Raw genomic sequence first — 70,753 nt, forward strand, 5'->3', positions numbered from 1 at the left:
TAAGGACTGCTGCTGGCCTCTGAGGAGTTCATTGAGGCTGTACTCATTTCTGTGGGTGCTGCAGGATTGTGTTCTGCACAGCATTGCAGGCTGGTGCTTTGGGACACTGCTGACTAAGGGCTTATGGAGCAGTGGGGACAAGGGAAAAATATCTCAAACTCAATAGATTCAGTAGAAAAAAAAATACCTTTCTGCATACAGGGTGGAATATGACCATGCTGGTCACACTCAAACCCAAGAGCAGCTACAGGTTACAGTGGCTTTCCAATACCTGCCGTAATTTCTTTCTTGTTTCACAACTTAGTTTCTGTGGGAAGAGGGAATTTGCCCCAGAAGGAGGGAACCAGGACATTCTCTCTGTTTCTATTTCATTTCCCTTGGTGATTGTTTATTCTTGGGGAGCATCACTACCCATCCAGTCGTCAAAGCATCAGGTTGTCATAGTCAACGTCTTGGCCTTGGACCGTAATCGCAAGAAATGGAGGAGTTCAACTTTGCTGTGGACCTTCTGGGTGTTGGCAATATTTGGAGATACAGTCCCATACTGGTGGTGCCTGTGTGGTCTAATTACCCTTTATTGCTACTCTCGCCTGCCCGCTTACTTCCGTGTTAATTTATGTGTCCCAAGATGCGTCTGTGCATCTGTTCCTTATTTCCTGGGTATGCATTTATTTTCTTGCTGAGTACTGAAAGGGAAGGAGATGAAATGCATTGAAGATCTTGATTTACAGCTTCAGCATTTCCCTAAATCTGTTAAGAACTGTGTTCTCATCTCCCCATCCTCTCTACCCTCTATGATAGCAGGGAAACATCCAGCATGGCAAGCTGGAACGCCAAAGCAGAGACGGATCTCTGCCACTTCACTGACCACAGCCGATAATGGGCACTATCTGCCCTGCACCCAGTCCTGAGTGTACTTTTGGTGATATCTTGACCCTCTAGTGCAGCATTGTACGCTCACCATTTGGTTCTTCAACAACTCTTCTGTGTTATTTTGAAGTTGATGACGTGACTGGTGGTGGTGATACACAGGGGCTAGTCCGGGATGCGGCTTGTCTAAGGCAAGGAGGAAAAGATGGGAGCAGGCCAGAGCAACTTCAGCTCAAACAGCCACTGCCCTGCCTGACCCCACGGCTGCCCAGCTGCCTCTTCCTTGTGGTGCTTTGCTACAAGGAAGAAACTTCTGTCAGTGGAACAGACCTAACCTGACTCCACAATGAATTTCATCACATTTCTTCTCCTTCACTTGCCGTGCTTTTACCAGCGATGCCTCATGTGTGCAAGCCTGTGCTGCCAGAAGAGAGGGGATGACTCACAGGCAAAGCTCAGGAGAGGATGATTCCCTGAACTGAGTGACACCCAGACTGCTCTGGGATGTCATAGCCCGGACTGGACTGTCCTATCCACTAAGCCTTTGTGTTTGGTTTTCCCTACCCAGTCAGTATCACAGGAGAAGCAGCTGCTGGTTGATCCAGAAGGTTGATGTCAGTGGTTGATTAGGAAAACTCTGTCAGCATGCAAGTGCCTCTCAATCCCTTGAAAAGGGACTTCTTTTGGTAGTGGGTCCTTTCTGGCTCCCCAACAGCACATACTTGCCAATCCGTGCTGCTGTGATGAGAGGGGCTTGAGTCAGCTGGGAAAGCGCATCCAAGAAAGGTCACTGAGATAGGTCATCCCTTCCTGCTGCTTCTGAGGTCCTGTATGATGAGTAGCAAGCTTTCCCAAGCAGGGATTATGCCACTCTGGAGTTTACTGAACCATTTCTCCTGCGCTTCCCCAGGCCTTTCCTCTCAATTACATTAAAAGTCATGGGAAGAACATTTCTCAGCTTCTGGAAAAGTCTTTATTTAGGTTTATGGAGCAGCTTGCTTGAAAAGGTTGTGTCCAATCACTCTCCTCACTTCACCCTTGCCTGGGCATGGATGAGGAAAGGAAAAACAGAGACCATCTTGTGCCCTTGGTTGTTTTGGGGAATCCTGCCACTGCATGGGTCAAACCTGTATGGTTGGATCTTTGGGGACCAGTAGAGGTAGGAGAGGTCTGGAGGTCCTCTGGAAGGCTGCTGGAGGAGGCAGCAGGACTTGCACTCCTGACAAGGATAATTCCTGTTGGGGGACTGAAGAGCAAACATCCATTAGCTTTAATTTTGCTGGCAAAGGAAGGTGACAGGAACCTGGGAGAAGCTTCTTCCTCACCTGTGGCACATGGAAATTCCCTACCAGGCTGGCAGCCACACTTGGGTTGGAGGAGGGACCCCATGCATCCCTGGTGTCCCTCCTGGCAAAGCTGGCATAAGCCATTCATGGTGGTACACGAGCTGACGACTCCTGCAAGGCAGCCCAGTGTCATCCCCCTGCTGTGCCTGGCCTGAGGAGGCTGTGCCAGTTGAACCCAGCCTGCTGCTTGGAAAACCCCTGGCTGTGCCACGGGACTAAGTGAAATATCGTTTCCCAGCCTAATGGACAGATTGTTAAGTATATAATGATTTACCAGCTCTTTCACTGCAATAACTGTTCACACATTGTCTCTTTGCCTCTTTCACTGTTTTTATGATTCATGCTATTTAGTTGCCCAATTGACATTTCCAAAATGAGGTTTCTAAGCCCCAGACTTTCCTTCCTCCTCTCTCCCCTTTTCCTTTTGACAGTTTATAGGCCTGAGAGCAGTTTTTCCAATCATGATAATATCTTCATGTTTTGTTGACAAAAGGTCAACCTAGGAATAAGCCAAACTGGTTTTAGGAAAAATATTTGCTTATTTAGTAAGGGGATGTGTGTAGGAGATCAAATTTATGAGGGTGAAATTGAATCTGGTTATTTGAAGGATTCTGAAATAAAAGCCTCCCACACACTCAAAAGGGGAAGAACCAGACTTATAAATTGCTTTAGGCTGAAGCAGAATGTGGAAATAAACTACGTTTCTGTGCAAAAGGTAATAGATCCAAAGAAAGAACTAAAACCAGAGCTTAAGAGACAGCAGCCCATTCACTCCCTCATGCACAGTGCTCATTTCACACTATCATTCCTTACAGAAGAAAGGTCATCATTTTCCGCAGTATCTGACCTTCCAGTTCCTCAGCATCCACCCTTATCCATTGGTTGAACACTTGCTCAGACTCAAAAAGGAAAGATCCAGTAGCTTAACTGATCATGTAGCCAGGTAATCTCTTCTGTAGGATGATTTCTCTGGTTTGACTTTAGATTATAGTTCTAAAACAGGTCTTGTACCCCTTCTCACGAGAATGGCCCAGGCCAGGAACCCTACTCAGTTCAGGAGTAATTTGCATGAACAGCATTGCTGAACATGTGTTTGGAGGGTCCTGTCCCAAAGATCTTCTCTCTTTTCCCTAAAAGGACTAGCTAACAGTGCAACAGGTTAAGTTACAGTTTTCCATGCAGAATATGAAGAAGGAATGTGCCACATACATGCATATATATGTATCTTCATATATTTTAAAAGTCTATGTGTGAATGTGCATACACATATGTATATACATATGTATGAATTAGAATCATTCAGGCTGGAAAACCCCTCTGGAGGTGATCATATTTAATCCCTGGAAAGACAGCCTAACCTGGTTGTTCAGGCCCTTGTCCAGTTAAGTGCTGAGCCCTTCCAGATGTGAAGAAATTTTCCTGATTGGAATTTTCTTTCCTGCACCTTGTGACTGCTGCCTCTGTCCTACCACTGTGCACCTCTGAGGACAGTCTGACATACACACGTATGAATACATCTGCAGACCCACACGTGTACACATATAAACACACACACAAAGTTTCTTTTGTCCTTCCTCTGTGCATCCAAGGGATAACAAGCAAGTGGAGTCTTGCTCTGGCCCAGTGCAGCTATTCCTGTTTCTAGTAAACTCTGAGTGACTGTGGGGAGGATCTGGCATTTTCTTCCTTCTCCTGCTGTTGCACAGCTCCAGTTCCTTTGTATTATTTAGACACATGCCCCCCTCATGGCTTAGGACATGACATTTCTTTCCTCTTTAAGCATGATTATTACAAAACACAAATTGGAGCAAGAACTACAGTTAAATAAAACCTTCTTTAATGAAGTCCCATTGACACTGGATGCTTGTTAAAAAGCACAACAGAACATTAAGCAAGTCTTTGCAGCTATTAGAAAGGAAGACAAGCCATTAGTAAAGGAGTTCGACTGGTTTGGGTTAACGCTACTGTCATGCATGACACATTTTGACAATTTCTAGATAAAGAGGCAGGATACAACAATGAAATCCAATTTGCTGGAGATTTTATATTATTTTAAGACAAGATAACAATATTGTTTTTAGATACTCAGTATTGTTTGTAGATATTCTGCCTCTCTTTCTGTATGTAGCCACCACAGATCAGCACTATAGGACTGGAGATAAGCTATCATCAAATCCTGCTGGACAAAGGACTTGCTTGGGCATAGCTGCATATGTCTTGGGCTTAGAGCCATTAAGAAGAATGAGGCCAAACTCTCTCCCAGCACAGAGGCAAAAATGATGAAGCTGCTTGATTGTGAAATAATCTTCTTGCTGGGAAAGCTGCTTGGGATTTCATAGTTGTTCTGTCCCCAAACACACCACAGCTGGTGTGACCTAGCCTGTGAAAGGATGATTAGAGAGAAATATATGACTAGTGTTCACAGGCATGGAATCTATTTCTGATAGAGGTAAATGGAGATTAATCTATCTGTACCTGTGGAGCTCCCAGCCAATTTTCTTCCTAATTGATGTTAGAGGTTTTTTTATTCATGCTGTTCTCATTTTATAACATGAAGCAATCATACAGTCAGAGCTGTAACCTCTCACCATTATGCTTTACCCTAAGAAGACCACATCACATTTGTCTTTGGAGAACAACCAGGGCTTATTCCAAGAGGATTTTAGTTACCCCAGTGCCACAACAGCTAACTAGCGTAATTTTTTGGGCATAATAAAATTGTATCTCCTGCCCATTTGCTTTCAGGGGCCTATCTAAGTATATAGACAGCTTTTGTGTAGTAATTTGACGCATAGCTTAAATTCTGCCATTTTCTACACAAGAGAGATCCGGTCATCCTCCCCTCTCTCCCTCCCACTCCAAACACCAACCCCATCTCCAGGGGGAGGAGACATTTGGTTGCACCAGGCTAACAAAGGTCTTCACAAAGGCCCTAAATGTACTATCAGTGTCTTTCAGAGAGATCAGGGTTTTACTCACCGAGTACAGCTGCATTTCTGTGAAACTGGACACATTTTACTGCTGGATGTGTCGGGCAGGAAGAGGTAAATGCCATAGGGAAGTCAGAGATTGGGAGTGGGTCAGGGTGCAATCGTAGTAGCTGATTCTGCTTGGGCCAGAGCCTAAAATGTTTAATACTTGTCTGTGTGTTTTGAGCAGTTGAGGAGAATGTGCAGTGCATCAGTGCTTCACAACATGTCTCCTTGTCTGACTGCTTTGCAAGAGCAGATGACAGTTCTCAGGCAAATCTGCTAATTTGGAGGGAGAAAACAGTTTCATCTGTCTTGCAGCAAGACACCTGAGAAGCCAAGGGAGCTGTTTCAGGAGAAAGCACAGAGAAGGTCTGTGTACTTACAGCTGTGCTTTCAACACTGGAAAATAAATCATCTTTCCACCACAGACCCCATTATAGTTACCCTCACATGTAAGAGCAATTAGAATGTTACTGCCTTGCTGTCATGGAGCAGCCTGAATTGCTGTTTGAAGAGGTGTAATGGGAGTGGGGTGATTATTTGTGGTTGGGGAATAAGGGTATGAATGAGTGAGTTATGAGATTTCAGATAAATAATCCTCTGGCTTTTTGCAAAGAAGTGTCGTCCCACCCCATCACAAGCTGACAGCTCTGCCATTTCCTGCCTGAAGAAATTCATAAGAGCAAATCTCAACTCTTCCCTGACTCCTCTCTGATGAGGGACAAGAAGAAGGGAGAAATTTGGCGGCAGCTGTTTAGTGTTGTGCCACTTCATACTGCTGGCTCAGACCCCAGCAGCCTGCTCAGTTCTGCCCGAATGGCAAACACAGCTCCTGCCCAGGACAGCTGCCACAGTGGGAGCCAGCCCTTCCTGGCAGAGGTAAGGGCACAAGATGGAGCTAAACCCGATTTAGCCACAGATACTGTCCACTTTGTTCTGTGCTAGAAGGACCCCCCAGAAAGAAAGATGTGACAGATTCCAAAGAAAAGGAGCAGCTAGGAGACAACTGTGTGTGTCCCCCTGCCCCACTCTACTTTCCCAAAAGAAAACAAACCCAAAAAATTGTTTCAGGTTCCACTGGGATTGGAGGCTCCTCTCAAAACTTTGAAATACAAATTCAGATTCAGTTTCTGCTTGATGGATGGAAAAAAATAATGGTTCAGGCTGGTTTCTGGTTAAGTTCAACTCCCAGCAGAACCACCTGTGCAACTCAAGAGCAGGACAAAAGTATGAAGGGGGTGTTTTGCCATATGGATAAGTAGAGTTGGGCTTGAGAATGAAGAGGAGTAAAGAAAGAGGCTCAGCACAACGATGTCCTGTCCCATGGGAAACAATTAAGCTTGAACTGAATTCAATATACAGGAAAAGCAACAGCGGAACAGAGAAGCAGCAGTAGCAGCAAACAGTCTGGTGTGAGAAAGATACAAGATCAAGTTAAATCAGGAAGGCTATTGTGAAGGGATGGCTTCAAGAGGTATCTGCTAGTCCCTGGCTTCTGCATGAAAAGAAAATGATCAGAAGAAACTCTAAGAAGTCACTGGATAAATCTTTCCCTTTAGGAACTGCCCTTTTGGAGCAAACTCTGTTCTGCTTGTATTACACATGCCAGCTCTTAAAACCTTCCATGTGTATGAAGAGTTTTGATTCACATGAACATCGATTTTTGTCATTGCATTTAAGCCAAAGTACTGCACACACTGCCTATCAGCCATAGGTCAAGGCTTCAGCCTTGTATATCATTGTATGCAGGGGTATAAACATGATCCATACAACAAGAGAACCTCTTTGCCTTGGGTCTTGGGGTGCTGGTGAGCCTTCTAATGAGCACCCTCATCATCATCCAAGCACCCTCATCACTTGGGCCAGCACAGGTGAGTTTTGATCTGCTGTTCCATGAGCCTAATCTCCATTAGATTTCCCTTGAGCAGTCACCTGCAGGTGGATTCATATCATATGCCATGCTTAGCCTACATATCTCATTTCTGGGTGTTACAAGAAACTGGATTAGAAACAGGTACTCAGCATAAACAGGTGAGCTGCTCAAAATGCCCTAAGACTGCAGTTTCAGCAGACTGCATCCAGCAAAAGAATAAACTTGAGTTTCAAGTGGTTTAACAGGTCAAAGCAGAGGAACAAAGTAATATATTCATGGTTGAAAGTATGCATACACCTGCATATACATCCACACAGCTGCACAATCAACAAAACACTTCCACAATTTAAAAGCATAATTAAGCAAATCAGGCTGATATATAGGTATTTTCTTTGACTTAAAGAACATTTTTAGCATCTTACCTCACATTCACTTCACTGAAAATGAAACTGAGAACTCTTAAGACAGCGTTTCATTTTCAGAATGTAAAAAAATAAACCTAAAAATGTCCCCCCATATCAAGTCTACAGCTATGCTGTGTATTCTGTACCTCAGAACAGCAGAATGTGATGCTACACAGGTATCAAAAATATATACTCTTTATGCATAGAACCGCAGCCAGCTGCCCAAACATTAGGTGCTCAAGGGCCTTAGGGCATTGATGCCTCATAAATTTGAGAGTATTTATTAGGTGAATACAGAACTGGAAGTTTTGTAGCAGTGGAAAGTAAGTATGATAATGAGGTAAACACATGTTCCAAAGAAAATACGAGCTAATCGTGCTCTTTGTGCAGGAGACAGCAGCTTTAAACAATCACTTTGGGAATGGTGGAGCAAGGCCTGCGAGCTGCTACAGGATGGGCAGCTCGTTAATGACATCTCTCTGTGTCCTGGAGATTTTTAGTGCTGTAAACCCAGTTTGACTGGGTTAACCAAATAGGCGTTCTGCGTCTTTGAATGCTTGGAGAATCTTATGAATACTCCTTTCTGTTCTGAAAAGTGGAGTGTTACATGTAGCTTCAGTTTTCCTTAGATAAGTAAGAGGAAGCATCCTTCAAGCACCATAGCCACAGGTACCCGGGTACAGCCGGGATTCCTCCTTGGGTCGGAGGACACATCAGGTGGGGTGAGGTCTGTGCATCGTGAGCTCCATCTGGAGGTTGTTTGCTGTAATCTGTGCTTTCGGAAGAAATGGAGAGAAAATGCAGCAGTGCTGGGCCAAAGTCACCAAGTCATCTAGAAAAAAACGACCTTGAAAACCAGCAGGAAACCGCACATTTTTGCCGTGGAGTTAGTGCCAGATGCCCCATGGGATGAAGGAGTCCAAAGGAAAATTGAAGGTGAATGAGAGCTTAAGGAGACACGTGGACTTTAGTCAGCTGCTTAATGACACAAGTTTCAGGGCTGCGCTTCTCTAAGGCCAGAGGCTATAATGGCTGCTCCGCTGTCAGCCAGCTTCTGAAAGAAAAAACACGTCTGCAATTAATTACCCAGGGTGTTAAACTGATGTGCAAGCAGAATTTTCATTTTCATAGACTCTTTACATTTTTTAGTCATGAAACTAAGCAGTCTTCCCTAAGTTGTGGGTGTCAAGGGCTACAAAAGTTATTTCCTCCATTTTTTCAGCACTGTTTAAAATCAGAGTCACATAGGCCCTCTTCCACAAGGGGATTATTAGAGGGTGCACAGTGTGGTGCCTAAGGAAAAAAAAGCAATTCTTGACATGCACACAGACCATCAGGAGATCTTTGACTTGCAGGAAGAGCTGAGCTACTATTGCCAGCAAGATGTAAAAATTTGGAGGGAGGCCTGCAGATCATACAGAGAGATGATTATGGTGATGGCCTGTCACACAGTGGATGAGAAAGAAAGTGATGAAAAGGTGAAGCTTTATTGCTTTGTAGATCCCTTTCTGTGTAATATGGTGACCTCTACTCCCATGTCCATGTACTGGTTTATAGCTCTTATTGGAGGAAAAAGGTATTTGACAAATGACATACGTACCTGGCCCAAAAGGAGAATATTCAAACCTGTCATGCATTGCACAGCTGTTGGGTATCAAGTGAGAAACTGCTTCTGGGGTGGCAAAGTGATCAGCAATGGGAGGACAACAACTTTCAAATATAATGGGTGCTTTTTCCATGGTTTTATTGAATGCCACCATGAAAATGACTGGAACCATCCAGTGGGGACAACCTTTGGGTGTTCATGTTACACAATCAAATGAAAGATGGACGGCCTAATGAAAGCAGGGTTTACCATCAGATCCAGATGGGAGCACAAGTGAGCTGCTATGAAAAGAAACAGATGGGGAGCTCATGGTCTTAGCCAGGACCAAACTGTCCAGGCCCTTATCCCCAGAGATGTGTTTTCTGGCAGCAGGTCAATGCCATTTGTCTGTACTACAAAGCAGCCCCTGATGAAAAGATACACTGACCACCTACTTTAGACTGGTAAAAATAAAGGTGTACTTACATGGGCTCTTTTCCCTAGTGCTTCTCATGAGCATAAATGGAAAATTATTATTTTCCCTGTCTGAAACCTGGCAGGCCTGCTGCTGCTGAATAGAAGTCCCTTGCAGTTGCCTGGTATACCCTGGAACCGAACAAGGTTCTGGGGAAGGGCTACAGCTGTGAAACCCATGAGGTCTGGCATTTTGAATAGAGAGGCAACAGCCTTTCCTTGCATTACATAAAGATATGCCTCTGCCAGAAGCAGGAAGCTTTAGGCTGCCCAGCCTGGTGTGCACATGCAGACAAAACCCTGCTACATATGCTGAGGATTACAGGCAGAAAGATGCTGTTTTGTAGCTTGAGCTTGTTAAGTAAGGAGTTGTATGGTTATCCCTTCACCCCAGCTTCTAACGTGCCCTCCTGTGATTTGTCCATGAGGATGCAGCCACTGGCTGGTGGAAGCACACCAAAGGATGTGTGTCCTTGATTTGCAAGACTGCAATTTCTACAGTTTTCCTTGCCCCTGTATGGTTGTGCCTACAGCCATTTAAAACCTCAGACATCCTGCATGACCATGCCTTTACCACAGCACAGGCTCTGGGACAATCCTGAGTCACCCAGGGGATTCTCCCAGACAAAGATTATTTATTTAGGTGAGCTGATGAGTGATGGCCGTGTTACTGAGCTGGAGGCTACAGGTCCCAAGTGCTGCTTAGAAATTCAAAGCTGGACTTGAACTGCAACAAACAGAAGAGATTCATTTTTCTGTCCGAGCCCAGAGGGGCTGGGCAAGGACAGGAAGGTCGGGCAGTGCTCCCAGGGTCCTGGCAGTCCCTTGCTGGCCTCCTTGCAGGACTCCATAGCCCTGGGGCACACTCCAGCTTACTCACACTCCCTTGGTCTCTTCAACTCCCCCCCACCCCAAAGAGGACTTGATGTGCAGGCTCAGAAGGTTGGGGAACATGGACTTGCCCTTTGCTTGTTTGATTACTTCCATTCACACTGCCATGAGGAGGTTGCCCTTGCTGGGGGGGGGGAACTGCCTGCACCAATGGACCCTGGGGTACAGGGAAAACACTAGGAGCTTCTAAGAAGCTTCCACTTGTCACCTCTCTATAAAGATGCCTGTTTGCTCTTTGAACCTAACTTCATTTGTGTCTCGAACAATTTTTGATGGCAAAGAATTTCATAGCCTAATCACACAGACATTCAAAACGATATTAGTGATAAGCCAAGAGCAAGCATGCCTTGAACTGCACCAAGATGGCACTTTGCTCATGTTGCGACACGAGAAGAACACACTTCATTACAGGCTTTCCCAGGATATCCTTCCATCTGTTTCTTCTGTTACTCCCTGACTCAAGATAAGCAGTGCCAGCCTCTTCAGTTCTTTGACATTGCTGGACCTTTATAACATTGTACACTCACCATTTCCTGTCCATACCAGGTATTCCAACAGCTGCACGAGGAAGAAATGAAAACAATTTCCTTTGCAAAACAGAAATTTTTCTTTTTTCCATAGGAAAGGAAAAAAAAGTACCCTCAAGTTTTAAGTGGTGTTTACCATGACAGTATTTTCAAACAGCAGCCACAGAAACAAACCGTAGTGTTTCTTATTTTAATTGCATAAACCCAACATGAATAAATTTTATCAAGCCTGTAAGTATACAGATGTGTATTCTTTTAACATTTTGGTCTACTTTTATTTACAAAAGGAAAAATGAACCTACAGTTTCAAGCCAAACAAAAAAAAAACAACAAACAAGGCTAAAAGTGAAAGAAGAGGCAGAAGAATGTGTGGGCTTTTACTTTAAAAAAGTATCTGGAAGACAAACAGAGGACACACATGGAGAGCTAAGAGCCAGAGCAGCTGCTGATGCCCTTGAATTTGAAACAGCATTTGAAAACCCAAGTCTCTTATCCCTCACTTCACGTGTAGTTAAAGAGACCAAAGCAGAGAGTGTTCCTTCAAGCCTCAGATGTACTCTGGGGCACTGGACGCTTAATAGCCATATTTTTCATTGAGATGAGTCTTGCCATCACCACTTTGACCTAATGGACAAAGAGGAAGAGTTGCATTATTCCTTTATCCCCTCATCTAAGAGAAACGTGTATCCCTGTATGAAATAGTCTCTAGATAGCACCAGGCATACAAGCACAGAGGATAAAAAGGCTGCATATTGCAATGTGTCTTTTGATTTACACTTACAGTTCATTTCAATTTTACTAAGTGTCAAGATTACATCAGGTACTCCTGGTTTTGTGGTTGTTTTGTTTGGGTTTTTTTTCTGGAGTCCTCATAACGACAGCTTAGAAGGAACATTTTACTATTTATTAGCAGGCAGAGATAGAAAACAGAGCTCCCTCTTATGGACACAGATTGCTTAACTATCCCAGATCAGACCTGAATCCAGTATTCTGTTCCTGTGGATTCATATGCCAGAGATGTGCAGTCTTTTCATTGAAGCATGATTCACTAAATTACAGTTTTCTTCAGTGAAATTTATTCTTATTTCTATAACCTTACAACAGCCTTACAAAAATTATAGTAATGAATTTATGAAGTGAAGACTAAGCTTTGAACTTACTCTGAAAACCTCAATGCATGAAAATGAGTTTTCTATTTTAGAGGAACTGAACATTCATTACCCTGTTTAAGAGTAACTTCACCTAGCTAAAAACACCCTGGAACTAAAAAAAAAAAAAATTATTCAAGTTTAACATATGTTGGATGAGTGTATCAATTATTCAGTGCCTTCACCAAAGCATTATCAAGACTTTTCGCCAAAACAAATGTGTTTGTATTCCAATGTTTTTGCAAAAAACCTGCAAAGAAGCATTTTTGGATTTCACAGACTTCAGTGAAAACTGAGAATACTAAAATTGCTGGAGCATTTATCCCTAGGGAAGGTTTGAGCTTGTCTTTCAACTAGATCATCATACCACCATGTGTGAATGCAGTTAGCTCTCTGAGGTGTTACAAAACTGAAAAACAAACTTCAGGTGTATCTCTCCATTGCCATGAAGCTACTACAGATATGGTCTGTATTTCACTGCAGGACTTGCATGACCATACAACAAACATGGGGCATAATATGCCACAAAACGTCAGGTTCTGGGTGAAGTATTCCTGAATTAGCTTTTTCTCAAGGGTTTACAAGGACATCCTGACAACTTATTAGGAAGATTCCTGAGTTATGAGACTAAGACCAGTAAGGAAATGGTTGATACCTGCAGGAGGAATCCATATGCAGTAGTCTGGGTCATCATCTGGGTACTGTGAGGAAAAAAAAGGTTGTTGGACCTGCGAAGAGAGTGAAGATTTTTTAAGGTGCTGCACTCCTCCACCAATGTGTCACAGCCACTAAACCTCTCATTAATTCAGAGACAAATACTGAGAGGGTTATTTCTACAAGAGTCAGGGATGAAAACAGTAATACAAAAGAAACATCAAACCCTCAAACAGACCCAGTTCATTTCTATTAGTCACAGACTAGCAGAAATGCTGGTTAGCAGGGACCTCTGGAGGTCATCCAGCCCAATTTCCCCCTCAAAACAGAACCTGTTCACTTCAGGACAGTATAAACCTAATGTTTGGTGGTATCATTTGACATAGGATTTCTTTATGCAGGGGAAGGCTTTAGAGTAGGATTTTCAGTAAGTGCTTTACTGATTTCAATGCACAATGCCACTGAAAACTTAGGGTTTAAGGTGACTTTCAAACTGGAATTTATAAAAGTTCAGCTGTTATATAAGGACAGCTTTGTTTTCAAAAAGAAAAGAATTTTTTCAGGTCTCACTGGCATCTTGAAATGTTAAAGCAAACCAAAACAGGTCACTTGCAATGCAGTTGTTGACATAGCAGTATCTGTTTGTCCCTAGATTTTTAAGTTTTGCCACATCAGCATCATTTTCTCAACAACTTCTGTTTTCAACAACTACAGGTAAAAAAATCATACAACTGTAGAGTGCAAGACTTAAAAGCTCAGAATAACGCCAAGTTACTCAGCACTGATTTGCATTACTCTGTAGTATCATTACACAATCTCAAGTTATGCAGTTGAAGCAAATTTTCATTCCCTCAAAAACTTTTCTTCCCCAAATTAACATCTAAAACAGCTTTTTTAGAAGACTAATGTTTTCCAAAACATGAGACTGCAGAGTTGCACAGCTTTTAAATCTGGCTTGTGAACAATCACTTGAAAATTGTTTTTCCAGTTTTACATGATTCAAAGTTATTGAAATATTACAAAAAAAAGAAAAAGCTGACTTCTGGTTGATACTTTCCATGCAAGATCTGAGCCCAAAGGCAGAGACAGCATGTGGAAAAAGTGATTTGTGATGGGAGAAGGAATACATCTAATACATCTGGCATTTGGAGAATGCTCAGTGTTAGAGCAAACTCTCTGCTGATGAGAGGTGCTGACTTGACTGCCTCAGCATGAAAAACTGCCTTGTCCTCCCATATTCATAAAAGTGGTAAAAATTGAGCTTTACCACTATAAATATACTCTTGATTTCTCTAGCATCTTTAGCAAGGCCAGCAACAAAAGACAGTTCTGAGGACTGTGCCTACCCAATCCCTGGGTCCTCTGCCAGGACTAACAAGGCAGCAGTCAGCACACACAGGATGCAGGGAACTGAGGTTCAGTAAGTGCTGCAGGGCTAAAATTAGATGGTCCCTACAAAGAAACTGCCCCAGTGGTCAGAACTCATGGTCCACCAAGTAGAGTCATCTCCTCTGATTGCAGTCAGCAGAAGGGTGGGATGCCCTCTAAAGAGAAGAGCCTCACAATAATCATTAGGCTGTCAGAGAAGATCCTTCCCAGCTCCAGGAAGGAGACAATTGACTGAGTCCCAAAATGTGCAAAGCTCATATACTTTACATTTTAATACAAATCTTATGCACAGGAGAAACATTACCTGGTACATCCACTCAAATTCAGTGACAACTTGGTTGCAAAAGACATTAATCTCTTAGACTCATCTCTTTTCCCATCTTACAGAGAAGGATGAGGTTTGATACAGACTAACTGCAGCTTTAGTACAGAGTGTTCTGTGTAAGCCAATATCTATTTCCCAGGCTACTCTCCAAGGAAAACTTTGCATTGACATTTCAAAGCCTGGAGAGAACCTATGTGCTGTAACACTTGTGATACCGGAGAAGCAGCAATTAGCAAGTGCCAAGTGAAAAGGTGAAAAAAATAACTTTTGTGATTGAACAGAGAACCTCTAGCATGTCTGAAATGCTGTGCTTTGCCTTTTCAAAGACTCCACAATCTGTGTTCAATAGCAGAATATAGTTCTACATTTGGGTCTTAGTCAAGCAGAGAAGCACTATTATCACCAAGTTAGAGTCCATCAAATTGTTACTATTTCACTAAAAAAAAAAGCCTAGAAATTATTTTCTCTCAAGCTGCAGGAGTCATAGTGTCATAACTGACCTTGCTTGAGCTATGGACTTTCTTAACTTTCTCAGATGTCTCTTCAGGTTCCTTATTTACTACCTTGGATGCTGGAAAGAAAGCAGATTTGTTTTATGACACAGCACAAATGACCAATTCTACAGAAATGAACTTACAGGAAGTTCACATAAAAATTAATACATCCATAAGGAAATCCAAGATATCTCACTGCACCACAATTCATACTTAACAAAAATATTGCTGCACATCTTATTGTTTTTCCTAGATTTAACTTATGTTAAATACACTGTCAGTCATGTAACTGAATGCAGTTTAGTAAGATCCTCTACTAGTGATTCTGTAATGTTAACTTTAGTTAATGGCAGATGTTTATTTTCTAAAAGACACTATCTGTAATCCCTGCAGTGATTGATTTAGAAAGGAACGAGTAGGAAAAATGTGCAGGACTAATTTGCTTTAAAAACACCCCAACAAAACAAACACCAAACTTCAGAGTTGATGGGTGAGAAGAATTCTTTGGTTTTCTTCCACTTCGTCTCTGAAATATTGATACTCTCATGGCTTAAGTGTATGGGTGAGATGATGAGGATAGATTCTTAGGAGTCTGAGTTATGAAAAAATAGAAAGGTCTTAAAAATCTCCACCATGTACACCCAACATTCTTCATTTTGAAGCTCTGGTATTTGTGCATACATGCAGAGGCATCATCAAGGTCACTAGCAGACTATTACCTAATGTGTTATGTAGCATTTGTCACTTTATAAAAGGAAGTTCTGTCCTCCTGTAGTGTTAAGAGCTAGTGCAAAAGAATAAGGGAGTAAAAAGCATCATCATATTCTCCTAAATTAATTCTTGTTCTCACACTGTTTTTTTTAAAACAAAGGATCTCAAAGCAATTAATGACTATGAAAAGCAAGGAGAACTGTAGCGGAAGTGACTTGTCTTTACCATACACTTACCACTTCCCAAGCAAAACACAATCTTTCAGTTCAATTCTAGATTCTTTAGGCTCTAGATTAGGCTCAGTTTCCTTTGACCCACATTAGACAGTAAGCCCTTTAGTCAGTTTCTAAACCCACATGGTACTACAAAATGGTCTGTATTGTACTGTTCACCTTGGGATTTCTCTTGTGAGGGTCCTGTCTGAGATTCATTCCTCAGTACCTTTGGCTCAGGCAGAAAATCAACGCCTGTAACAGAAAAAAGAAAGAGCTCGGTGGGCACTGCAGTAACTTGAATGAGCAGATTGCATCCCTGAGACCAAGTGCAGAAGGGAACTCTTTGCTACATTTGTCTCAGGGAGAACTCTCAAAAGTCTTCCCAATTATTTCATCCACCAAGTCCATTGCAATACAATAAAGAAAATTCTGTGATCTGTTAGAACACTTTTCAGCAGCAACCTGTCCAGCATTAAGCCAAGAAGCTAGACCTAGCTTTCTGTTATCAAAAATATTGTTCAATGAGAAACATCATTACTCAGTTTTCAAATGCATCAGGCTGATACAGAAAAGGAGGGATTGGAGATACCTCAAAGATACCTTTCCATTACCACTTTTGAAATTGTTTTACCTCCTTACAAATGGATCTGAAGTTTTGCACAGACATTTGTTTTCTTATTATGTCACTTTTACTGCCAACAAAACATTGCAGTTGTTTTCATTTGGACAATCAATTTAATGGAAACAGGGCTTAACAAAATAGGACTTTCTTACATCCAGGAGATTTACTCTATTTTACCAAAAAGCATGAAACACTGACTGCCAAGCAGAGTTTCAGCTAGAACCATGTGATACTCAGCTGCTGCCACACAGACTCTGAACTCATGGCAAAAAAACTATGGAAAAGAAACAGGCTGGAGAACCTGTGACTCAAACATCTGATTCACATAGCTCTTAAAAAATCAGCAGTAACAGACTCATCTTCATTACTGAAAAAATCAGAAACAACAGTTTACCATCCTGAAGGGATTCTAGATTCTTGTTATTGCAAGGAGAGCCATCAGGAGCAAGACTTTCTTTTCCTGTTTCTTTCTCTGTTGTCATTTTAATTTCCAGGTTTGATACTCTGCTGTTTACCGCATCTGCTTCTTGCTGCTCTTCCATTTCTTCCTCTTCCTCCTCCTCCTCCTCCGGTCCATCATCTTTTGTTTTTAACAAGCTTTCAGGGATGTCTGGACGCTTAACAGGCAACTTCTGCAAGACAAAGACTTGTGCATCAGTGCCAAGAAAGAGGCAGCTGTCACAGATACTCATTACAGGAGAAAGCACACACACTACTGTCAGAGACAGCTGGTAAGGAAACACTCTCAGGATGACAAATAGTTAGGTTTTAAGGAAAAGTTATTCGTAGAGATGGAAGATGAAAAAATACATCCAGACCATAAACAAGAAGTACAGTCTTTTCATAAGAGGGACACTGGAAACTGAATCAATTGTGGATGTGATCCTGGTTATCAAGACAGAGAACAAGAAAAGGACCAGCTGTTGAAGTAGAGCACTGGTTCAACCTGATGCCCTCAGACTGTCTCTATTTGTCCACTGCCTTTTGACCACAGCTGTGCCCCAGGAAACTGGCTGTACAAGGACACAGAATGGCAACTGCTCCAACACCACTGCTCGTTGTCCATGCACCTCCCACTGCCACAGGCTGGATCTCCATGCTATTTCCATGTGTGTGAGAAGACACAGTTGCCACCTACAGCCTCCACAGCCTGAGAAGGTGTCCCACAAACAGCCACTGACTTGCAACACTTAAAGTCCAACTTACCCCTAGGCTTCCAGTTTTCAGTTTGAATTTGCTCCCCCCTTTCATTGCACCGAAGAGAGGCAGGTTCATCTTTTTAGGCTTGTTCTCTGCATTCAGACTGTAACTCCCACCCCTAATAAAAATTAGACACAAAGGAAAACAGTATACAAAGTATCAAACAAATCTTATGTAGACAAATGCAAAAAAAAAGTCTGCCTATGAGAAGTGGATATACAAAAAATCTTTTTATTTCTCTTCCACTTGCACCATCCAAGGAGGAAGCTGCAAGAGAGGACTCCTCCATCCTACATATATGTTGTAGGATCCAGATATGTGCCATAACAGGAAGCAAAAAATAAACAAGGAGAAAACCCTCTGTATCACACAGACTCCCTTAAATTCAACTGCATGCATACATACACACATATTTATATATAAAACCACACTTGGAGGCCAAACCTCAATTTAAACGAATTAAGTAATTAACCTCTAATCAAGCTGCCGTTAGCAAATAATGAACCCAGCACACACCCTCTCAAACTGCAGTGGTGCTGCTAGGCAGTAGTTGAACAGCCACTACATTTGACTTCCAAATACATTTCACAGAGTGAAAGTGGGTTTCATGTTGTATATAATACCTGTAAAATTCTTCAGTTTCTTTTGGATGCAGGTTGGGAAAAAAGTTAAAGAAGCTAATACTATGCTTCCAGTCCCTTACCCGTGTCATCCTGCCAGCTTGGGCTGGTCTTACTCCAGTGTTGTGCATTCCCCTCAGCCATGGATGCTGCAATAGCCCAGAGGCAGAGCAGTTCCTTAAAGAGATGAGCCAGGTAGTCTGGAAGGCTGTCCTGCTTTTGTGATTGGAAAGCTGTCTATTTACTGGGCTTGCACAGCTGCCCATGGATAACAATAAAGGGAAAAGGAATCGTTTTATGTTTTCACCAAGACTTACTGGGGCTTCAGCTCAGGCAGTTCTGCAGGCTTGACAAGCTTTATTAACCCTTTCAGTCTCTGCTGCTCTTTCTTCAGTTCAAACGACCGCAAGTGAAGCTTCTTTCGTGCCACGCTATCTAAGGTGCCTCCTGATTTTATTTCGGTCATGAATTCATCCAAGGAATCTTGAGCTGCTGGATGGGACTGGACTAGGCAAGATAAAGGGGAGAGACATAATGTTATGGTGGGGAGATAAGAACTGTAGCCATCAGGTCCTGCCTTTAGAGAATAAGGTACACAGGAACAACTATCCTCTCAGTGAGTTTCTGTTGAATAGTGAAATAACGGAGGTTGTTAGGCCTGGAAAGATGAAAGCATTTCTCCAACAAAAGCCTGAAAGGAAACTTTAATTCACTTACCTAACAAGGCCTCTTTTAAAACTGAATGTTTCTTTGTGAGCATTATTCCTGGTTGTACATCTCACTTCTAGATCTGCTCTCCCTGAAAAGGTGGCTTAGGGGTTTTTTTGTAGTCACAAAGTTAAATAATCTCAGTCACAAGAAAACCTACACTACTGCATAGGGAATCCGATTTTGACTTTCCTGGAATATTTATGTCATAACATTTGCAAAGTTCAAAATCAATCAACGCCACCTTCTACCCCGAAAAGGTGCATACAAAACCAATTTAACGCATTAGGCCAATCACGCAGAACTTACCTTTGTTGTGACTAGATTTTCTGCAAGAAAACTGCTTTGAACTTGAAAAAGAATAATGACAGTCTTCCTACTCCAATTAATTTCAAAATATTAATAATTTTTTGCGTATTTGACTAATTAAAATAAAACTCAGGAGGTAAAACTAAATCTCTAATGACTAAGAAAAATAAATACAGACTTCTAACACCTGGATTTAAAATAACCAAACAAAAAGATCCAGAAAAATGCCTTTCTTTGGCTTGAACAGTGCTTCAGAAGTTGTTATATGGTATTCAAAGATAACCTGGAGGCAAACAAAGAAGAATGTTCTTGCCAGAATTTTAACAAGTCTTTTGACAGATAGTTTTCTGCCTTTTAATATTAAATGAAAAGTGGCAAATCCAATATGAATTTTCTGCCTTATAAGTGTTTTTGTATAAATGCACAAGCGTAATTATTTGATCACTGAGTTATTTTCAGTTCAGCTTGAGTTAATTAAGTAGCACTTGAAATTTTAAATTCATAAAAATAAAACAGACTAAGTTATTCTAAAGAGTACATATTTGAGCACTTTTACAAGACTTAAATAATTAGAGGAAAGTCTAATAAGATTTATGCTCATAAATTGATTCAATTGAAAAGGATAGTTCTGGTGTAAAACAAAACAGAGTTTACCATTTGAAAAGACATGAAAGCCGTAACAGTAACTGTTCAAAGATATACAGAATTAATAGGCTTCAAAAGATAAGAAACAGTTGTAGTATCCACCTCCATGCAAGCATAAATGATGACAAAACATGTCATAAAAGAAATTCTGATAGAAATACTCTTGTTTTTCATAACAACTATTAATACGAACCAAGATAAAAACCAACAATGAAAAGGTATTGTTAACAATCAGTCTGAACCTCCTTGCAGGCAGGAGCGGAGCAGAATGATAATTTGATTTAAACATCAAATTACAAAGATGTGGTTTAGTGAGTAGTCATATTATTCAGAACAATTACAGCTCCACAATTCAATTCAGAGCTCACTGCTGTACGGCACAGCCGTGTAAGTGCTTCGGTCAGAGAGTGATGCTGAGGGAGTCAGATTGCCCCTTCTTGCAAATCGGATTCTCTGCTCGATTCCACCAACAGGGCCTAATACCAGCTAGTTCAGCTTGCAGAGTTAGTCAGCATTCCTGATCTGTTGCAGCAGTTTTCTACACTATTGAAGTAAAATCTGACATTAGTATGAGGTGAATCAATCATGTCTATTATACTTCATATCCCAGTGACAAAAAGCTTATTGGTATTTTTTCCTGAACAGGCAACCAAAGATGAGACTGAAGAGCTCCATATATTTGATCTGCATTCAGCAGCATCAGTGAATGAGAGATACCAAGTCAGTCTATCAGTAATTAGTTCTGAAGAACCCCAGGGAACAATTTGTGAATTTCGACTGAGATTTTTTTAGACAACTACTTAATTCCTCCAAGTGTTTGGTAAGAGGTGTAGCAATTTAGCCTGTCATTCACTCACTGGTGTCTCTACACTCTTGTCCTTAGGCTCCAAATAATCATTTAGAGCAAACAAAAGTGCATTAAGGTTTCAGAACTGTATGTAATGCAGCAGCTTTGCTGGATAGCTCATGACATTGGTAAGAATGTTCCATGGTCAATAACCCTGCTCCTGGCTTTCTCAACATCTGTGATTAACCTAAAGCATTCAACAAGAGAAAACCCAAGGATCTAGAAAACACCCAAACAAAGCAGATGATTGATGCAATATTTGCTATGTTTGTTTTATCCTGGTCTAGTTCTAGGGAATTCCCATCCAATACTGAATGATTCTGTACTTCAATAAGTGCCAAGAATGCACTTTATTTCAGAGCTCTGAACTAGTTGTGTAACCACCTGCAACTCACAAAAGTATGTGTATTGGGTTTGCATGGCCAGGTTTTGGTGAGGAGGGGGCCTGCAGCACTACATGGTATTAGCAGAAGTATAAAACTGGACTGACTCTCCCTTCACCCAGCCTCTACTACAATATAATTCAACAGTCTTGTTGAGAAACAGTATCAGTAGAAACAAAGGTATCAGAACATAGGAAAGCTTGGAATTACACCTCTCAGGCAGTCTAAGCATTAGCTTCTTTTGCTAGTCAATTGACAACTACTTATCAAAAGTATAAGGCTGAAAACAATTCCTTCAAACACACTGAACATCAGTTAGAATGCCTGGTGGAACGGTAGTGCTCTTTGAACAGGGATCTGGTATAATCAGTCACCAACAAAAGTGTTGATACAAATTAGTTTTGGTGTGGACCTGAATAACTAGAATGAAACACAACCATATAATGCACAGAAGATAGCCCAGCTGTCACATTGCTAGGCTTCTTGGACAGAAACTTCTGACAAACTAATGCTGCAACCTTTATTAATGCCAACTCTTTTAAAAAGGTTTTTCTGTGAAGACCCAGCCTAAACACATTTCCTTACTGCCTTCCTTTTACTCCACAAGACATCATCAGTAACAGAAAGCAAAATGCAGCTATTGGTACAGTTTGCTTTTAAACCTAACTCACCAACAGATACAATCACTGCTCTGGAAAGGCTCTGCCTTTAGAAACAAAGGCATAATCCTAGAACCTGAATGGCACCCACATGTACTGGCATGTACACTCAACATACGGGTTAAGTGTCAACTGCTTTGTCTCCACATTTCTCTCTTCCCGCTTTTCCATTTCACAGTGTGTTTACAATTAGAGAAGTGAAAGAAAATATATTACCTCTTCTGAAAGTTTTTTCCTCTTCCCTTATAAATGTTTTTTTAAGGAGCGGAAAAAACAGCATTCCTCAAACTGGGTCACTTTCAGCAATATGGGGAGATACACAGTAATAATACTCACCCTCTTAGAACTCCAGAAGCTTGTACACTTGCCACCTTACTTTAACTTAGATGTTGCTTGCTTTGGAAAAAGCTGCAGTCATTAGCAAGTGACTATAAACAGAGTACATAAACTATTGAATGAAGATTGTAAGAATTCTCTCGAGCTAACTCAGTGACCTGCAAACCTTCCTATCCCTTTGTGAAAAGTGGACACTGAAAAAAAAACCCAAATCACAAACCTTTGAAAAGAGAAATCCCTAAGATAACTTTAAGCTCTGTATTTTTCTTTATGGAAAGCACTATGATCAAATAAACTTCACACCTTACCTTTCCCTGAAACCTTCAGCTTCTCTGTTATCTCGGAAAGCTCATTTTCTGCTTCTTTTAGCTTTGTGACCTATGAGAGAACAACATGCTTGGAAGACTTTATCTTGTTAAAATCTCATTTTAACAGTTATTCAAATATCCCATCAAATTACTTCCACTTTTCTACTTCTAAGCTTTGACCAGGACTTTCTGGGCTGAAAAAAATTAGAAGTCTAGATTGTTCCTAAACAACTTATTCATTCCTTGACATAGAAAATTATTTAAACAGTTCCTGAAACGTGAAAGTATGCATAATTCTTCTGCAGCAGTGTTACACCACCACTGTACCCTCCAACCCCTCCTATCCCTCACACCCTATTGTCTTTGTAGGACTTAATAGTTGTCATATGCCTGTCAATCCAGGATTCTTATTCTTTGAAGCAGAATGAGATATTTCTTTGGGATGTGTCCTGTGGACTTAAAAGTTTGGAATTATTTTCCGATGATTTAAAACTAAGTTAAAAGTATCCTGTTCTGGCATTTCATTCACCCACTGCCATGATCCACTACAATTTCTTCTTATTCATAATATAATACAGGCATGAGAGAGTAACCCCAACATGTCATCATAATTATTCTTACCAGGGAGTCATAAGTCTCTGGTTTTTCTTCTATTTTACCAGCTTTCTTCATTCTGTTCAGTCGTTTCTTTTCCACAGCACCAGTTCGATCGAGGAAGGTGTCATCATCACTGTCGTAAAAATCCTCATCTTCCCAGTTCTTTGATTTCCTTTTTCGGGATACTGAGAAAGGCATGGGAGAAGGCAAGAAACAAAATGATTTGCATACCACTCAGTAATAAAGCAAATTCAAGATAGCAATCTCAAATCCCTAATTTAGGGCATTTAGAAGGATCACAGTTATTCACCTGCTTCTTGCCTCAGTACTCCTCGAGCATCGAGCAGCCTGCAAGCTTCCAGTGCACACTGTATCATTGCTTCCTTCTTTTTTCCTGAATGGAGAACCTCTGCCACCAGCTGCTTCCCTGATGCATCATCCACAGGCAACCTGTTCAGTTTGAAGGATCAGAGAACAGCTCACATACAAGGAGCTTTTCAGGGATGCTACTCAGGTATTTTACAATGGCATTGTTCTTCCCATTTCATTTTAATCTTTTTTTGTGTTAAATATTTCCACTTTTCATTTCATACAGAACCAATCAAAACACAAGCATGATTTCCTAGTCATGCAAGTAAATTTGTGTTTCACTAGTCCAAACAATAATTTTTCTTCTATTTATTCCATTGGAAATACAGAAAGTTAAAAGGTTAAATGTCAGTCCCTGAATAATTTTAAGTACAGGTATCTTGTACCCATATAACATGAATAACAAATAGTTTCCATGCTGAAGCAAAGGACTTTTAAGCAGTACAATCATTACCATGTTGAGGCTTGTTGACTTAATTTCCACCTCACCTTCTCCTGCCTTATGAAAGAATGACATTAGTGGCCTCTATCAGGAACCCATCAAAAACTGTCTTATACCATACAGGAACTGAAATTGGGCACACAGAATTAAGTTTGGGTTTTTTTTTGATCTTCCCCAATAGGAATTCAAAGAGATTGTTTCCTAGTTTCTTCTCTTGTATTTCAATTGCTTTTCACATATTGCTCTAAACAAGGGGAGTTGAAAAAACCTAGACTCTTGCTTTCCCAATTTTCATCCCTTAGGAAAACCAAATCCTGTCAGAACAGAAAGGAGTGCAGACACTGAACTAGGCACTGATCCTTGGACTTTTTTCTCAGTATCAGGGCTTAGGTCTAATTCTAGCTGGCCTCCTTGCCAAGTGTGACACAAGTAGTAATTCCTTCAGCTTTTGTTTGCAAATTCAACAGTCAACTTCCATGTACCAAAGGAATGGAGATGTACATACTTGATCCTGCATAGCCAGCTGTTATGTCCACGATCATCATATTCATATTCTAACTCTTCTCCTGCAGAAGAAAAGAAAGTTGACATAGTAACCAAACTTGAAATAAGCAGGAATAATCTTTACAGCAGAGAAGAATGTCATGGAACTTTCGTGTAAACAAAAGGGATAAAAAGCTCTTGTTACATATCATGATTTTGCCTTACTTATTTTTTTTTTAAGTCATGGGATCTTCATTTGGTGTGCTCATTTGGGGTTTTTTTTTCAAAATCAAGGCTTTTTAAGATCAAAAAATCTTTAAGTGGCCTGTTTAGGAACACATAGTTCAAAGAAAAAAACAATCTTGTCTCTGTATGTATTAAAGTAAATGACGCTGAAGCAACAATCTGAATTCATAGATATTGTTCGTCTTGAAGATTGATTTTTCACTTCAGCAAGTAAGTAACTATTTTTTAAGTTTCACTAGCAACCACTGAAACTTTAGATCACTTAGTTATTGCCTTTTGTCTTTTTAATAGTTTCCCATTTTACAATTATACACAATTACAGCCATCTCCAAAGCAAAGAGTCTGGAAATTGGGTTTTAATTTTTCAACATAGCTTCAAAGCATGGGTGAAGTCTGAGTGTCAGTCCAGAGGAATACAACGTACTCACTGCAATTCCCAGTTTAGGAATTAGTAACTAAGTCTCAGATACACAATGGTGAGCCAGGTTTTAATAAAAAAAACCAAAGCAAACCACTACAAATCCCCACCAAAACCTGATGAAACAAAAAATGTTACCCACAATGTAACAGAAAGGTTTTGCTCCCACATCACACCTTAAATCCCCCTGCAAAAATAAGCAACAAAATAACACTTTGCTAAGTAGAAGAGAATCACATTTAATAATAATAAAAAAGAAATAAATTACCTTCTCTATCAAAAAAGCCCTGTAGGGCCTTCCTAGGATCTTTCACATAAAAGGCATCTTGAACATCCTGAAAATCAATAGCAATAGGGTTTTCTTCAACCTCATCGTCCTCAGCATCCTCACCTAGAAGACATACAAAGTGCAAAAAAACTGCATGGAACATCAGAAAGAGAACACCAGTATATTTCAACAATTCAAAGCATTCATTTGAAAGAAGTAGCAGCTGTCACAAAATTACTAAAATTACTTCCCTTAACTTTATTATTTCTGTATGCAATCCAAAAAGATCCCTTTTTTTGCTATTAGTCATTCCAACATATGATAGTTTTTCAGATTCATGTCAGTTTCAGCACTTTCAAAGGTTTATGAGCTCACACATTTTCATTCGAAAAAACCAACTCACTTTGTTGCAAAAAGCTCATTAATTACAATTTATCTAGCTTTAATATGAGGGTTTCCTGTTTAAATGTAAAGACATCCTGCATAGAAGTCTCAAGCAGTTAAATTGCACCTCTTGGGCAAAAGTGTGGACATCATCACAAGAACAAACCAAACAGCATTAATTAAACTCTAAGTTTCATGGCCTTTTATAGGCATAGGCAAATGACCTCCTCCTGTTTAAAAGGAGCTCCTGTTTAAAACGAGCTCACCAGATGTTAGCTTGTCACATACCTTTCTTTTTAACAGCAAAAGGATTAATTTGTACCCAAAAATTTTGACTGGATTGTGACTCTTGGCAGCCAGTTGAAATATCAACCCTAATATTCAGAGAAAACTGGCTTACAGATCTTCTAGTGCATATCAGTCAATAGATACATCATCACTTACCCATTCCCCACGAGCAGCTCATATCACTATTCTGACTCCTTTCACTTCTCTCCTCTTTCTCATCTTCCTCATCAGAATCCTCTCCCAACATTGTCTTTTCTAATTTTGCTTGCTGCTGCTTGCGCAGGGCCTTCAGCTCAGTCACAGTTAGTTCTGACTCAGACTCCTGATCCTCTTTGGGTCCCTAAGTCCAAACAGAAAATTAGCAGAAGTGTTTTTAAAAATCCCCAAACAAGTATTTCCAACACACATGCAAATTACATATAATAACATAAACACGTCATTACACTGCTCTTCAAAAAGTGGAATTATTAGACCATTAGTTATGGTTTGCATTCCAAAATATATTAGTTTTAACGGCATTTTCAAAAGCAGGGAAGGAAGAAATAAGCATTATTATGTACTTGTAGTCAGATCCATCTCACATATAACTGTAATTTGAAGGCTGAAGGCAAAAATTCCGGTCAGAACTACCCAGGTGAATTTGAGGAATGAGCAGCTTCTGAAGTGCGTGTACAGCACACGATGTGCTGTCAAAGTTCCTACTAATAAGCGCTCCCCTTGTTCACAAAGAAATACTACTTCTTTACTTTAGTGGGGCATCATAGCGACAGAAAGACATTCCTAACATACCACACTGTTGGAGAAAAATGCCTTTTACACTCACTGTGCATCAGCAGAAACCCGCAACCCCACACCTCGCTGCAGAGCCGGCAGCAGATACCCACAGCTTTTCACCCAGTAAAACAACCACCCGATGGAGTCGGTAAATTCCTGAGCCTGATCCGGGCCAGCCTTTACCATCCCCGCACACGCTCCGGAGCCGCCCGACCCCGAGCCCCGACCCACCTGCAGGAGGAAGAGGCGGGAGCTGCCGCCGAAGCGCAGCCCGTGGCCCACCCGCACCCGGCAGTAGGTGCGGGGTGGCACCCGCGCCTTGTTGAGGAAGGTGCCGTGGGTGCTGCCCAGGTCGTACACGTAGAACCCGGCAGCATCGGCGCCGCTGGGGTCGTCGGGGGAGCAGCCGGCGCCGCGGTACTGCAGCACGGCGTGGTGCCGCGACACCGACGGGTGCTCCAGGGACAGGGCGCAGCCGGGCAGCCGCCCCACCAGGAACCAGCTGCTGTCCTCCAGCCGCACCGAGCCCAGCACCACGCCGCCTTTCAGCACCTCCAGCCCGTACCCGGAGCCGGCAGGCGGGCGGCTGCCCCACGGCGGCTCCTCGTAGCGCGGCGCGACGGCGGCCGTGCGGGGGGGTCCTGGCGGGCTGGGCCCCGGGTCACCGGGAGCGGCGGGCGGCGGGCGGCTCGGGCGCTTGAACGCGGCGGGCTCGGCCTCCGCGGCCTCCGCCATCTTCGCGAGTCCGTCCCCAAACGGAGTCCTCCGGGAACGAGCGCCGCGGCGCTGCAGTGCCGGGGGTAAGGCGCAGCTCCCGGGGTCGCTCCGCCGCCGCCCAGCGCGGCCAGGGGCAGTGTAGGGGCGAGTCAGGGAGGGCGGCAGCGGCGGGCGAGGAGGCTGCGGCGGCGGCGGCGGGCGCTTCCCTCCTCTGGGCTGAAGGAGAGCGGATGGCGGGGGAGCCGCTCTCGGTGGCGGACCGGGACGCAGTTCCGGCTGGGCGGCCGGGAGGGGAGCGGAGCGGAGGGGTACACGGGGGGCGGGCAACCACGGGCTTGGGGTGCGGGGCAGCCGCGGGTCCGGGGAGGGAAAGAGGGCGAGTGGCGGGTGAATCGAGTGCGGCCCCCGGAATTTCTCCACGCCGCGGGTTCCGCTCAGTGAGGCCCAGGTGGGCCCGCACCAGCCCTTGTTACACACAGAAACAATTTCCGTCTCACGAGTGCGTTTGTTTCTGCCCCCTCTCCCCTCAGGAAAAGCGCGATGCGATCTGTTCAGTGCGAGAGTGGCAACCTCATGCCGTCGAGGATACTGCGCTGCTCAGCGAGGCACTGAGCGACAGCCTGCTTGGCAGCCGTAGCTTGAGTTAGTTGGAGCGTCATCCCAGCTCCAGTGTCTCTTGCTGCCCAAAGTGCTTTTGCCTGCAACAAGGGTCCTTAGTACCCACAGTACTTGGTAGCCTTCTTCTGGGCTCTGAGCACGACAGGAGACCTATGTAAAAATGCTGCGATATTGGGGCGAGATCCCGGTTTCTTCCAACCAGGCCAACCGCAGCTCCTTTGACCTGCTGCAGCGTGAGTTCCGTACTGTGGAAGTCCAGGATCCTCCACTGCACCAGCCGTCTGCGAACAAACCCCGTCCGACCACCATGCTGGACATCCCCTCCGAGCCCTGCAGCCTCACCATTCACACCATCCAGCTCATCCAGCACAACCGGCGGCTGCGCAGCCTCATCGCCGCGGCCCAGGCTCAAAACCAGCAGCAAGCAGAGGGCATAAAAACCGAAGAGAATGAACCTCTGCCGTCTTGTCCGGCCTCTCCACCTCTCCCTGATGACCTGCTTCCTCTGGATAGCAAAACCCCCAAAATGCCATTTCAGCTGAGGCACAGTGATCCAGAGAGTGATTTCTACAGGTGTGTTGGTATTTCTTTAGGTTAGTTCCTGGCTGAAGGAAAGCTGAGTGTTTTAAAATATATATGTAGTTATGTTGATTCCCTTAGGCTGAAGGGTCAAGCAGTTGTATGTAAAGTTTAAAACAGGCTTCAGAAGGGAAATACTTGGAGTTTTCCTGTGTGAATAACATGCACGTTGCTTGCTTTTGCTTCCTGTCTGTAAGATGTGGATGTGTAGTGCTGATTTCTGTCTTGCTAGTGCTATGCTAAATGTGTGTGCATGGTTTTGTCAGTGGTATTCTGACAGTTTTAGTTACAGGATGTGAAGTCTCTTCTATTTAGGTCACTTACAACTAAAGTTGTGTTTCTGTAATTGAAAATCCAGAAAACACATGACTAGGTTTTGGCTGTTCAGCTGTAGGTTCTGAAATGATGATTTGATAATGTATTTGTACGATTTCAGTGGCCAAGGACCTGTGACACAGTGACTATGACATTCCACCCAGTTTGGTGGTCTTTCAGTCAGAGCTGGAAGTGAATACTTGTCTTACGAAGGGAATTCTTGTCTTGGCTACTGGCTCCACCAGCCAAGGGCTGGAGAAAATGTAAAGAAAATTTGTGTTGCTTGTACCTCTGCTGCCAGCCTTTGATTAAGTAATATTGCCACCATCGCCTGTCTATCCCTCTGACTGGCACTAAATTCACAAGGAGGTGTTGCATTCCTGGCAGGATCTTGCGATACTTTGTAGGTTATATGCGTTTAAATTAAGGGATTAATCCTTGCTACTATGTGCACTAATGAGCATTTTGAGGGAGAGAATAACACATTTTACTTTTTAAAATGGGTAAATGTGCGTCAATGGAATATAATTTATCAGTTAAATGCCACTGAGATCTTTAATAGCCTGAGGTTGTATAAAATGCATTTTACTGAAAGATGTTGCATTTGGTAACAGAGTCTCTCTGAACAGTAGAGTGATTCTTTAGTGCTGTTTCTGGAGGAACACCATCATTCTTCTCAGAAGAAACAAAGTAATTAGCAGAGAGGGGTGAAGGGGAATACAGTTGTGTGAGAGTAGTCATGGCCTGTGACTCCCGTGCTGTGGCCTTGTGGTTTGTAGAACTGAGAAGAGTTCTGTTCTGCCCTCCTCAGTGGCTTCAGCTTGAAGTTCAGTTTTCTGTGGCTCTGGCCGTGTTTGAAAGGCTGCTTTGTCTTTTTGTTGTTCCTTCCGAGTTTCTGGGGTCCGGGTAAAGAAATGTTATTCAGTGGTCAGCCACATGGGGGAGTGTAAGGACTACGTTGTGGAAACTGGAGACAGTTTTGAAATGAAATGTTTTGTGGCTGACAGTGGCTTTTTAATAAGGTGCAGTATTTCTAGAATTTAATTGTGTCCTTGATAACCCAAACACATTTATGCTTTTCCAGGAGGAAGGCTTTGAGTTTGTTGTTGCGTGTTTGTTCTTAACTGTTTTGAGACGCATGAATTAAGAACAGCAGATGTTCTATAGCTGCTGTTTCAGTAGCAAAAATGAAGTTCTGTGATTTACCAATGCTTCTTAGTGTATAAAATCAAATTAAAGGAAGAACATTCTTACCTCTGATAAAACATGGGAGTGCTTAATTCTATGCTGCCTTCTGAAGTACGGTTGTCAGAATTACAGTATTTGGATAAATTAATATTTTAATTCCATTTTTTTTTGTCAGTAGCCTGGGTCTGAGGAGTAGTGTATAGGTACATTTAGACACAGGAAGAAAGGAAGATAAGAGTAGCCAGCCTGCATCTGATGACAGGTGTAGTTATGTAGGCATGTCCTCTTCTATTTCCATGTTATTCATTTTCATTCTTTGATGCACTGGCCCCTTGTCTTTTATTTTGTTATCCCCGAATTCATTTTGGTTTTCCTCTGCCCTGCCCTTTATGTGTAACCCCTACCTCCTCGTATGATGAGGAAGAGGCAGAGCCTAATTTATGGCTATTTTTGAGTTGATTTGGTCTTATCAATCCCCCAAAGTCTGTACTAACAATGGTTTTATAATCACTACACTATTCCTCTCCTAAAGTTTTCCAGACTGTTTATAAATATGTTGAAACAAACATGATAAAAAATATCTTGATTCTGGCACAGATCTCCCAGGAAAGACCTGGACTCCACAGTGGAGATCTCTGACCTACTTGCTTGTTGATAGATTTGGAGGACTCTGGTAGGTTCATGAAGCAGGTTTTACAGTTAAAAAAACCTTCTCTGGATTCTTTCTGAGCATAACATATTTACTTGTGTGTCCTCTAGTTCTTTGAATTTCCCTCATGCACCAAAATATATTCATGCTTCCCAGCCTGCAGTTTTTCACATCTCTTCTGAAGGTACTAAAGGAAAATGTTTTCACATTTTCTGCCTTCTGGTCCTCATGGGCGGTTTAAAGCAAGAGGTGACTCACCACAGCTATTCAGCTATTTCATCCTTTCATTCTTTTAGTGTTCTTGGATGAATTACCATCTGGTCCTGATGATGTTACAGTTCTTGGATGTCACAATAAGGGATTAACATTTGGTTTTGGTTGGTGTAGAAATAGAAAAGAAGCTTAAAGTGTAATTGATGAAGAATGAGTAAGGAATTGTAGACTTGAAATTACCAGTTTCAACAGGAGACTTACCATATAACAGCTGCTAGCTTTTCCATCTTCTCTGCTCAGCTTCCTCAGATTAGCATGGATCCATCTTCAAAAGAAGCCTGACCTACTCTTGTGCCTCTTCTTGTGTGTGCATGGTTGGTTTCTTAACAGATTTCTCAGTCTATCTGTCATTTGCATTCCTGGCCACATTGGATTGCATTGAAAGGTAATCTGGAAACAAAATTGGGAGCTTGCAATGGGAAGACAGTTCTTGGCAGAAGGACCTGTACTGAAGAAATGTTTGTACAGAGGTAGAGGATCACATGTCAGTGGGATAGCAGTTTTAATGTTGGGAAGGATTTGGAGAAGTGATAATTAAAGTGGGCAGAAGACACTTTTCCTGATGATCTAAGCGCTTTGGCTTAGCCCGTTTCTAAACTGACTGGTCTGGGTTATGCCACTGGAGCCCAATTTATTTTTGCCATTATCTGTTGAGCAGTTTCTTTTCATACCTGTGCAGCCTTCTGTAGACAAAGCAGAGGTATGTGAAAAGAGACTTACCCAGGATGAGAGTAAAAAGGCTCTTTCCTGAAAGAAAATAACTTTCTGGTTTGAGTTAGTATGCTGTGTTCTTTGGTGCTCTCTCTGACTAGTATATCTTGTTTCTACAATGTTCTCCTTTATTTTACTGCTTTGGAAAAATGGCTCTAAAGCAGCCTTGTTGCACCTCATTTGGTAGAAATTCAGCTTCACAGTGTAATGTTTCATAAATTGTCCTGTTTGTAGGAAAAACAGTCCCTCCCTCCATCTGCTGCTGGCTTATGCTCACCTAGGAGGGAGCAGAGCACTTCATTCCTGCAGTTGGTTGAACCTCATCTGCTGATCCTTGTGCTGACTTAGCCCAGACAGTGTCCCCTGAAGACAGTTCCATAGGAAAGGAACCATGAGCTTCCCTTCCCTGTAAGAAAAACAGGCTTACAGGAAAGGAGCTTGGATTGTGCTGCCTTTGTGGGGTGGCTTGTTGTCATTTAACTGACTGACACAGAAAATGGGCCTTTTGTGAGTTCTGAAAACTGACTAAATCAGAAAATAAGTCTGGTTGGTGTAAATGGACACTATTTTCATGTCTTCTGTTGTGAAGTTCTGCATGTTTTGGGTAGTGGTGAGACAAGGCTGGCCTTTGGGTCTAATGACTTTGTAGCTTGGCAGGTAGATTTCTCTCTGGAACATTGTCTAGTGTTGGTGACCCATATATAAAATACATAGCACTCTGTTAGAAATGCAAAATTGAAGAGTGTGCAAGTTGGCCAGTATTCGTGATAAATTTCATACCATACATTCTGTAGAGGAGATTGCCTCCATGTCACAGGCCTAATTCCCAGCCTGTCCTGTTAGTCTCTGGTGACAAAACTTCAGGGATTAAAGCACTCGTGTTTACTTGCAGATAATGACCCTGCTAATATATTAAGTAGGTTTGGCTTTGGATGGTTGCTGGATGGAGAGACTTTCAGGAAAAGAACTAAATGCTGCAGCGGGTGGCATTCTGCATAATGATCATATCTGGATGGGTGCTTTTTTGGTGCTGAGTATCTGGATGAAATCTAAGACAGAGGCTCTTTAGCTATGATCATCAGGGAAAAGGTTTGCTTGTCCTTTTTGGGAAGGCTTATGTTGAGCTGTTCTCAACATAAACGTGTCTATATGACTGTTTTTGTTCATGTACGTTCTTAGCAGAGAGTACCTAGACTCTCTTTTAAAAGTACCTTCTTCTCTTTTAAAAGAGAAGAAGAAAAATTATTTTCTTATTTGTTGGTTTCTATTAACATCTACAACAACATTTCAGTTTTGCTCTCTGTTCTAGCTTTTAACTGTATTTACCTTTTGTTTATTGTGAGAAACAGGAAAACAAGAGAAGAAAACATAAGAACAAAACAAAATTGGCCTTACCAAGAGCAAGAAGTGGAGATTTGGATTTGAGTACAGTGCCTAAAATGTCTTTTCTCTGTCTTTAATTGATTAGATTTCAAGTTGTTTATATGTCTTTCAGCATAGTGACCTTGCTTCATTTTAATGCTCACAATTAGCTCCTTTTCCTCTAGGAGTTTAAAAGAGACACAATATTCTCTGCTGCTTCTGAGCAGTGATATGCATTACTGAGTGGTTGTTTTGCTCTACTTTGCAAGTGGCTAAGTATCCAGCTTGGGATTGCTGAAATCTATGTCTAATTTAAGTTTGCCCATAGTGTTTTTAGTGAACGTCTCTGTATTAATAGTAGCCTGGCATTCAGTTTTGGTAGCGTAAGATGCTCTCAACTGATGGCCGCTGGACAGCTAGGTATGTCCTTTATATGTACTAAAAAAGAAGAGACATGAATTTTAAGGATTGTTTTCTGGTTGATTTTCTTCGGTGGTTGTTTATTTCTGTTGTAACCTCTTAGTCCTGGTGTTGTGTGAGAGATATGGCTGTTTGGGAACTTCCGAATTCTGCTGCTGAGGTGGAGGAGGGAGTGAGGGAGATGTAAAAATGGGTGACACTTGGTTTATAAAGAAACTGATGATCTTTTAATTCATCTTGTCAGGGTGCCTGCTGTATTCTTTGCAAAGTAGTTACATAATTAAGTAGAAATTGGGATGCTAGTCATTTTCCATCAATTAATAACTGGGATGAATGCGTGACCTGAGATTCACATGGTGTTCTTAATATCTACTTAGAAATATGATCATATCCCACTCTTAATATAGTGTGATTCCCCTTTTATTTGAATAATAGGAAAGTGTTGTGCCGATGTTCTTAAAAATGAATGATTTTCATCCTGATAGCTCTAAGTTTCACCTTCCTTTTCAATCCTCTTCACTTTTTTACTGCTGTGTTTCAGTAGTTTTCTATGTGTCAGCTCTGAGGATCAGGGGAAGCTGAGGCTCTGTGGCCTAGCTTTTCAGTGAGACTGAAGGGTACCTCATGACTTTTTGGAGACAGTAGTGAGAATTTTATCAAGCCATCAATACTGTCTGTGTACTGTTTAATCAGGTCCTTTTACTGGAAAGAGTGTGTGGTGATACACAGGTAATCTAGGGTAACAGCAAGGAGAATCTCTGGGTGGAATGTAGAAGATGTTGGGAGAAATTGATCAGAGACAAATGAAGAGTGAAATTGTTAGCTCAGTTCTGCCCTTGGTGCTGAATGGAGTGTAAAAAAGTGTATAAGTATCATACTTAGCAGTAATGGAATTTGATTTTTTGATATCAGCTTTTGAAGTCCATGTTACTGATATATGGGCAAATAGATTACATGCACTTAATTGTGACTTGAGAAATCTGGTAGGTGTATGTTTACCTATCAGAGGCCTTGCCTTAACTCCTCGTTTCCTCTGTGGAATTTCATCTTGTTGATGAAAAATTTGGTTGTGTGGCTATAAGTGAATGATTGAAGTGCTCATGTCAGTTGTTCTCCATCTCCTCCATCCTGTGTACTCACTCCTTCCTGCTTAGCAACAGAGGAAGGAGGTCTCAAACCCAAGACCAGAGAATGGTGCTTTATGGCTGAACTTTCCAGGCCTCCTCCTAGGGTCTGGTGTTCACATCTTAGGTTGCATATGGGGATACTTCTTTCAGTGTCATGCATAGTGACTACTGGAAATGAGGGCAGAGAAACAGTCCTTTTGGGTACAGTGTACCTCTATGAAATGTATGTGTATTCCATTTCTTGCTTTTTTATATGTGTCTTTTTCTTTAGAAATTCCAATCTTGTCTATCCCAGAAGCCTTTGTTTCTATTAGGCCTGAGACATCAGAGATAATAAGGAAGAGCAATGTAATTAACTGAAAGGGGAAATGATTTGCATTCATGTAATTTAAAATGCCTTTTTTTGTTTGTGTCAAGGACCCATTTAATTCACATCTCCAGGAGAAAAGCTCTTGGGTGGGAAGGGAGATGCTTAAGGGTGAAGAAGATTTGCATCCCACATTTGTGAATCACCCTAAGAATCTTGTGGCATCAGAAGGGAAAATGAAAATTGGAAGTCCTGATTTGGAGGGAGGGAGGAAGGAAAAGCAGATAAACCCTTATTAGGTAGTGTTCATTTGTAACAGAGAAGCCATGGAGAACCCCAAACCCTCTGCTCTCCCTTTGTACATCACCTTATTATTGACAGTACCTCTTCAACTGATACACTCCTTCAGATTTTTGAAAGTGTGCTATTTTTGTCTCTCCTGGTTTTTAGAGGAAAAGGGGAGCCAGTGACAGAGCTGAGTTGGTCCTCCTGCCGGCAGCTTCTGTACCAGTCAATGGCCACCATCCTGGCACACACGGGCTTTGAGTGCGCCAACGAGAGCGTCCTGGAGACCCTGACGGACATCGCCCACGAGTACTGCCTCAAGTTCACCAAGCTGCTGCGCTTCGCTGTGGATCGAGAAGCTCGGCTTGGGCACACCCCTTTTCCTGACGTCATGGAGCAGGTCTTCCATGAAGTGGGCATTGGTAGTGTGCTCTCACTGCAGAAGTTCTGGCAGCACCGCATTAAGGATTATCACAGCTACATGCTTCAGGTGAGAAGAGCAGTAGGGACCTGGCAGCACCAAGAAATGTACCACCAGTACAGTTGCTTATTCCTGTGGCAAGTCCTGAGTCTTACTGAGGGGAAATCTGACTGGTAAACCTCCTGGGTGTGGAGAGGAGTCATCAAGGAAAAGAGAACAGGAACTTTCTGACTGGAAGACAGCCCCTGTTTTGTGTCCCTCCTGAGACTAAGGATGCTTTACTGATGGCTTACCTGAGTTTAAGAAGAGTACCCCAGCTCTTAAATTATCCAGACAAAATTATCAAGTAGAGGTAAAATCAGAACTGACTGATGAACTGAATTTTCTGCTTTAGTGGGATATTTGGCTGGTTAACATTTCAGAAAACATGTAAGCAGATACAAATTTCTTGGCTGTAGAGTGGCTTATGTTCACAAGCAAGGAGTGACTTCCTTAAGCTTTAGGAGTATAGTGTAGTATTTTGCTGATCTGAGCTGTCACACAAGTGCTACCTTCTTCTTATATAAAAATAACATCATAAAGATTTGTCTTTGTTAGAAACATTCCTACTCAAAATACCCGCTCTGTTCATTTTTTGTTCAAATGTTTTTGTTCAGATGTTGTGTCCTTTTGGAATCTGGGTTTTCTGCATCATTCTGCTACTGCAGTTCACTCTCATCCTGCAGCTGATCATTGTCTTAACAGTAATTGTTCTTTATGCAGGACTGGAGTCCACAGTAGCCCCTTTATTTGGAAGTATATCTAGAAGGGGTAAATTGGCTTTGCTATTCTTTTTCCTCCTTGCTTCTGCTGTTAAAATGTCTTGGGATTTTCCTGACCACAGTTCAGTGGCTGTTTGGATTTAGTTGCATAAACAAGCATTTGTTAGAAGCAGATGAAATCTGAAATTTTTAAATTTAATTGTTTACTGTTGTTAAGTTTCTGGAAGTACAGGGTAGTTCTAAATCTCATTCCTGTATTGGTTTCACTTCTCTAACTGCAGAAAACTTCTGTGTTTTTTGCTCTGAATCTGACAGAATGTACTCAGGCTCTGCCCAGTGGTGACTACAGGGCTGTTGAAGATCTGAGGTGCTTGATTTTTAATGCTGGGGTGAATTTGTTACTGGAGGATGGGGGCAGTCTTATAGGTAAAACCAGCGAGTAAGACTGAGACACTTTGCTTTTGTTTCGTGCTCTGTTTAAATTTCTGGGCCTCATCACCTCTGTTTGTAAAATAAAGGTGCTCATATTTATCAGTCAGATTTTAGTGGATTAAACCTCTTATTAAAGTCCCTTGTTACAGGACAGAAGAAGCACTTAAAGGGGAAAAAAATCTCTCTTGTGTAGCTGGTAAGTTGTTTACTTGTTCATTCAGGTCAGATGTTAATAATGTTCTGGGAACAGAGTGCACTGCAATGTAATTACCATCAGAGCCTCTGAAGTCACTCTCACCTTTCTGGCCTCTTTTTCACCCACTGATCTTTGACAGGTTAGCAAGCAGCTCTCTGAAGAATATGAGAAGATTGTGAACCCGGAAAAGGCAGCAGAAGACACAAAACCTGTGAAGATTAAGGAGGAACCTGTTAGTGATATTACTTTCCCCATAAGTGAAGAGCTGGAAGGAGATCTGGCTTCTGGTGACCAGTCTTTGCCTGTTGGAGTACTTGGAGCTCAAAGTGAGCGCTTCTCTGCCAACTTGGAAGTAGAAGCTTCCCCACAGACTTCAGGTAGGGGTTTCTTGCTTCTCCTGTAAACAGCCCTTCAGCAGGTCCATGTGATCTTGTTTCTTCTGGTTAGTTTTGGATTTGTGTCCAGAGATTCATATTCCTGTAAAGTTGAAAGCCATGTTCCTTACATAGTTTAGGCACTGAATGAGTTCTGAAAATACAAATGGTACTTGGTGCTGTCCTCCATATTCAGGAGTTACCCTGGTAATGACAGTCACTGTTTTATGAAAGCTTATCAGTGACTTGTGTGAAATGGGCTCCTGGGAATCCCTCCTAGCATCTCTACTCCAAAGCCTGCTGTACGTGACTGAGGCCATGGAAAGTGAAATGGTGAGTGAATTAGTGGGGTTATGGAGACTGCACTCTTTTCCTCAAAGTGCTATCCCTTGATGTTGGCGTTGAAGCACACTGGTGGCAAGCATGGGAGAATCTGCTATTGCTGTGCCTGCTCTATATCTACATAGAAGTTTCATTCTCTTCACTGTTTAGTGAAGCTGAACTTCCTGGAATGAAAAGAGACAGTTTTGATTTTGTATAGAACTGTGTGAATTCTGGAAGTCCCTGCAATAGTAACTGTTTCACTTTAAATCTGGTTAAAAAACAATGAAGCCTGTCCTATTAACCCTAAGCTAAGTAGCATACATAGTGAGGTTAGAGTATACCTCTGAGTCCATTCGTTTTTTTGCGTTGTGATGAGCTTTAAAAAACATAAATCCATCTCATGTTTTTCTAAAAGCTCATACTGTTTTCCATTAGCACCTCTGAAATGTGAAGTGTTTGCAGTTTTGGGGGAGAAGGAACAGCAGACTCCTCTGGCCCATCCAGGGTTGCGAGTGATTCATCTGGAAAGCTTTGTATTAGCATCTACCACTTGAGACCCAGAGGTTAGCGTGCTAGCTGTATATTAAATGCCTCTTGCTTCTCTGATACAGAATTGATGTTTTCTAATTAAGAATACAAGTGCTCTGTTCCTCCCTGAAAATCCCTCTTCACTTCACAAGAGCCTTTGGAAATCTCATCTCTGAGAAGTTCCAGTGTAGACCTGGGCAGTCTGGGGAGTGTAATATCCTAAGGAGTGAGAAAAAGCTGCTGCAATTAGGACACCGCCATCTCAAAATGCAGGTGTGAGGCCTGCAGGGAGGGCATCGAGGCTTCAGTGTCTGAGGGCAGAGCTCTCATTACAGCCTTTCATGTTCTTCCTGTGTTTCTGTGCATGTCTGACATTGCAGTTGGAGAAATGGAGGCGATATTGTTTCTTGTTCCTCTGCCTCTCAGGATAACATGAAGATTAGCTTATTTGTAAAGTACTTTGAAGTTAAAGGGCTTTGAAGATGAAACATCCTGTGTTGATGCTTAAGTACTTCTAGTCATTAGTGACACTCTTAGTGACAGGTGACAGAGCTGAAAGGAATAAGGCTGAGCGGTGAAGAGCAATTGATGAAGGAAAGACAGTTTAGTTTAGTGAGCACCTTTGATTATTATGTAGACTGGAGCTGTCACTCTGGAACTGACAGCATTTTAATGATGTGTCCATTGTTGTTGAGAGGGATACATTTACTTACGATTAACATAGGAAGGACTTTCATTAAGGCAACTGAGCTAATGTAGGCTGTGTTATCATAAAGGTCTCATAAACTCTGGTTTGGGCTAAGCTGATCTGGAAAAGATTCCTGACTTCTTCATAAAGGAGAATTCTTGGCACAGATATGTTTGAACATTTGTTCTCTTTGTAATTTTTACTAATAAGGGACTGTTGTTACTAGTATATTGATAATAGGGAATGGTAGTAGGTTTGGCTCAGTACAAGAGCTTTGGTTGTGCTTTCAAACTGTGCCATGCTCTTTGATATATGAAGTTTGGAAAACTTACTAAAACTGGTTTCCTATTTTGTTTGTTGGTTTTTAGTGGGTCTTTTTTGTTGTTTATGGCTTTTGGTTTTTGGTTGGTTCGTTGGGTTTTTGTTTTGCTTTGGTTTTAATTCTTTTTATTTTCCATGTGAATTTAACCCCACACAAGAGAGAGATTTCACAGTGTGTTCAGTTCTGGGCTATTTATGCCCATCTCAGCAAGGAGACCAATTAGTGTATTTTTAATAGGATTTTTGTCTCTCTTAAAACTTTAAATAAACAGAAATAATGCGATCTGTAATTACTGCTCTTGGGGAGAAAAACATTTGCTAGTATCAAGGAATACGGTTTCGTAATCTTGTTCAGAAAGTCCTCAATTAGTGCTCAGATTGCACACTAGTCCAGAATTTTTTACTAAAAAAGTCAGGTGGGGGGAGCTATTTCCCAGCAGGGCAGCTATGAGGTTGAGCCAAAAGGATTTCTCTCCATTCTGCTGAAGGATGGGATGAGACCTGTGGGTGTTGAGTGCAAGGAGGCAGGCAGGCAGGTGGCTGACTGCAGCTCTGATGTCCCTGCATTTCAGTGCTGAAAGTGATATTTGGGACTGTTCATCTATCTACTCCTCTGCCCTCTCACTTCGCCTCCCTTGCAGAAGCCCAGTGTGTCTGACAGTTGCAAGGGCCTCGTAATGACTTCTGGACTGCCTCGAAGTCCTGCTTATGCAGGGTCTAGTCTGTGTGCTGTTGGTGTACTCATTGCTGCTGGGACACTCCTTCTGGAGAGTGATGTGAAGTTGTTTCTCATGGAGAAAATCACATGGAGGCTAACATTGAAAGGACACCATCATATTTTTTGGAGTGGCAATTTCTGGGCTGTTAAACAAGTCAACAGCTGTTTTTTATTGATCACAGTGCTTGGTGTGTTTTGTTTCCCCCCAGCATAGTAAACCTGTGGCTTTGCTTTTGCTCTATCTTTACCTTTGCTGCTGTCCCTCATATCTGCGTGCTGTTCGTGATTTATCTTTTTGCTCAGTTGCTGTTGTGTGCTTTTTCCTTCTCTAGGGGCTGAGGTGAATGCTTCCCCACTCTGGAACTTGGCACAGGTGAAAATGGAGCCGCAGGAAAATGAGGAGGCTAATGTACATGGCCACGGGGTCCTAGGCAGTGATGTCTTTGAGGAACCAATGTCAGGCATGAGTGAAGCTGGGATGCCACAAAGCCCCAATGGCTCTGAGAGCAGCTACGGTTCTCATTCTGCTGACAGCCTGATGGGATCCTCACCTGTCTTCAACCAGCGCTGCAAAAAAAAGATGAAGAAGATGTGAAAAGAAGCAGTCTTTTTATTTAGTCCTGATGGTGTGCAACAGACACTTGAAAGCAACTAGAAGAGTACTGTGATGATTCCAACACAGGGCTGGCCCCCGTGTGTGAGGGACCTGCATAAAATTACTGTGAGAGGTTTGTTGTGTAGTGCACTTCAGCTCCCCTCTTTCCTGGCTTCTGTACTCCATTCTGATTCATGAGACTGAAGATCACCCTTTACATTTGATGGTGGCATAGCTTGCTTTGGAAAATTAATGAGGAACATGTTGGTGAAAAGTAGTTGTGAGGAGATTTTCCAAGTTACAGAACCATTGAATAGTTTGGTTTAAAGGGACCTTGTGGCATTTCTACTCCAGCCTCATGCTCAAGAGCTCAGCCAGTTAGAGCAGGTTGCTAAGGGCTTTGTCCATTTGAGTTTTGAGTATCTACAAGGATGGTGATGCCAAATCTCTCTGGGCAACATTTTCCTGTATTTGACAACTCTCACAGTAAGAACAAAAATATAGTTGTATCTAGTTGGAATTTCCCATGTTCCAGCTTGTGTTCACTGCCTCTTGTTCTGTCATTGTTCATCTCTGAGAAGAGTATGACTATTAAGGGATTATATACAATGAGATATCTTTTTAGCCTTTTCTCTTCTTAAGTGTGGAGAAACCATGTTCCCTGAGCTCTCCTTACTCATCCTGTGCTCCAGCTCTCAAACCAGCTCTGTGACCTTCCACTGAAATTGCTGCAGTGCCCTTGTTAGGGGGAGCACAAAAGTGGATGCCATCCTCCAAACGCCATCTCACAATTGCTGAATAAAGAGGAATAATAATTTCCCTCAGTGTGCTGGCTACCTGCTTGCTGACTGTGGTGGGCAGCAAGAGAGTCATAGGTCAGGGTATTTTAGTTGGAGAACCATAGCTTCTGCTGCTGCTGATGACCTAGCGAAGATGCTGTAGAGTGGTCTCACAGTGCCATTAGCCAGCTCCCTCAGTGCCTTTATGTTCAGCCTGTTGGTTTCAATGGGCTTAAGTTCTCACTAACTCAGTCTTCCTGTGCTGTAGGCAATGCTTTATTCCTACATGCTGCTAGAAGGCTCAAGGACCTGGCAGGCCTTAAGGCAGAACTTATCAGTGAAAACCGGCAAAAAAGGTGTTGTACACATGAGCCTGAAAGTACAAAGATCATCCTTTGTTACCATATTGCCTACATTGTTAAACAGTAAACCACATTTTCTTTAACCTTCCTTTTGCTTCCAGTGTACTTAAAGAAGCCCTTCTTCTTATTTCTTACAGTTTCAACTCCAGCTGAGCTTTGGCTTTCCTAATGGTCTCTGCCTACAGGGGCTGTCTCTCTGTATCTCTGCTGGCCAGCCCATCCTCACTTCCACTTCCGTGTACCTTTCTGTTTGGGTTTGTGATCAGTCAGGAGTTCCTCAATCATCTGTGCTGGCCTTCTGTCATGCCTGCTGTAATTTCTGCTTGTCAGAAAGGACTGATTTTTTACTTTGACAGGGCTGTCTTTGAAGATTAAGCAGCACACTTGAGTTCTTTTGGGCAGCCAGGACAGTCCCTCGTGAAATTCTGTTCAGAGATTCCTTGACTAAACCAAAATATGTTGACCTAAAGGTACAAGACTCTGTCTTGTACACATTTCTCAGGATTATAAATGCCACAATTCTATGTCTTCTGCAGCCAAGACCTTCACGTTCTCCACCAGTTCTTCCTTGTTAGAAACAAGACCAGCAGAGCTTACTCCCTAGTTGATTACTTGATCATCTGTTCAGGGATGCTGATGTGCTTTTCTGGAGAGAATGAAACAGCTTTTCCTATTGGTGTGAGCCCATACTGGCAATGCAAACTTTTCGTTTGCTGTCATTGGATTGAGTGCAGCAACTTCAGGCTGGCTGAGCACCCGTATTCAAGGTTGTTATCTTGACAACTTAGTCTGAAACAGAATCTATTTTGCTGCTTGCTTTTATGGCTCAGCTGACTGATGGCATTTTTTTTGTTCTGCACAATCCTCAGTTGATCAACTCGGTCTTTAGCTTGATTCAGTGTGTCTCTCTCTCAAAAGAGCTAGAATGAACATGAATCAAGAAGGAACAGCCACTTAAACTGGCTTTATACCTGTAACCCCTTGGGATGGTTGAGGGAAATTTACCAAACCTCCCATTTATCTTTACAATTGCAGGTTTATCTTTTGAGAGAATGAGCTTCAGGCATAGTATTTTTGTTTCTGTATAACATGCCTGGCCTTAATTCTTTTTCCTAACTGTATTTCTCTTCCACTTTATAGAAGTGGAATCCAAACATAAAATTCCTCAATGTCTAATAAGAATGTGTGACCATAGGCTTTCATGGACAATAGAGTTAAAATTGTCCATCACAGTTTTAAAGGTCTCTCCTGGGGGGTAAATTCTCACTATTTTAAGCCTATTCAGTAGTAGAAGAGCATACCAGGAAATCTTCATTTTGATTCCCCCTGAGTCACCATTAGCCAAGCTGGAATGTCCCCATTTTTTCAGCTGTAGAAACAGAATAGTAATATTTCCCGTTCGGAAGTGTGTTTGAGATTTAGTTACTCTGCAAAAAAAAAGGCACAGTAATCATTCAGAGAGTTTTGTGAGAGTTGTGAGTTTTTATTCCATTTCAGTTGGACTGTTGCTGGCTGGAGAATGCTTAGATGGTCACTGAAATGTCCTGTATGACACAGGTTTTAAGCAAAACTGCTGATAACAAAGAAGTATAGCACAACTCTTCTGTTCAACTGCCCAAGTACAAGGAAGGCATTTGGGGTTCTCACTCAGTTTAGATGTCTGCATCTAAACGTATTCCTTTGGGCCACACTTGCAGCTGAAGAGAAATAGTCATTCTTAGGTCACTGTCCTTTTGGCCTTGAGGTAGAAGTATAAAGCAGGTTAAATGGCATTTTTAGAAATGTCTGTTTTTCCTTTGTGTGCCCATAAAGTGAGTTCAACTTGACTACCTCAGCTGAAGACATCCACACTGTTAGTGTATGAATTAAGTGACGTGAGTTAAGCCCTTTCTGGGTGGGAATCAGAGACTTCCTCCTACTGGGTCAGTGCTTTTTCTTTTCTGCACATTTACTAGAGCTTGCTGTTCAAATGGTTGTACAGGGCTAAGAGCAGGCTGCCCATCTGAGCTACACCAGCAGATCCAGGGTTCTTTACAACACACAGAATGTGCCAGGATGGTGCCTTGAGGCTCAGCCTGATTTGCCCCTTGTGTCTTTGGCACTGTGTGAGAACACCTGTCATTGGGCCTTTCTCTGTAGATGCTTTGCCAACTGGTGTAGTAAAGTTGCAGCCAGGGCACTTATGCAAAGTCCATTGCACTATTTTTGGGACCCAAATGACAGAGTGACTGCTGCCAGCATCACTTTGTCATTTGCAAGACTTCAAGTGGGCTAAAAATGAAAATCTAGTGTTCTCCAGGGCTTTTGTTAAACCTCCTAAGTGTCCATCTTAAGTGCTTTCTCTGTATTGTTCGTGTGCAGATGTTCTGTCTTAACTTCTGTGAATTTTATTTCACATCCATTTTCCACACCCATTTCACCCTGTAACGCACACTCTGCAACAAGCCAAGCCTGAGTACTTCAAGTGTATTTAAATACACTGCATATTCAGTGTCCTTTGAGTCAGCTGTGTTGTTGCAGTGTAAGGGAGAAGTGTTATTGATTCTCTTTGGGATGCATGTTTATGCAGAGGTGAGAAACCCATCAGCATTGCTTATACACTTAAAAATGATGGCAGAGTAATAGCTGTACCTCCTGTTTCCCCACTGTGCTAAGGGTTGCAGCTGACTTAGTGTGCTTGACATTTCCTTTTATGCATGTGGAAGCTTTACCTTCTGGGTGAGCCCTTCCCCTCTGAACATTTATGGTTCTTAGATTTGCAGTGGTGTTCATCATGCATGAAATAGTGAAATTTAAAATCTTGCTCACAAAGTCAGGTACAGACAATATGCTCTTTTGATGAATCAAATAAGATTTTTCTAGATGTTAATGCAGCCTTGGGCAACTAGTGAGGTCTGTTCATTGACCATGTAATCCCCAAATTTTAAACCACAGTGAGATTATGCAGTGGGTTGGAATGAAGCTCTGCTCTCGCAGTTGCTGTTTCTTGCTGATGGCTGGTAAAGCACTCTGCTGACCCACCTGCTTCAACAGTCTGCAGTTTTTACAGTTCTTTCATCTTTCTCCCTTCTCTTTCCAAAAGTGGGTGGATGAAAAATGGGAATATTGAGTATTGACCATGTCCATATCCAGTAGCATTGATGTTTTACAGTGATTTATTTTGCCATGATTGAAATTGGTAGGAACTTTGATATCCATTTGGAGAGCAAGATCTGTAAATTACTTGGCTTTTGAAGTGTTTTGCATAGGAATCATACGGGATTGTAGTTGAGAGAGTGCTGTGTATCATACTCCTTTTTCCCTCTAGCAATACCTTTTTATTCCTTTTGAAGAGTTTTGCCTGGTATCCAGTAAAGTTCGCTGTATAAATGGCTGTGTAACAATATATGTGTACAGCTTTATGTCAGACTACACTACCTAGTGATTTAATTCCAAGGCCATCCATGCTAATTTGAATATGCATAATGCTGTGCAGAAAAAGAGATGTTTTCTGCATAGAAATTTACAATTTAAAAAGAAAACAGGAAAATAAGATTAGGTAGGGTAGGTGAGGCCAATCTGATTATGTGCTCAGTTCTGAGACTAATGCACATGTTATGTGTGAAGGATGTTTTACTTAAGATGTTTTTGTACATGCATGTGAAATATGTAACTTTGTTTTGTGTTTATATGGAACAAAATTACTTGGAAATATTTCAGGGTTGGATTTTTTTTTCTTGCTCTCCTGGAGAGAGTTTCTTTGAAATTTCTAATAAAATAAATAAAACTATTCAGAAATAAAAATCCTAAAGGTGTTGTGTGGATTCTTTGGTTTGTTTTGGAGAATGAGACTGTGAACATAAAAGCTGGTCTCGGGGTTCTTTTTACCCTTACGTGGGATCTGGAGTAGACCTTTTGCAGGCCTGAATAAGGTACTGGGATTATATATCAGTGTTAATATCACAACCAGGAAGACCAGAAGTGTAATGTGGCCATGGAAAATGGAAGCGTTATTTTGCACAGGTGGCAGTGCAAGTGAGCCCCTGAGGTGATATTAGAACTACAGTGCTACTATTGGTATTCATCCAGCATAAGCAAGTGCTGTTTCTGGGGCAGCTGCTTATATATACTTCTACTGCTTATATTAAGAGACTACCTAGGAGCCCAGCTCCAAGCTGTGTGCTTTGCTCTTTTATGTGCTGGTCTACCTATTTTACATTCGGCTATTTTTTTTTTTTTTTTTTTTCTGGAGAACTGCTTTAGACTGCAGTGAGTGAAGCACAGTGTGCTTTCCTCTCTGCTCTGTCATGGTAGGGCTGAGGAAAGAGGTTTGATGCTTGCTAGCCCTGCTAGGCAATTGCAAATAGCACACCCTGAATTAGGATAGTGGCCTGTGCTGCTTGCCAGGAGAGAGAGAATAATAATAATAATAATAATAATAATCACGGTGCTTCCCATCACCCTTGTACTTGAGCACAGTCCGCCTGCACAGCTGGTCTTCCCAAGCCTGTACTGCTGAATGGATTTCTCAGTCCCCAGTCCGGGGCTGTATTTCCCCTTCCCTGCCAGGACCTGGAGGCAGAGGACAGCAATCCCCCCTTCCCATTTCCCAACACCAGGTTGAAGCCTGAGCCCTCTGATCGCTCTGCTCCAGCAGCCTGGGGTGCCTGTGTGGCAGCCTCGGGTTTCCCGGGTGTCGCCCCGAGCCCGCTGCGGTGGCCTCGGGGTGGTGCTGGCCGCTCGCCGCTGCGGGGGCTGCCGGCCGGGAGGAGCTGCAGCCCAGGGACGGCCGCTTGCGCTGCAGCCGCAGCCTCTGCGCTCCCCGCAAAAACCCCCAACTCCAAACCGTGTCATTTTTCGCTGCGTCTTTTATGTTAGAGATTAGAATCTCCGTTTTGTTGCTATGGAAACGCTGCGTGAGAGAAGTCGAGCTCATTATGAGTTAGGATGAAATGTCCTTAGGGGTGGGCTTGGCACCCAGCGCTCTTGCAGTGGGGAGAATGGGGCTGCGGGATCTGTGGCAGGGCCGTCGCCCCTTTTTGCAGTGATCCTCAGCGGTTTGCAGAGTTTATGGGTCTTTCCGTTCAGGTTCAGCAGGCCAGAAACAGCCCCTGCTCCTGGATCAGCCCTTTCCCTTGGGAATCGGCTCAGGAGTCGTGTCAGCATCACTTGTGCACCTGGACTGCAGGTGCCCTTCCTTGAGTAAGTGTGGAGGCTGTCATTGCAGTAGGCAGCGGGGCCGCAGCAGTGAGCTGGATGACAGGCTTGGGTGTTGTGAGGGGTCTTTGCTTCTGGTGCCTGTCAGGGCCCTGGCATTCACTGTGTGCTTTTCCCTCAGATCTGGGCTGCCACCTCTGAGCCCAAACTGTCCCTGTAGGTATGCCTCACTGTTAGCTTTCTGCCCATCCAAACATCGTGCTGCCTCTGCTCATCCTTGCCACTCAGGTTTGTTTCATCCCTCCCTTGACTTGCATTGCTCATTGTCCTCTTGAGCTCCTGACAGCGTTTCTGTGCCCTCGCTGCCCAGCTTCTTGTGGCACATTGTTGCTGCCCATCTTGAGTTGCAAACAGACGTAGGATGCAACTTTTTTCCCTGAGTTGAAAAAAATCCAATAAGATTACTTATCTTACTTTTCGTCAGAATTTTCTTTCTCTTGGTGGAGGAAAGGAAGTTGGAACTTGTTGTAAATATAACAGTTGTAAAAGCTGATGGCTCGTCTCAGTTATTCCATCTTGTTACTGCTGGACAAACTTCCCAGCATGGAAGGTGTGCTGCATTCTGGCTCTGGGATAAAGCTCCTCCATCCCTGATGCCTTCAGGCTGAAGGAGGGGGACAGGCAGAACTTGTACCGCAGGAGAAGATGAGGCAGGAAGTCTCTGAGGCGCCAGAGCTGAGCGTGGTACGTGCTCTGGGGTCTGTATTGCCTGCTGTGCCAAAGCTGGCATTTGTTAAAAGGTAACCCCATGAAAGATTTTGTGAACTACAGTTTCTTAGCCTTTCTGGGTATCAATTTCAGAGTATTTGGAGAAAGGCTGGAAAAATGATAGTATTTGCCATTACTAATACAAACAAGACAAGCAGGCCCTTTTTTCCCCCTTGTTGGTGGGTTTTGGATCCTTTTCCTTTTCCTTTTCCTTTTCCTTTTCCTTTTCCTTTTCCTTTCTTTCCCTTCTTTCGTTAAATTTTTCATTCATGGAGCAGCCACAGTGCTGGTTTTTGGTGTTCCTGATTTTGCCGGAGGAAATTTAGTGTGCTTGGTGAATGTGACATTGCTGCTGCTGCAGCAGCTCCTCTGAAGACAGTGATGCTGAATGTTTAGCAAACCCATTCTTTTTCATCTGCAATGCCCAGCAGACTTAAATGAATGTAACCAGACCAGTTTGACACTCTCCATCTTTTCACTTTGTCAGTCTCTTGACTCTTGTAATACCATAATTTTGCTATTATTTGAGTCGATACAAACTCTTCTATTGTAGAACAGTCCTGGATTTCTCTAGTAAAGAAAGGAAACAAGGAAGCCAATTGCTGGTAACTCTGAATGCCTAATGAAAATTACATGAACCAATTCTAATCTAAAAAGCTGTAGTATATAAAAACCCTGGGTCTTCCTCTTATGGCCTAAAGAAACAAAACCACACATCCAGTTCCCAGCTTCTTTGATGGTCACATTGAAAGCAAAGTAGTTGCATTTATATTGTGATATCTGAATTAAATTTGTCTGATATGGCTGAGATGTCACAGCCCTATTAACTACAGATGCTCTATAATACAGTGTCTTTTTAAACATGTAGGCAGGTAGGATAAAATAAAATATGATTCTTTGTCTACTGAATGAATTTTTCTGTGGGAAAAAGTGAGCAAACCAGCTACATCTCAGTATAACCAAATCTTTCACAATGACTTCAAAGGAAGCAGAGAAATTAAATAACTAAAGAGACACTGTCCTTCATGTATTCATCTCCTCTAGCCCAAAGCTCTGACACCTTTCTGCACTCATTTCCAGTCTTTAAAAAAATTAGCATTTCACAAAAAATCGGCAGAGCTATACAGATCTCGGCAGTGATTTCTGTTTTCCTTTGTGTTTTGTCACTCTGTTTGCATACTCAGTTTTGATAAATTATGTTCTTGTTGGGTTGTGTGCAAAATGTACTTCCACAATGAATGAATGTACTTCTCACTATAGAGCATCTAATAAGATACCTTCTAAGATCCCTATCTTGTAAGGTGTTTAATTATACAGAATCATCCTAGAAAATGTACTAACTGATGTCCTGGTCCTGAAACAAGTGTGAATGAAAGATATCTGATCTTGAAATTGTGGGCTAGAAAGGAGAATGATTGTGGGCTGGCCACAGACCTTTATGCAGAGACTCTGCTTATTCTATTTTATAAATTCTTCACAAGTCTGATGCCTTCCACAGTCGTAATCAGTTTCAGAACCTACAGACTCAGACTTCAGTGCTGTTTGTGGGAGTTTCTAGGGTGTTTTAGTGAGGCACAGTGGTAATTTTGCAGAGTCATGCTGCAAGTAGATGTACCTGTGAGTGCCAGTGTGGGACTGTGAAAGAACTGGTTTCTTTTTGGAATCACAGATAGAAGAGAAAGTGACAGTCTCCACAGAAAATCTGTGTGCAGCCTCACATGGGCAGAAAATATGAGCTCTTGGAGCATATACTGAAAATTCATAGAGGGGTGAAGGATTTAAAAGTGAAAGGAAAGGCAGAAAAGAGACAAAGATGAAACTAATTGTTCTAGGAACTCCAAAAGTTAAAAATTGCAAGTCTTGATTCATCCCTCTCCCTCTGCCAGGAATCCTGCATCCATGAGATGTCAGTGATTCAAATTGACACAGGGAAAGCTGAAGAGATAGAGAGGTCAATATATGTAGGCATGTATTTAGGATTTACTGAATTAGTATTTGTATATGCATTTATCAAGGCAGAGATATACAGAACAGTTATATATGTGGCTGTGCTGTTGCCATCATATCATTTACAGTCCCTAAGGATTATGAGTAGTTCCTGTGCTACTTCTGTCATCATCTTGTGGGATGTGTGACCAGAGGAGGTTTGGGTGCTTGGGATAACCACGTAGTGCTCCTAGTCCTTCATCTAGCAATTCAGATGAGCACATCTGTGATTTTAAGTGTATGAAGAACAGGCTATGGATGTGCTTTGAATTAGGCGTATACCTCAATACTTTGCTGAATAAAAAAAAAAAACCCAAACCAAAACTGCTCATCAGGCTATATTTAGGTCAGGATCTGCAGTTCATTTCTCTGGACACCTGATGCCTCTAGCTAACTGGCATGACTGGGCTGCATCAGGAGTGATATTTTATTCCACTGATCTGACAACACCCATCGTTTGCTTATACACAAATGTCCATATCACTAAATCACCTCTGCCATCGTTAGTGCTAATTGGCTCCCTGGCTGTACCCTCGGAGGAGCATGATAAGCCTGAATGGAGGCTAAAGGCCTGTCTCCCCACAGAATGGCACTGGGATAACCTGTGAATATATAACAACCTCTGCTTTCACATTATGCTGCCTGGTCTCGCTACAGAGAGGCTTTCAAAAGCCAAGGCTGTCACTCTCACCATTTTCTGTCAGGACTGAGTTTGCCCACACAGAAGTTAAAGCATACTAGCCACTGGTAAATGTGTGCTTTCCATCATATCTTTCTGCTAGTGGATGCCTGTGTGTGCAGTCGAGTGTGCTGGGCAGGCTCCAGCTCCTGGTAAACAAGAGAGACAAAATGGGGATGTGAGCAGACTGAGAATTCAGATGGGTGTTGGCATGAGGTCAGATGCTTTTACAAAATACCACCCTTCATTTAAGCTGTGTCATGCTTTCTGATGTGTCATATCTTATGATGGATTAGACAAAGCTAGCAATTTTTTGGCAGGCTGAACAAAGCTTATGCAAGAGTAGATCTTTTGACTAAAATTTCCCTTTCAGAACCCTTCTGAGAAATCCTGAATTGTCCTGGAAATTCTGCTTTACATGTAGATATTCAGTGTGTAAACCTGAACAGATTGTACATTTTAAGGAGTAATTCTTTGAGAACTAGTAAAAATGTGTTCTTTGTCTTGCAAAGAAATTTTTCTATCCTTTTCCGAAAGGAGTGATGAGCTTCTCCTATTAATGAGAACAAGAGAAAGGGAGACGGGGAGTGGCAGAACTGACATCTGTAGCTCCTGCATCTGAAATGGGTTCCATTATTTATTTTATATAACCAGAAAATCTTCTTTTGAGGAAGGAGAAATGGAGCAGGCTGCGGAGAATGGAAGAATCATGATTTTGTTCCAAGGAAAGTGAAGGAGGAAAAACAAAGTTCTGCCAACAGAAAGACAGTGTTCTATGTCCTCTGTCACTTCCGCTGCCATCCCACCTACTACGGTGGAATTCCTAAGGGAAACAGAAGTAACAAGAAGGTACGGAAGCATTTTTGTGTGTTTTCAATGCATGTTCTCAGTCAAAGCTATTTACATTCTCTCTTTTTCTTGTCAGTTGTAGGTCCTGAGGGTCTTCCTGTCCTTTGCTTTAAGTGTGTGTGGGTGAATTGTGGCATCCTTTCTGCTCCCCTCCATCTTCTTTAAGGTGTCTGCTTGGTTTCCCAGTGAGATGCACATAGATTTTCTATTTGGCAAAATGCAGCATCACTATTCCACACTCCACCCTAAATCTTATGTGTCAGTCTCCTTCCAGCTTTGCAGGTTTTGTTTGCATAAATGAGCAGATTGCAACAAAAAGAATCTGTATTGGCAGCTCTGAAGACTTTAATCCTCTTTTTATCCACAGAGCAAAAATAATGCAACAGCAATGTGACTGGGATGACTGCTATGCTAGCTAACACCAGGGACTGATCTGGGGAACTTCCAGAACTTAAAAGCATGACCCCTCTTATAACCTGACCCGAGGTAAGAGGTCTCTATGAGACCTGTAAGCTCTAGAGACTGGGAAGGCAGAGGGAGAGCTAGGCCACAGCTGGCTGCTCAGTTACATGAGTTTGCTCTGGAAATGAACTCTTTCCAAGTATCTTGGCTTTACAGCATTGCAAATCCTGTGCGACTCACTACCTAAGTGATGACAGTATCTTACTGGCCATACCAGAAACTGTGAATCTGTCCTAAGCCTGAGGAAAAATAATCCTTAGGTCAAGCTAGTCTTAGATTCTCTGCGGATGTTACTGGCAAATGTACTGGTCTTGGTCTACATTAAAGATTCTGTTGTGGTTACAAGGTTAATGGTGCTCCTGGCTGTTCCAGATGTCAAGCCTCTGGCCATCTCCAGATCTTAGATGAACTGGGTAGTCGATCTCCTGTGCCCCATCTGGAATCCCTGGTGCAGAAACAGAGCTGTCCTGCAACAGGTCTGCCTCAGAGTTCATTGGAAGCACAGAGGTGGAAGAGGTGGCCCTGTGGTCCATTGTCTCATTCAGGATCACTGGTACACAAATGATTAATGAATGAATGACATTTGTCCACATCTCTCCTTGAAGACCTTGAGTGATGGGAGAGTCCATAGAGTCTTGGTACATGACCAAGCTGCTTCCCTTACTTTTTAAATGTATTTTCTAACGAGCAGCCTGTATGTCCCTTGCTGCAGGTTAAGGTACCATAGGGTGTGTTGTTGATTTCCTGTGAACTCCTATCTAATCCACACCTTTCAACACTGTTTTTGTGCTGGTGGTTATTCAGCTGTGTAAGATCTCACGCATACCCTTTCTCTAACACGTTCCTTCCCCAGACCATTTCTACAGCCTGTTAAGGTCATTCTGAGTCCTGACCTTGTCCTCCACTGTATGTGTAGTCCCTTGCAGCTTAGTGCTAGCAAATTTAATAAGCATAATCTCTCTTCCACCATCCAATCTGTAGTGAAAATAATGGGTAGAAGTAAGCCAAGGACAAGACATAAAGAACAATTTTGGAGAAACAACAGTGGCAAATAACTGAAGGCAGGTCATATGATTCTCGAAGCTAATACTTTTTGGTTTTGCACTAAGTTCCAAGATCTGGGAAATCCCTGTTTAAATTAAAGATATTTCAAAATAATTTTTAAATAATATTTTCGCTAGCTGTTATATCAGTTGGATCTTAGTCTCAAGGTTACATTTCACTATTCTGAAGTTATTTCACGGAGCAGAGTGGCTCAACTCATAGCCTTGATTAGTCCATGGGTTGCTTCCAGACAGGTGGCTTATCTCTCCCTGAGAGGGCTGCACTGCACTGGCTCCAGGGCTGGCTGTGCCAGCCAGGCATCACTCTGCCTTCACCAGCCAGAACATGGGCAGCTGCTCTCTGAGAGTCAGAGTCAGTGGCAGAAAACACAGGGTCTTCCCAGTAAGGTAGGAAACATGCCACTGTGTAAACTTTGGCAGAGTTCAGCCACAAGATATTGAATCTGGTCTGGGTAGGAGGTTCCACTGTGAGGAGTTCTGGCGCATAAGTTTCACAGACACAGCTGATAACTGCTCATTTAGAGAATAAATAAAACTGGATTTAAGAATTAGTATAGTTACAAGATTTTTTTTTTTTTTTCTGGATGGTGATGTCAGTTAGGCCTTAAGAAAGGTATCTGATATAATCACTTGTAGAAAACTACAGGTAGATATGCATCTTCCTGCTTTGTCCATCTCTTCCTACTCCCAACCTGATGTTGAAAATATACACAGCTGGGGACCCTTGTGAGACCTGCCACAAAGCAGGGATCAGACCTTCTGTTTCTATTCTGCCTGGGCCATTTATTCACTCTGTGACTGTAAGCAAATGTCTTGGGAGTCCTGAGCCACAGTGGTAAAATTGGGGTAAATTTCCATCCACTCCTCAATAAATTTCTCAAGGGGCTGGGAGACCTTCAGTAGCCTGACTAATCTTACAGTCTTCTGAGCATGTCAGGGCCACCCCATAATATCAACAGCTTGAGGAATTACAGAGCTTGTCCTCAGCCAGTGGGCAAAGGTTCTGGCAGTCCTAAAAGTAACATTGGCCACTGGGCCCTTCTTGAGGTGATAGGAAGAAAAAGACGCCGATGACGCACATCTCAGCACAGACACGTGTGAGTTGTCATGCTTATCATTACCATTGTTCATTTCCTGCAAAGCAGGTGTTAGCTCAGAAAAAAACCCATAAAAGCTGCATTCTGGATTGTTTGTTCCTTGTTAAAATGATCTGGGCCCCTGTGGGCATGTGTTGTCTTAATATTCTGGTGCTGAGAAGTGCCGCATTTTCATAATGAAAGCTGTTGCAGGAAAGCAATTCCGACCTCAGATAAAGGGAGAAGATTACACTTGCCACTCGAGTTATGGTATTAGAACAACTGATTTTATTTGTTTTCATTTTCCCTGTCAGCTGCTGCTGAACCTCTATGCAATGTTCTTCAGAGATGTTAATTGTATTTTGTGTGTCTAGATCCCCCTAAGAAGTGACAAACATTTTCAGTCACAAATTAGATGTCTCTTTTCATTTAAACACCAACAAGGAAAACTAATTTAAGAATGGTGGAACCGTTGTTCCAGCAAGGGCCCTAATGTGCAATAGAAGCTGACAGATAGATTTAGGGACATAAAGCAACAAATTCTGTGTTGGGAATGTAAATCTATAAGATACTCATTTAATTTTTCCCTCAGCTGGTTCATGAATGAGGAAAAAGAGCCACATGTATGCAGCAGGACAAAATAATAAAGTAACTTCATTCAGTTTTCAGGGGTATAGACACATAATTTAGGTCAAGCATTGAAGTGGACACAACAATCTTTGGACAAAATTCCTGGGGACACCTACGGATGCCTTTGCCTGAAGAAAGACTGGATTGCGTTTTCTAAGTCTGGAGTGAAAAGGGGAAAATAACAGATAAATAACATGCAAAGAGATGAGGAGAACATTGAGTACATGGATCTGCATAAAGAGGAATGAGAGAATATATTGTGGGTCCTCAGAACAGCTGAGCTGCTGAATGGAAAGGGAAGATGACCAGAACCTACACTTCTGACACAGGTGCCTAGGGAAATTTCCCTAACATGACTGAAGTCTTGTGAGAGTTGCACCTGAGTACAGTACAGTAATCTAGATCTGGGAACCCAAGCCCAAACTTGAGTCTGTCAGCAACGCAAACAGGTGTTTTAAGAAAATCTGTCCTCCCCATACTGGATACTAGGACTTCACAGTGCTGAGCAGAGATGAAATGAAGGTGCTCAGCAGGTGTTACTGATTCTCTCAAACACCCTGGAGAAAAAATACCCTGGCACAGCACACATCCCTCTTTCAGGTGCTTCTCCCTTCCTACCCTCTGATTCTGCATGGCCAGATTACATGTGGAAAAAGAGCATGTGAACATCAGGAAGGCAGTGGAATACCTTCCTTTCATTTGCAAGTCAGTGTCCAATATGTTTCAGAGCTGGAGCTCTTTTCCCATGAGTTCAGGGTCTGTTGCTCATGGTTCTCAGTTGTTTTAAGCTAGTCTGGGTGTGCTCCAAGCAGAGGGAGCATTGCAGCATTTAGGCAGCAGACACTTTCTGACAGGTTTTGTGCTCTCCTGTGAAATGTGCAACAACCCTTGACAAGAGTCAGTCACTGTGTTCTTCAGTAAATACTTGAAGGTGACTCCAAATGCATGTCTAAGTCACATTTCTCTTCTCTGGTGCTCAAGAGAAAAGGAGCCATCCTGTAGTTGCTGGAGCAAGACTGTCAGCGGTTGTGGATCCTGTCAGACCATGGCCTCAGCTTATACATTGTAGAATGGGCTTTCTTATCTCTAGGTTGGGCAAAGCAAATTTCCAACCTCATAGTCCTTTGTCTTCACCCGTGGCTCCAATAACTTGTCAAACAGGAAGTTCAAAGGAATTTAAAGCAACCTTGGTCCTCCTTTTTGATTTGTCCCAGGTACAGCATAGACCCTCGTGGAGAACAGATGCCTATTAACATGGAAATTATTGTACCAGTGATCAGCAAGGAGGCTGAGGGGACAGGGATTGCCACAATGTAAAGTCTTTCTGGAGCAGCAGCATGTTCAGCCCATGACATGAAAGAGCTCTCTTATTTATTTTTTAATGCCTTTGGGCAATAGGCAGAACTGCAAGAAAGCTAATTCCGAGGGGAGATGGCTCTGCTTGCCTGCAGTCCTCAGGGTGTAACTCACCAGGTACAAAAAGCACACAGCATCTTCCAGCACATCCTGCGGACTGTAAGTCAGGTTCTGGAAATTTTACCTGTGCTAAGTAGCATCTTCCTCTGCAAGTGGTCCTACTGCAATCAGTGGAGTAGGTTCCTACCTGAGTTCGGAAGTCAGACAACAGCTGGTCCTCATGAGCTGTGAGTTAAAAGTGTAGCAAGCAAGCTGATTTCCATAAAAATGGAAATGAGTCAGAGAGGGGAAAACCACATTTGAGCACAAATGCAAGCAATTAGCTCAAAGCCATTACTGTAATGGCTAGAAAGACTTTTTAAAATTATCATTACTGAAATGCATTAGCAATATCTTTTTTAAAAATGTAAATATACACACTACAATCCCATCTATCTGCCAGAGCATGAAGTAACCCCATTTCAGTGCTACGTACAGAGGAGTCTGTGGAGGCTCTTAACTACAAACAGAACTTTACACAGGAATATGAATGAAGGCATTACCAGAACTTGAGAAAGGCAGCTGTGATTAGTACCAACACAAATATTTGCTCAGATGGAAAGCTGGACTTTTAGAACAATTTCTAGGAATACCTGCCTGGCACTACCTTTCTTCCTGGCCTTGACCTGTGCTGATGCCCCTCTTCCCTGGAGCACTGCTTTTCTCTCCTTCCCCAGCAGAGCCTTTGGAGGATGCCTGGCTCAGGTACAGAACTCACAGGTCCCATCATAGGACATGGCAGCACTGGGGACTTTCAGGGTCCTGGTGGTGTGGGAAATGTGTGTTGAATGCAATGGAATCTATCAGTCTCAAGGTACTCTTGGACAGCCTTGGATCTTTGTTTAAAGAGAGTCTTAAGTCCTGTCTTACCACTTAATCTATTCTCTGTAGTTGCATTTCCAACTACATGGTTAAAATAGATCGTCAATGAATTAAAAATATTTTCTGTGAAAATGTGATGAAACTGATAATCTTTGGTTTCATTCAAGCTGGGAGTATGTGGAGGACTTCTCCCTGACTGTGAGTGGAAGTGGGTTGATTCCTAGATTGCTTTCCTCTCTGTCTTCTTTTTGCCTTTGAAATAAGCAAACAAAGATAAAGAAAGAGAAAACTCCCAATTACATACTATAACAGTTGTTTTGGCCAAATTCAGAGTTCAGCTTAAGGTTTTGCAGCCCTGTTGCCCACTGCAAGGTGGGCTGTGCAACCCAGTCACCTGCAAACCACTTTCACATCTCCACTGTATTTTTTGAGAGGAGCCGTACATCAGACTGACGTAACAGAATGAAGCTCTACTGTATGAGAGCATCTTTAGACACAGAGGAGGTTCTCAGCCATAACCCAGAGATGATTTGAGGGAGACACACCACTCTGATGTAAAGAAATTCAACTATCCATGCAACTCGATCCAGGAAGCATGACTGCAGCCATCCCCAGTGCTGACAGAGTCTAGGACAGAAGGAGAAAGGTTCTTGTGGTGAGCTGGGGGAAATACCTATGCTTTCTGAGCATCATGTATGGATTTGGGACTGAAACTGTGCTTCATTGGAAAATACTTGCATTTTTAAGGCTTTTCTTGAGCAGCCACAGTGGTGGGTGGGGTAGGGGTATTGAGTTGTGCTCCTGTGACTCTGCAGTCCTGCTGCAGTTCTGGAAGAACTGGCCCACTCCTCACATAATTTGGTAGAAAAATACCTGGAAAAGCACAGCATTACCAACAGTTGCAAGTTCCCTGGTAGTATCTTGTCCATGCACAGTCACTGTGTACAAGTATAGTTTTTTTCACACCAGTACTCTGCAAGTATCTGAGGTGTTACTGTGATGAGAAGGCACTGTAGCATGGCAGTCAGCTTGTTTGAAAATACAGGAGTTATGCTTTATTAGACACTTCAGGTGAAGACTTATAAGCCAGCCTCTGCCTTTGAGTATACCTTCATGGTTCTCACTGGAGGCAGTAGAAAGAAATAGACAGAAGTGGTGGCTATTTAATCTTCTGTGCAGGAGTCTCCCCTACAGGCAGGTGGTCAATTCACCATTTAGGTGCCTGTGGAAGCTCCCCTGTGCATGCATGTGCATGTAATCTGTACCTTCCTTCAGGAGCCTCAGGGGGGCTGAACCTGGCCTGAAGATGATACAGAGGACATTGTCTGCTGGAGAAAGATGCATCATATTTTATACCTGGATTCAATGAGGTGACAAATGTAAGCCTGTTTTTTATTACCGTGTGGCTGCTGTATTTCTCACAACTGTCTATTGAGGGTTGTCTGACAGAGACAGAAAGTCCCGAGTTGTGCGTTTCAGTTATTTATATGCAAGGTCGCTCTCTGCCATCCTTTCAGAGAGGTGACTGATGCTCTCAGCCCTCTGCACAAGGTTCTTTCATTCCTCTGAAACAGCACAGGGGGTGGGTGCTTTCAGCTGGGGCCCTCCCCTGTCTAACAGACCCTCGACTCAGTGGTGCTTCGAATCACGTGCCAAATCTGGAGTGTGCAAGCAGCCCCACCAGCCTGTGGCTCAGCTCACAGAGGTGGCTGATTCCACCAAACTTACTATGGACCAACAGAAGACCTTCAGGCAGCTGTGGTGCATGACCCTGTGCAAAGCCAGTCCAACAACAAATGCTGTTGTTGTGCTAGTACTGCTATAAGTGCAGAAGGCATCCTGTGGCCTGGCATGAGCCTGACAGCTCCTACACCCAAGGTAGGCTCAAAGTCATGGCACTGTGATGCTTTGGTGATGGAAGCCTGGGGACGTGGTCCTGGAAGGATCTGACGGCACAAAAAAGAGTGCCACTCCTTGCTTGCAGGAGCCTTGCTGGGACATTCTCACTCTATTTAGTCTCATCTCTGGACTCATGAAACAGGGGCTTTTTTTCTGAGATGGGTCCCAGAGAGCCAGTGGCTGAGACACTGTCTGCATGACTGGATGTCCTCAGTCATCCTCTTTACCTTTGTGAGCAGCATCTCCCACTCCTGTCATGTTTTCTGTGTGGGAGGGGGAGAGGTAGCAGTGTGGGGACTGTCACCTTCCTGTGCTTCCCCAGCAGACAGATTCTGAAAAGGCATGAAGCATTGTCTTGAGCCCCTGGCTGACAGTGACTGCCCTGTGCTGTTTAAATGGGATAGGGAGTCAGGTCCAGATGAAGGAGCTACATCTGCTCATTCCATGCACCATGGCCCCGTAGAAACAGGAAGATGACACTCACTTTGAGATGACAACAATGCCTGGTGGGTCTGTAAGGATGTCATGAGTCAGTATGTGGCCACTGCCAGAGCAAGGAACACTGGGGTGAAACAAGTAGAGAAGGATGCAGTTAACTTCAGCCAAAGATGGCCGTCAGTTACTGACACAGTCCATTAGTGGAGCTGTTTGTTATACCAGCTTAATCGTGTTTTCAGAAAGAAAAGGGGAAAAATAATCAATATGCCTAGTTCATTTTAAAACAATAAATAACCACAAGTCTCTCTCCTATCTCATATATAGTATTGCTATCAGCTGGGAGAGTGAAAGGTGGCTGTTTGGCCAGCAGAATCAGGCACTGTGGATGTCTCTGAACTATTTTCCTGCCTCCAAGTGCTGAAAAGAGATCCTGCTTCTCAAAGGTGATGCATGGAACAGCTGCAATACTACTGTTTGACCTGAGCTTTCACACCTGTCATTTACTCCTTGCTGCAGGCCGCTTTTCCTGCTCCAGGCATTTTAGAACAGCAGATCCCGGCACTTGCTGGCCCTGTCCGTAGCCATGGATATTATTTCTTCTATTCCAGCATGATCAGCAGGTTGAGAGAGATAGATATAAGGTAGAAATTCATTACTGTGAGAGTAGTGAGACACTGGAATGATCTGCCCAGAGAAGTTGCAGGTGCCCCATCCCTGGCATTGTTGAAGACAAGGATGGATGGGGCTTTGGGCAACCTGGCTGTTGTGGTTTAGGAATGGCACTCTCTAATTTAATGCCCTCTCCCCTGCCCTGTGAGACTCTCCCAAATCACACACAGCTTGCTTGCTCTCCTTTCCCTGAGGAAGTAATGAAAGATTCTGAGCTGAGGCAAGAACAATTTACTGGAAACACCAGTGAGATAAGGGAAGGAATGGTAACAGCAACAATACTAATGGCAAGAGTATACGAAAGAGAAGGTGATTTACATGCAAAAATGTTCACCAAGCCTGGGACAATGAAAACCAATGTTGGACAGACCCTCTGCGTGCCCACGCTCTCCCCCTGCTGCAAGCCATGCCCGCCTCTTTCCAGAAGCAGAAATCCCTTCCTTCCACCCTCCAGCAGTGAGGTGAGGGAGTAAAGAATAACAACCTGGACATGCCCTCACATCTCCAGGTTCTACCCTCTCATGGCTAATGCAAGAAAATGAATTCTGTCCTAGGCTGAAAACCAGGACACGGGTCTAGTGCAAGGTGTCCCTGTCCATGGCGGAGGGATTAGATTAAATGATCTTTAAGGTCACTTTGAACCCAAAAAATTCTGTGATTTTATTCATTATATCTGAAAAGAGAGTCTAAATCAAAAACTGCAGTGCTTCGTGCAAGGACTGTGAAGGCCATAAGTAAAACCTTGCCTCCAAGATTGGATCTTTTTTGCTTTGTATTACACAGAGCAAACACATGCCCTGAGAAACTGTGGTCAGGAGGAGAGGGTGGGCAGGAACCATATCGAGCCCAGATCCCCAGATCAGAGACTACCCTATGCATGATCTCCAGAAGAGATCAGAGCTCATTTCTCCTGTATCCCCTCATGTAGCACAATCCATGGTATAGGAATTATGATAATGATTATAAAACATGGGGTATTTCTTTCTGTGGTGCTTGAAGAGTGTAATTTTACCACTACTTGCTTTCACACATTTTTTTCATGAGCCTTCTGAAATTCTTGAAAATTCATGGGATTGTCTGGGAAATCAAATGATTAATAAGAAAAAACTACAGGCATTTTTCTTAAAGATCTGTTAGATTTCTAAGTCTCTTTCATCTGATTACAAATAGAAGGAAAAAAAAGGCCCACAAAAATAAAATGAAAGCTGAAGATCTAGGTGGTAGACTTTTAAGACACACTGTAAATATTGCAGAAATTATGATGAGCTTATAGTAGTCTGTGAGAAAAATCTGTCTACTGAAAATACAGCCTCTCAAAGATCAGGACCATAATTTAGTCATGTGTGTGGAGAAATATGCTATAAGTGCTTAACAAATTATAAAAAATAATAATAACAATTAATAATACATGAAACCTGAAAAAAAAGATGAATCACTGCAGTAGAGAACCCAATAAAAATATTTTGTTCCTTGTCAAGGATCCTGTGCCGACAACTGTATCTGCTACAACAGCATATGCTGGAAAAATGCTCTGAGATAGGGCTTGGTTACTCAGATTTACAAACTGGGTGATGGGAATCTGGCCTGCAGCGTGACAGCCTCATAAATCAGTATAAACCTTGCTCTGCACAGCTTCCTAAGCCATGAAGTGAGTGCCATCTTTGCAGGGGTAGAGAACGGCTTGGTGCTGTGTGTCTGGTCCTGGGATGGATGGATGGAGCAACATATGTGGGAAGAATTTTGGAGGGACTGGTGTTACACAGGGTGGGAGGGGGTCAGTCGTGGAGAAGACCAACTCCTGATCACCAGATATGTACAGGTAATTGAACAGAGAAGTGTCTGCCCAGTGTTTTCTGTGTGAAAATGAACCGGCTCCTTGTGGACTTGCCAGCAGACACAGGTGCACTTCTGTGTCCTCTGTCCGGCTCCGGGCGCTGCCCTGAGTCCACCACTTCTCTGCCAGGGTGTACAAGCAGTCAGCATGCTGCCTGCTCGGGTCAGGGTGCATTTGTCCTCACAGTGAGTTTATCATCCACATGGGACCCCACAGAACGTTGTGTGGATGATGGAGATCACTCCCCCGCCTGAGGCTTCAGTTCTCAGTGAGCTGATCCCAAGGAGAGCAACGTGTTGCAGCTGCTGAGCAGAGAGGGAATGTCTCACCATTGCCAGCAAAGGAGAAATCTCAGATAAACAGATAGAAAGTCTGCCCAGGGCATGCTTGAAGGCAGAAAAAGCCAAAGATATTTGGAAACATTGGATGTATGGTAGCATTTCTCTTTCTACTTTTAGAATCCTTTTAAAGGCACATTACTACTGGGTTGTTTACTCTGAACTGATCTGTACATTGGAGATCAATTTTTAGTTATAGAAGGGTTCTTTTTCTTATCTTGAATGTATGAAGGAGCCATAAAATAATAATAAATCACCCTTTTTACTATGTGGTATCCTCTTTACATTGCCAAAGTGATAGAAATTTGCCTGAGTGTAAAATGAGCTTTAAACCTAAATTGCATATTGTTGTTCTCTTAACCTCTGTCATCTTCTCTCAGAGTATGAGATCTTGAGATGTGGCTCCATTCTTCTTCAGTGTCTGGAAACTGCTCAGCATGCATGGCAGGCTACTGTAAACATGTAATAAATACATACAACATGACAGTTTACAGCTTCAGCTTCACACTGTTTTGAAGAGACTGGACAAAATGGCCAGCTCAGGGCTCGTTATATTTTAAACAGACAGAACTTTAAAAAAGAAATTATGAATATAAAAGGTACTGCAGAAAATTTCTAACCTGACCAGTGAAACAAGGGAGACTTCCTCACATCTCCTCTCATTTCTTGCTGAAACTCTTATTTATCCTTTTAGAAAATATGCCATAATTGCAGAATGCTTTGCTCTTTTCTTCAATGCAATCCTTATCCAGCCTTTCAACTATACAGAGAAAAAGACCTTTAAGTATTTCTGTACCACAGATAGACAGAAAGCTCTTTTGTCTCAGTTTTTGAGGATTTTTTGTTGCGTTTGCACACAACAAGATGTTTAAGCCCCAATTTAATTTTTTTTTTTTTAATAGAAGTGGAAACCTTTCCTATACCATTCTTTCCACTTCATCTTTTCCTTCTTTTTACCCAGGAAAATTTATTTGCCATTCCTCTGCTTGGGCTGACCTTTCCATTAGGATCTACTCCACGCTCCACTCTTGCTGTGTTTTTCTGCTCACAGCCTCAGGGCCTTGTAGCACAAGATGGTGAAACCAGTAATAGAAGGAATATCAAATATCATCATTATTATGAATGTTTACTGCAATTTCTCGAGATGATGAAATATAGCTATTGATAGAACAAGAGCATCTAGGAGACCCTGTCTCTGGCCAAGGTCACTTTGGCCAGTTTTTGCAGAGGCACAGGACAAAATGGCAATTATTGCTTCTAGATGAAAAAAGAAAATCTCAGTTTATACTAGGCAGTACAACACAGAGTGGGGTGGCATGTTGAAGCTGATACAGTCAGTGTGGTTTTAGCATGGCAGGAAGGAGAGACTCCCTTATGGAAGCGCATTTCTCCTTGTGAGTCGAAGCTTGGAGCAGAATGGGCCCATAATGTACTGGAAGAGAAAATCAACTGCATATAAAAGCAGTCAGGACTTAAAATTGCACTGCACTTGATGAGAGCATCTGTCTCTACCTACCATCGTTGTGCTCACCCTGGTCCCAGTTACTCAGGGTTTTTTATGCATCCTCTTTATCAAGTCTTAACTGTACTTGAAGGATGAAAGAGAAAGTGAAAAATTCTAGGTCGTTTCCATAGCTATACCTCCTTTCCCATAATCCAAACGACAATTTGACACCCAAGTTTCTATTGTCAGCTCTTCCTCCGAGGGGATGAGGGAAGAAAAATTTCTCGAGGTTTCCAATTACAAGTGTAATGATCTCCGCAGAACAGAATGCAATATCTGTCAATAACACAGACAGGTTGAAACAGAAGACACAGAAGAAGAATAATAGAAACAGGAGCGTGACACATACATACAGAGATGCTTCTGACATCTATCTCCCAACAATCCTCTGTCATTATTTGCTGAAAAACTCAATTTGCTTGTTTGGAGATGAAAAAAGAGAAAGCCTCCAAAATGCAGAAGCAAAGAACTGTGGCTGAAGAAGGGGAATGTTTTTCCCTCCTATCATTTTGAAGGTTTTTGGAAAGCTGATTCCTTTGACATGAAACATCAGCTGACATCCTGATGTCAGGTAGCAGTTGGCATTTTTGCTGGTTTTGTCAGCTCTTGAACGTGACTCCTGTCTCAGCTCAGTTGTAGCTAGTGAAGTTAGGCCCTTACTCTGCATCTTCTCTGGTGCTGCCATGGACAGACCATGACTCCTTTTGGGCTGTCATGTTACTTATCATCTTTCCCAGTTTCTCTGTTTGAAGGGAACATTTGCCCATGTCTGTAGGGAATATGATCAGTGTGGTGAAATTGGTGCTGTGCAGAAGGATGGAGGTTGCTTGTTTGGTCACCTGTGGCATTTTTTGGCTTTGTTTTGAGAACAAACAAAATCATCAACCTTTTCCTCTCTACTAATTTAGCCCTTATCCTACTTGTTTTCCTGCTTCCTGGGGGGCATTTTGTAACCAGGCCTTAGAGGCTGTTTGATTTATTGGATGGACTTGTAGGTGATAAACGGATGGCTTATAAGAGCAATTAGTGCAACCAGCAGAGACACCAGGCACAGCATGGTTTTACCAGAGTCAGTTATGGAGAATGGTTATCTGCTTAGAAACTGGGCTTTTCTGAGTTTCTTTTAACATTTCTTTTGAATCTGGGAGGGTTTTTTTCCTAAGATCCCCGATCCTGGTGTCTGTCTGTGGAGGGGCTGTCCCTATCTGTGATGAGAGTGTCCATGCTGTAGTGTGCTAAGGGACAAGGGCAAGAGGAGACATTCAGGTTTCAGCTGCCTCCAAGGAGTGAACCACATGTACACAGATAGGTCCTGCCCCAAGGAAGGGAGGCTAGAGTGACCATCAACTATCTTGATATCTTTTGGACATCTTGGGGTAGATAAAGGCTCTGGCACAAAGTAAATCAATTCCCTGTCCTCTGCCTGACTTGATCCTACTTGGTTTATCTACCTGCCTCCATAAAAACTCTCATGGCACTGTCAAGTGGCATCATCCACATCCCAATGTGTCCACCTTTAGTAGCATTCTTGCAAAGTGGCCTGTCCTGCAGTGGCTGGAAAAGAAAAGGAAGGATACTGCTTAGCTTACTTCTCCTTGAAGTTTATTAATGCTTTGAAGATGTTTTCCAGCTTGATTCCTGAAGTGTGGGGAATTCCAGGTATTTTTGTCCTTTTTCCTCATCTCACAGTGACTTGCTCTTTGCCTATTGGTTCTGTCTTTGCTGACAGCCTGGGTGAGCTTGGCAAATCAAGCCAATGTTCTACCACTTAAAAAAGTTGTTTTGTGAACTTTGATGCTTATTGCAGTTTGGGAAATGCTCTGAACCAGATTGGCAGAAGCAAAGATTAGCTGTGTTTCTGACAGAAAGACTTGCTGGAATAATTACAGCTCTCTGCATATACTGACCAGCCCCTTTCACTGCACATGCAGATTTCAGGTATGTGGAGTGACGGCTGCTTTGGGCTCTAGCCAAAGGGCTGGGATGCACTTTTCTGGATGTTTTAGTTAAGTGGGAAAGAACAGCTCAGCAGATGGTGTGGCTTGAAGCTTGTCTTGCAGGAACAATAAAAGCCACAATCTGGGATCTGCCTCTGCTGGAGTGCTTCAAATTCTGACCTGAAATATACATCAATCTACACCACCATCCGAACAGTGACTGTTGGATTGTATTCAGGCAGGTTGTGGTTGCCAGGGGCCAGGAGTGGTGCACAGAGATGGACAAGTGGGTTCGGCAGCCAGGAAGGGCCAGCTCAGCCACAGGGCTCACAGGAGAGACTGAGCTGTATTTTCTGCTTCGATAAGGTCAGGCACCATCTGAACTGGTTAAAAATCTGTTTACTGCTACCAAGGCAAGCACAGTCTAAATGATCTGATCTCTAAGGATGGCACTTTGGCTCCAGCATGTAGCCTTGGTTAAAATGCATAGACTTCTGGGTTGGTAGGCTGCTGCTGGGAACAAATTGGTTTCAGACTTAGTCCTGTACTGCTGTGAGCTCAACACAGCCATGATGTGCAGTGCTGGAAAACCAGGGAGGATTAATGGAAAGTGAAAGTGATTCAACCCTAGGGCCTGAGAAATTCTCTTCTAATGCCAGTTTTCCAGCTGAGAAGCACCTTGACTTTAGTGGAATTACCCCTGATTCATACCAGTGAATGTAAAGGTTCTGGAAAAAGACCAAACCAATGTGGATGTTGCATCTGACTTAGCTTGCTGTTCATGTTTTAATTTTCTGATATCGAGTGTGTCTTGAATGCCAATCCTATTTTCTCTCAAATCCCAGAATGCAGATTTGTGGAAATAGGGCTTGGATTTGAGCCCCATCTCTGACAGGCAGTCTAACTTCAGCTAAAGAAAGCATAAGCCTGAACAGCCAGTGTTACTGAGGAAAACAAATGAAATCTGAAGAATGTGTTAGGTTTAAGATAAGATATGGAGACTGGAATGATGAGAGGTTTACAAGCCCAGCTTGCTTTGTTAATAGCTCTGGAGAGGGGACATCAATTCTTTTAACTTGATTCGTACCCTGGTAATGTTCCTTTAAGAAAAGCAACAACATAGTGAGACACTGTAAGGTTTCATTCCCACTGATAGGGTCTTTGCTGTGGGTGTTGTTATTCTGATCAGCTTTGACATCATATAAAATAGCACTTATTCTCCAAGTAAATCCAAGAAGCTTTTCAGAATTCATGAGGTTTAAGTCCAAATAATTACATTTATTGATCTCTACTATGTGAAGAAAATTTACAATTTGCTGCAGACCTCTTTGGTGTTAGACCTCAAATTTAGCCATATCAGGAATTTCTTTTTTTCTGTCTCTATTTTTTGATGCTTTTGCTGAACATGAGATTGTTCACCTGATAAAAAACACTGTCAAAACTGTTGCTGCTGAGCAGGTGAACTAGGATGCCTCAAACAAGCCCCAGGCCAGGCAGACTCTGCAGGACCAAGGGGAGGAAGGAGGATTTTGGGTCAGCAGCCCACGTCTCTGATGCTCTGCTCCCCACACTGCCATGGCCTCATGGCAGGAGCCTGAGTTGCTAATTGCTCTGATCTCCTCCGGAGGATAAAACAGGAACAATGCTTCCTGTAGTTCAGTGAGTTAAAGCCCAGGTGTTTGGAGATCCCCAAATGCACCCTGTGCCCAGGGGCATCTTCTCTAGGAATAGGAGGCTGGTATTCCTGCTGGTTGTGCCAGAGCTGAAGGGGAATCACCAGTATGGCTTCATGGTGACTAGGAGATCCATATATCCTGCATATACATCTAGATAAATTCTCGGGGCTATCTTTGCTGGCCAAACTGTGGCTTTGGAGTCAACCACAAGAGACCAGCCCAGCACCTACCTGGGGCCCAGGATAGGTGGTAGGGTCTGTCTGGAGAACTCTGCTTCTGGACAGACATGTTTCTCCTTCTGAAGGTAGGTCAACAGGCTCCTGATGGAGAAAACCACTTACTAGGAGCTGTGCCTTAAGCATGGAAATCGTCCATGTGCTTAAAACCAGCATGTACAGAGTTTGCTGGCTCAGAAGTTCAGAAGCCAAAGTTGATGCACTAGGAAGTCATGGCAAAAGGGATTTCTTACTGTATACTAATATACTCTGCATCATGTATGAGCTTTCAAGGGCGGGAGGCAAGGTCTGCACAGGTTGCTGCTTGCTGTCTCTTGCTCCTGGGCTTTGCACCAAGTTCTTGGGCAGGAGGCTTGGCAGGGGCTCCCTGTGCTGGTGGCCCTGCTCTGGTCTTACAGTGGTCATGGGAAGAGCATCACAGTGCCCCGGGGCTGCACAGCTCCCCGCCTCGTCCTTCAGCAGGGTACTGTGGGCTTTGCCAGGGCTGGGGAATGACCCAGCGGGGCAGGAAGGGGACATTTGTGCTGGGGGCTTTTTGTGAGATTGGAAGGTGCTGCCAGCAGTTTAATAAATTATGCCTTTCTTCAAATACACCTTTAAATCTCAGATCTTAGATCTCAGTTTAATAAGGCAATCCTCACATGTTCTTTCAGGGCACATGTATTATTTAAAAAACATTTATAAAGGATTAATGTACTCTGGAGCCCCACTGATACGAATCTCTATCATTTCCAGTGCCAAAAGCCAAAACATTCCAGCTTATCCTAAGAAATGCTTTTCATCTGTGTGTTTATCTCTAAATCAGGCAGTTCTGGCAGTGGAAAAAATGCTAGACTTACAATATTTGTTTGTCTACAGGAGTCCTTTGTTTATCCAGTAAACAGGGATGGCATAAGCAGTGGTACAGCTGTCTCTCCTCTGCTCTGCCTAACCTTTCTGTTCTGCACATGGTTAGCATATTTGTACGGAAGATGTCAAAGCTTCTGATCAATTTGTGCTGACTTCTGCCACCTTTGACTGTGCAGGCTGGTTGCCTGGACCTCCAGTGTCCTGGGTACTGATTTTTAAATTAGGAAATGTGTCTGTCTGTCTTTTGCAAAGGGCTTCTTTTATCTGCAGATGTCAACAGCTAGAGGGATCTTGCAGATGGAGTGCTTATTATCTTTACATGGCAGATAGTTGCTCAACGAGGAGCAACTGAGCTGTCTTCCTCCATGACCCCACAGTGGGCTGTCAGTAGCTGCCCCTTTGTCCTGACTGCTGGGCAGTGTTGTCCTTCATTTAGCTGGAGCAGGCAGCATTTCCAGCTGTGGCTCAGCTTTCTCCTCCTTAAAACCGTGGAAGTGGTGACTGAAGCCACAGACAGTGGATTTAAGCTTTTGTGGGGAGCAGAAACTCATACCAAGAGAGGAGCAGGAGGTTTGATGAGGCATTGGACATTGCTATTCTTCTGGTGCTCTTCTGGAGGATGGACTTGTGTGAAAAACACTTCCTCCACAGGGCTAGCACAACCTTGCTGGGCAGTGGGAGGATGATGGAGACCAACTCCCCTCTCTGTTGCCCTCTGAGCAGCCCCTGCACAGCCCCACTGCTCTGCTGTAGGTGTGCAGTGGGTGCTGGGGTGCACCAGGGCTCCCCCTCCTCTGGCTGACCTTGCTCTCTCTCACCAGAAGAGCTGCTTTGTTAGGCAGAGGAGGGACATGGCAGGACAGCCAAGAGATCAGAAGTTTTTTACACAGCTGAGTAGAGAGGTGAGCTGAGCCTGTGTTCTTACCCGCAGAGAGAGGCAGTCAATAGCCCAGCCTCGCTGAGCCTGAACAGGGATCACTGTCCCAGAGGGTGTTTCTGTGTCTGCACATGGGGAGGGTGGCTGCTCTTGAGCTGCTGGCTGGGCTCCATCTCAGGTGCTTGCCCGACTCCCTGTGTCAGGAGTAGTTGTGGGGCCAGGAGGCTGGAGGGATTTCTCTTCACCATCAGCACTGCAGAAAGCAGCCAGTCATTAACAATCAAGGTTTCGCCGGCACCTAAGATCTTTGCAAATTATTGTTGTGCATTACTCCTCTCCTGCCCTTTCCTTTCTCTGTGCTCCTTCCCCATGGCCTTTGATTCAATAAATCAAAGCTTAGTGCCAAATCTTGTTACATTCCAGCTTCCCTGTTATTCCCTCTCTGCCCTTTGGGAGATGAAAGCTTGGATATTCGTATAATAATGAGGGTGAGATGTGAATAAAAGACATGAGAAATGTAAACTAGGAGGATGATCAAAGATGATGCATTAGTTCTGACAAGGATCTATATCGTTGCTAATAGGGTGGCCAAACCAATACAGGATGACAAAAAAAAATGCCTGTGGTACTGCTGATAAAGTCTCACTTTTCACTGGGAGGAAGGTGAGAAGAGTGTCATAGAAAGGGATGTATGGTATTTGCACTTTTCTTCAGTGGCAGAGAGAGATAATCTCAGTTCCTGAGGCAGCTGAGGGATTGGGGAAAAATATCTAGTTAGGCTTTCATCAAAAATAATAGGAGTATTCCCATTTATTTAATATATTTTTAAATTGAGAAATAGGAAATAACATTAATTATTTTTGTTTTATCTTTTATTACTTAACTGCCATCTTTGAAAATTGACAAAATAACAAGTTTTTAATTCTAACTTCTTGACTTTTTTCTCTCCCGTTCCCCTGTTTTTTTCATTTTCATTATCCTATGTTTTTTCCTCAATAGAGCAAAGAGAAAATAATAGAGGAGTGAATTAAGGAGTGTATTAAGATCTAAAGCATATATGATGAAAGAGTGTGTAGTTTTTAAAAATTTATATTTTAAACAACAAAATACCCAAAAGAGAAACCAAGGTCAATTTCCGCTTGAAACCTGTTTCTAGCAGCTTTTTCTGAAAAATACCTTTCTGGTTTTCCAGATCAGAAAATTCTGTGTTGTTCACAGTCTCCTCTGCTGCATGCTTCCTTAGATTTTGTCTTTTCTGCAGCTGTCTTCCACATTTTCACCTGCTTCAATCTTCACATCTGGTGCATAGCCTTGGATCCCAGACACCAGCCCAGCCCTCATGGGAGTGGGACAGCACAGAGATTTCCTCATGATTTTGGCAGGCAACAAGGAGCAAGAGTTGCCAAAATGAAACCAAATTCCCCTTGTGCTTGCATTTCCCTCTGTCCTGAAATACATGCTTCTAACTTCTCAATTATTCCCTGTCTGATGTCTCAGTATTTGCATTGTTTTTTATGAGCTAATATTTTGTTGAAGACTTTATTGATTTGTGGCTTGTTGATTTCAGACCATTTCTCCAATTTATTGACACTACTTTGAATTCAGGTACTGTTCTACAATGTGCTTTTAAGCTGGAGTAATCAGCAGATTTTATAATGCACACTCTCTGCTGTTGTTTCAGTTACTGAGGAAGAGCTGGAACAGATCCAGGACTGGGTCAGATTCTTTTGGGAAC

General features: G+C 42.7%; 2 protein-coding genes and 1 long non-coding RNA gene across 8 annotated transcripts in view; 2 read left to right on the top strand and 1 right to left on the bottom strand.

The window, feature by feature from the left end:
* Positions 1–4,031: 4,031 nt before the first annotated feature.
* Positions 4,032–27,546, bottom strand: LOC121675991 (solute carrier family 4 member 1 adaptor protein). 4 transcript variants are annotated; one of them, XM_042051871.1, is made up of 14 exons: positions 27,016–27,546; positions 26,167–26,350; positions 25,339–25,461; positions 24,429–24,489; positions 23,423–23,562; positions 23,137–23,297; positions 22,516–22,585; positions 18,638–18,827; positions 17,707–17,818; positions 16,895–17,132; positions 16,056–16,130; positions 14,959–15,029; positions 12,746–12,818; positions 4,032–8,519 (listed from the first exon to the last, which is right to left on the bottom strand). In XM_042051871.1, exons 1-14 carry the CDS (start codon positions 27,517–27,519, stop codon positions 8,509–8,511), a joined length of 2,013 nt encoding a protein of 670 aa, XP_041907805.1. In that variant the 5' UTR covers positions 27,520–27,546; the 3' UTR covers positions 4,032–8,508. The 4 variants fall into 4 exon arrangements, with proteins under 4 accessions (XP_041907805.1, XP_041907807.1, XP_041907804.1 ...); XM_042051870.1 differs by lacking the exon at positions 4,032–8,519 and adding an exon at positions 11,119–11,566; XM_042051873.1 differs by lacking the exon at positions 14,959–15,029.
* SUPT7L (SPT7 like, STAGA complex subunit gamma) lies at positions 27,516–45,624 on the top strand. Of its 3 annotated transcripts, none has more exons than XM_042051876.1 (5): positions 27,516–27,584; positions 28,032–28,692; positions 35,501–35,825; positions 37,285–37,522; positions 40,431–45,624. In XM_042051876.1, exons 2-5 carry the CDS (start codon positions 28,280–28,282, stop codon positions 40,691–40,693), a joined length of 1,239 nt encoding a protein of 412 aa, XP_041907810.1. In that variant the 5' UTR covers positions 27,516–27,584; positions 28,032–28,279; the 3' UTR covers positions 40,694–45,624. The 3 variants fall into 3 exon arrangements, with proteins under 3 accessions (XP_041907810.1, XP_041907809.1, XP_041907808.1); XM_042051875.1 differs by lacking the exon at positions 27,516–27,584 and adding an exon at positions 27,606–27,809; XM_042051874.1 differs by lacking the exon at positions 27,516–27,584 and having other exon boundaries at positions 27,854–28,692.
* Positions 45,625–50,801: 5,177 nt separating this feature from the next.
* Positions 50,802–70,753, top strand: part of LOC121675923 — a 60,091-nt gene continuing 40,139 nt past the window's right edge. The window contains exons 1-2 of the long non-coding RNA XR_006020282.1: positions 50,802–51,252; positions 51,620–51,738. This is a non-coding gene — a long non-coding RNA (uncharacterized LOC121675923). The remainder of the gene's footprint in view (positions 51,253–51,619; positions 51,739–70,753) is intronic.

Source organism: Corvus kubaryi, unplaced genomic scaffold (genome assembly GCF_017639235.1).
Source record: "Corvus kubaryi isolate FWS band 111438036 unplaced genomic scaffold, C.kubaryi_AGA036_p1.0 76, whole genome shotgun sequence".
Taxonomy (NCBI): domain Eukaryota; kingdom Metazoa; phylum Chordata; class Aves; order Passeriformes; family Corvidae; genus Corvus; species Corvus kubaryi.

Excerpts from the sequence above, each read along its gene's own strand:
- LOC121675991 (XM_042051870.1), bottom strand. The coding sequence starts at position 27,519 with ATGGCGGAGGCCGCGGAGGCCGAGCCCGCCGCGTTCAAGCGCCCGAGC. Across the intron at positions 23,298-23,422 it reads AGTACTGAGGCAAGAAGCAG|TATCCCGAAAAAGGAAATCA; the intron begins GTGAATAACTGT and ends TGCCTTTCTCAG. Across the intron at positions 17,133-17,706 it reads TGAAAACTGGAAGCCTAGGG|AAGTTGCCTGTTAAGCGTCC; the intron begins GTAAGTTGGACT and ends TTTGTCTTGCAG.
- SUPT7L (XM_042051876.1), top strand. The coding sequence starts at position 28,280 with ATGCTGCGATATTGGGGCGAGATCCCGGTTTCTTCCAACCAGGCCAAC. Across the intron at positions 35,826-37,284 it reads ATCACAGCTACATGCTTCAG|GTTAGCAAGCAGCTCTCTGA; the intron begins GTGAGAAGAGCA and ends GATCTTTGACAG. Across the intron at positions 37,523-40,430 it reads AGCTTCCCCACAGACTTCAG|GGGCTGAGGTGAATGCTTCC; the intron begins GTAGGGGTTTCT and ends TTCCTTCTCTAG.